At 40.2% G+C, this 72,089-nt stretch overlaps 1 protein-coding gene across 1 annotated transcript; it reads right to left on the minus strand.

The window, feature by feature from the left end:
• Positions 1–13,089: 13,089 nt before the first annotated feature.
• LOC132527686 (bcl-2-binding component 3, isoforms 3/4-like) lies at positions 13,090–43,366 on the minus strand. Its single transcript, XM_060163631.1, has 3 exons — positions 43,149–43,366; positions 42,251–42,983; positions 13,090–13,387 (listed from the first exon to the last, which is right to left on the minus strand). The coding sequence occupies exons 1-3, from the start codon at positions 43,364–43,366 to the stop codon at positions 13,376–13,378; spliced, it is 963 nt and encodes a 320-aa protein (XP_060019614.1). The 3' UTR covers positions 13,090–13,375.
• Between the last annotated feature and the right edge of the window lie 28,723 nt (positions 43,367–72,089).

The raw sequence follows: 72,089 nt of genomic DNA on the forward strand, positions 1-72,089 counted from the left end.
AAATAGAATCTTACAGGCAAGAGAGAATGAGCGTTTACCAAGCTCCTTAAAAGCCCTGTCCCTCCCAGACATTGTGCTAAGCACTTAACATATATTCCTCCCTTTAATCTTCTGGATAGCCCAGCCAAAGAGGTAGTATTATCACTTCTTTACAGATGAACAATTTGACACTCAGACGTGAAGGCGCTTAGCAGTGGAACTATGGCTGGAAGGTGGCTCTCCTGGAACAAAGGGGGCCCCCCATTCTGTCTTCCCTCCTGCACCCTCTCGCTCTCTGCATCTCTTAAAGAGGCTTGAAATTGCTGCTGCAGGTTGTTCATTCATTAGCCCATCTGCCCCATGGGAAGAAGCACAGTCTGGGGCAGGGTTTTCGCTACTTGCTGTAAACAACTTTGTTTGGAGACTCAGGGGTCCAAACCGTTCATGTCTCCTTACTCCATTTAGTTATGCTTGGTAGGGGATTCTCGTTGTGGGGCCCGATGTGCCCATCCCAGAGCAGAGAGCTTTCATTTCCCCATTTCCAACTTAACTTACACATACTTATGAAAAAGGTGAGTTACCTTTTCTTGAGCTGCAGACCCACTTGATCCATTCTAAAATAATGTTTTGAGGGGGAACCAGAGGTCTCGGTAGATATTTGTTGAGTTTGAAGGAATATTTCAATAAGAACAAATTGTCTTCAGCTCCAGAAAATGGGAAACAGGGTTGTAAGTCAGAGTCCCTTGTTCTACCCACACACACTCTGCTCTGAGGTACCCAGAGGTATCAGAGGTAGAGATTCAGAATTTACCTTCAGCCTGTTTTAGGCCTAAGGACTGTACAGGATCATCTGGGTCCAGGTTTCAAGATCTCAGTGAGATGGTAAAAGCCCAGGAGCAAAGCCTGGGAATAAACAACCTTCAGATGATGAAGGTTGGGTCCAGGCTGCCGAACTATTTCCTTGGCAATCACAACCACCCATTACAGGCTCTGTGACAGTATGGCCATATTCACAAGTGTGCCCATTAAGTATATCTGAAAACTTATTAAATAAAAGCCAAAGTAAAAATATTTGCTGACCTAATGACCGTAAGTCTTTTCTGCTGAGTCAGTAAGACTAAGTATGAGTGGTACCCAGAGATATTGAGTCACTAAGACTAAGTATCACTAAGCGAGGGTGGTACCCAGAGATCAATTTCAGTGAAAATGAATCTTGGTGGTGTTGGCAGTGACCTGGTCTGCTTTTAAAAAATGGCCAAGGCCTTTGTTTCCTACCTTACCCAGCATGTCTTGGGTAAATTTTTTCCAAAGTAGACTAAAGAGATGCAATTCACAAACAGTGGAAAAATATTCCATTTGGAAGAAAAACTATTTGGGAAGCCAACACATTGGTCAACAGGGACGTCTTAGATTCCTCACAAGTCTCATCAAAATAAAGTTCTGAAATTTAGGAGATGGTAGTTGTATCCACATGAGAAACACTGGAACAGTTTTCCACGTGAAGTGATGGCTTAATAGGAGCAGTGTGGCTAGATTCCTTTGCACTCTAAAAAAAAAGAAACCCTTTAATTTATTTCAGGAATAAAAGTGAATGCAGCTCTGGCAAAATGCAGCATAAAGGGAAGAAAACGAGTGAAAGATTTAAAAAAGGCATCTTCAAATTTCTTTCTAACACAAGGATCTTCCAAAGGTTCAAGACACAAGTTAACAGGCAATACCACAGCTTCCGCCAACCTCTCTTTGTCTAGAGATCATTTTTGACCCCTTGGTATTAACATTTGTAAAAGAACCAAGACTGTCCTGGCTTTCTATAGCATGAAAGGTTGCCAGGTGAAAAAAACATAATACAAATAAGGCACGGGACCTATGCATGCCAACAAATATTCAGTGTTTATCAGAAAATCAAATTTAACCAGGCATCCTGTATTTTTATTTATTATATCTATTAACCCTCTAATAGAACAATCAAGCAGTCATGAGCAAATTCTGAATGAACTATTTTTGAGCTGGTTAATGGTGGAACCAGAGGTCCTTAACCACTATTGTGCTTCATGTTTTCCTGGGAAGCTCTTTGAAAATGCAGACTCCTGGGACCTTCCCCTAGAGGTCAGTTCTCCTATGGGCCAAATATCACTGTGCTTACAAGTTCCCAGGTGAATCTTGATGCACACATATTTGAGAATGACTGTGTTAACCCAGACTAATAAAAATAAATGTGGAAGACACAATAAGCCAGATTTCTTTGACGGCTCAAATCACTCCATTAGGCCTTTAGAGGTGACTCAGATGTCCTGAATCTTAAGGTAGTGTGAACTTGAGAACGTCAGAAGGAGATAACGTCAACCCAAATACTGGTTAGGAAAATATTGTCACGGACCACTTCTTCATTACCCACATGAGGACACTGGGAGAACCACTCATTCTAAATTAGTAACCCAGAAGCACAACCAAGTATAGAATCTCTGACACCTGATGCCAGAATTCACCCCATGTTGTCATTTCTAAACAATTCCTCCTTACATCCTGTTTCTTGAACAGCTGAGAGAGTTGGCACACTCAACAGAAGGAGCTGAGACATTCTTCTACCCTTAGCTAATGTGCGAACTCCTTTGCCACCATGTAACCGTCCAATCACAGTATAACATAACGACATCCACATTTGAATCAGGAATTATCTCAACAGATGTGAGCTGGGTCTTCATTGTATCAGTAAATGCTAACATAGCATTAAAAGTGAGTAAAGAAAAATCGGACTTTTCTTCATGGAAAATAAAGCTCAATGACTTTTTACTTCCAAGGACATGCTGTGTGTGTGTGTGTGTGTGTGTGTGTGTATGCGCGCGCGTGCGTGCGTGTGCACACATGTGCGTGTGTGTTGCCTATAAATGGGCAGGAATGATGGAGGAGAGAGTGTTTCCTTCTCTTACCATCAGCAGAATTTCTTCTCTGGGGCATAATGGCCATTTACAATAGCTCCACACACACAGCCTTGCATTTACAATAGCTCCACACACACAGCCTTGCATTTACAATAGATAAAAACTTCCCTCCCAGGGAGGCTATGTTCGACAATCCTGGGTTGCTAACTATGAGATACAAATGACCAAGAGGATGACCCAGCCAAAGAAAGATGTTAACACAGAAACTGTGGCTAATCAGTAGTTAGAATGGCCAAGAACTGGAAAGCTAGAACTGAAGCATGGGTCTGTATGCAGCAGGAATTCAGGAGAGTGGAAAGTAGGCATGAGCGTTCTCTCTTGAGAGTTACTCAGACTTGTGTTCAAACCCGAGTTCCATCTTGTCTGGCCCTGAGATCTTGGGCAGGTTACTCAAACTCTCTGTGCCCCTTAGCCATCTGGAAAATGTAAGTAACAGCAGCAAACTCAAAGAGCTCCTTTGATGATTAAATAAATTAGTGTGTGTGAACTACCCACCACAGCGCATGGTACATGCTCACTAAATGGCAATAATGAGATGCAAGAATGCACATTTCTGTGGGCCCAGTGGGTCAGCCCATCACCATGTATTTGCCAGTACTTAGGCACAGACTCTGTGCCTAGCTACATACAGGATGAATGAGCAATAAAAGAATATCAATACCTACTTCCTGTCTGCACATAACTGTCTTATAATCCATGTACCAATATACGCTTAATAGCAACTCCTGCCATGACCCTGGGACCTGATTAACTGATGTTGATAATACAAAACATTGTAAGACACATTGCCCTGCCCCCATGTCTTGGTTGAGGAAATAACACACACCTGCTGGAGAAGTTAATGAAAATGACGGTTGAATAACAATAAAAGGACAACATAAAAGTACAAAGGGCAGTAGATGAATCACTGATGAGCAGTCAGACAAGTGGTATAACTGATAACACCATCCATGAGCTCAGAGAAAAAGGGAACTGCCGTGAGTTAAAGCAGTCTGGGAATTCTTCATGGAAGATAAGCCACTTGAGACTGGCCTTGAAAGAACAGTAGGATTTAGATAAGCAGAGAAGAGGAAATCCTAGATTTATGATACAAGAAAGTCACAGAAATGAGAAAACACAGGGCTAAGTGATGACTTAGAGATACACAGTACATTAGCCATGCTGTTTGCAGCACTGAATGCCAGGCACAAAAGTTGGACCATTGCTATTGAGGCCGGTGGTTCTCAACATTTTATTGTTTGTCTCACCACTATACAGCTGTCAGGTAATAACAGTGATCATTCTCAAGTCTCCACTCAAAAGGATTTGGGGTTGCATAAATAAGACTGATTGTAGATTACATAAAGTCCTAGTAAACTGGCACTAGCAATCCCCCCCGAACTCCAAACACACACACACACACACACACACACACACACACACACACACACACACACCCTGACACAATTTCACTGACTGCAAAACAATTGTCTCTTGACACATGGTTTACATGGCTGCCTTGGGACAAGAGCCTCTAAGAGCTTTAGCAGCCAAATCAAGAGACACTTGATAAGGAAAGAAGGTGCTCTCCACGTTCTTCAAACATCAAGTGCACTGGGTCAGAGGAGGAGAGTCCCTCTATGGCTCTGCTCCAGTGGCCTCCCCCAGCCCACCTTGTTACAATTCCTCCCACACCACCATGGGAAGAAAGTCAAGGAAATATTCAACACCAGATGAATAATGATTACCTTTGATTCTCATTTTTGGAATCAATCTTTGATACAGCTTTTACACATGTCAGTGGGAGGGAAGAGCCCAGGGATTAGATAAACCATTTCTCCTTTCTTATGGCCACATCCACCACACCATCCATTGGGTTATACTATTTATTTATTATTATTATTTTTGGCGGTACGCAGGCCTCTCACTGTTGTGGCCTCTCCCGTTGCGGAGCACAGGCTCCGGACGGGCAGGCTCAGCGGCCATGGCTCACGGGCCCAGCTGCTCTGCGGCATGTGGGATCTTCCCAGACCGGGGCACGAACCTGTGTCCCCTGCATCGGCAGGCGGACTCTCAACCACTGCGCTACCAGGGAAGCCCGGGTTATACTTTTTAAACTGCCAACTATGGACCACTGAATTAAAATGTCATAATAGGTACTATTTGGCCATCTAATATTTCAATATCCTCCTTACCCCACATCCTCCTTACCCCACAAAGTTCTTTATAGTTTGTTAAAGTTTCTGAAACTAATATATAAGAGGGTGATAATTTCCATTTTAAAAGAAATTCTAGAATATAAAAATGTTATAGCAGATCCAAATATAAACACATTATAGCCGACCCTGAGCTAACATCATGTTGATTCTTAAAATCATGCACGCTTCTGAGAAAAACCTTAGCAGATAGCATCCTGTGATAAAAATAAAAGTATATCCATTTTAAACAACCTCAGCCTTCAGCAAATCAGATGAAGAAAAGCCCTGGGTTCCAAATCCTTAGGATGTCACCAGGGCCCAAGATACACTGTAATCACCTTATACCCCCCAAAGCCAGTATCACTGAGAAGCATAAACAGATACTTTCTTAAGATAGAAGTCTTACAAACACTTGAAGCAACAAATGCTTTAAAATCTAAACTCCTGATTCATGGCAGACTACAATGAAAATAAGTATAATGTAACATACTAAGACACCAGAGCTGTTTTCAAGGAAATAATGAAAATTTAAGGGAAAACACAAGCATAAAGAATTGCTTAAAACCATGCACTTCACCCTTTGCTCTTTCAGTAACTGTATAAATTAGAGCATATCTATGCAATGCTTTTTAAAAAAAAAAAAATTCTAAATATGAATTCATTTAGCTGCTTCCAATACTGTGGTCAGGTTCAGGTAAAAAAGTACAACTATGAATCCTAATGCCTAAAATGAAAAGAGTTCAGTTATTACATGTTCAATTTTGTATGTATCTACTCAGTTATTTACAATATCCTCACGTAGATTCTAACCCGGAGTTGGAATTTGAAACCTATGAAAACCAAGGGCTTTCATCTTCAATATTCAACACAAACTTGGCATCAGAACAAGAGAACATCTTTGAAGGAGCCAAGGTATAATTTGGGACAAAAATGACAACTCTACTCTCCTGGGTGATGGCTGTCAATACTGGAAGCTAGAGAATGGTGATGGTGGCAATACACAGTCTTATGTGGTGTGAAAGCTTGTCACTTTCTGTTCCTGATTTTTTACTAAGGTTGAAAATGATATATCCATCTGGAGAAAGCCTGTTTAAAGAATATGGTGGTAGATGAAATGGACATACCAACATCCTATCAATACCACTAAGACTGACTCTCTGTCACATTTAATTAGCATGATCCCAAAATTGAACTGGTCAAAACTTTTATAAGAAAACATCTCGGTAATGGCAGCACTTGTGATGATTTTATCGCTAATGCAAAATCCTTCCAAAGGCACTGAAAAAAAAAAAGCTTTAATAACATTATTTTAGGATTGGTATCCTGCCATTGTCTCACTGGTGTGCAGCAAGATAAATGTATTTTTTAGCAGCTCTGATAAAACCATAACAAACTGGTAACCAAAGGGCCCAGTGACAAAATAAACCTCATCTGAAATTCTTAAAACACACTCCTTAGTGTGACTGCCTGCAGAGTTTTATGAGAACTCTGTAGCGTACTCACAATTGTCCTGGTTCCTACTGGTTCCTTATCTCTAAGGTTTATCTCTAAGGGCCAAGTTAAGTGCATCCTGGGTGGTGTTCACTGCAGGAAATGATGTCTTCCTTCTGCTGCTCTTGCGCTGCTCTGGTCCACAGTCCCAGCACAGAGGACTGGGTTCCACCCTCCTCCTTGCCCCTGGTGCCATTTCCTGGTCAGCTCAGGGAACCAGAGGGGCTCAGTTTTGCCCTTCTCTCCATCCTAGGCTAGAAACCTGCAATGACACAGGTCTCCTTAACAACAGCTGGTCAGCTGTCAAGGACGTGGGGTAATGACAGAGCTGCTTTGGGCAGACACAGATCCTCTTTTCTTTCTAGAGGAAACCAAGAACAGTGCCCAAGAACAAAATGATAACCACCTCTACTGGCTTAAGTGCCTTCCTTTGGTCTCACAGAGCCCTCAATAGTTTGTCACAACGTCCAAAAGGTCCACCATGAATATATTCCTTTTCTTCCGTGAAGAGTTGCGGTTGCTAAGAAATTACTATCACAACGTTACTACTTATCATGATAAGGTTTACTCATTAATTAGTATCAGAGCTGGAATTTCTAAGATAAAGGCTGACCTGCAAATCCTTAAGACACTAGGGTAAGAGGGGATGAGAGGGGATGCAAGGAATGAGAAGCAGAGAGAAATGGTTAATATATACCAGGCACTGGGCTAGACATACATACCATGTCCATTAATCTCTAGGCTTCTCCATTTTACAGACAATGAAAATGGATTTCAAAAGGTCAAGTAACTAAGAGGAGAGCCTAAGAATAGGAGGAGTGAGCATCCAAGGTAGGGCTCCACAGTGAGCGTCCTCATTAATTAGAGGGGAGGGCAGGACCAGAACACGGGATCCCTGAGGAAGTTCATGGAAACAGAAAAGACAAAAGAAATGACAGGTAAACTAAATGTGAAGCTCAGTCCCCATCTTTTGTGCCATTTGATTCAGAGTTGCTCCAAGCTTCCTGAACATGGTCCATTTTTCAGGGAAATCCCCATCTATACTTATATAAAGAAGGAAAATTAAATTCAGTTGGAAATACACCTAGCAATGACCACTGTCTCTGTCCTAATGCCTCCCTCACACATGGTTGTTAAGGTTTTCCAATCACCTTTTAATTTCAGCATTCACCCTCCTTACAATAACCCTTTCCATTGTCCAAGCAGGGCAAAGAACCTCTTTACTTTTCAGCAGGAAACTGAGTGACCAGCCTAGGGCAGACTTGGAACAAAAACCATGTTTTCTGCCTCAAAGACCCACAGTCCTCCTCCGGCGCCCTCCTTCCCCAAGTCAGCGAGGTTCTACAAATAGAGACAGTGTTTGCTGCCTTCTCACTTCCTTGTCTTTATTTGTCCCCTGATGAAACAGGATAAGGGGCAAATTCTCAAAGAACCCACCATGAGGAAGATAGAGATGGCTAATCTCCAAGTAAGTAGTAAGACTCCTTGCTCTGCAGAGGAACTGTGCAAGTCTTCGGCAACCCACCTGCTGGGAGGAGGGTAAGCCATGCTGTCGTAGAACTTAACCGAGCTGGATGTTCCCCTGATCTCTATAGGAAAACAAAATGTACTCATAAGTCCTTTGCCCTATGCTAGACCCCATTCTAAGTGCTTTACAGATATTAAGTCATTCAATTCTCACAACAACCCTATGAGTAGGTACTGGGATTGTCTGCATTATACAGAGAAAGATACTGAGGCAGAGTGATAAAGACCTTGCCCGAACTCCTAGGTAAATAAGTGACAAAGCCAACGTATGAGCCCAGGTGGTGAGTCTGGCTTTGGAATCCATGCTCTTAATCCATATAGTATGGCAATAGGGCAAACATGCATATGACACATACACAGTGTATGTCTTCCTAGAAAGTTCCATTCTGGTCTAAAAGAGGAAGTGTGTAGAAGGAGGTCCAAACGACCTTTGGAGTTTCTATTATGTGCAGGCACCATGGTATGATGGAAATACCATGATGTTCAAGACACTGCCCAGGTGCCCATGGGGTTCTGAGGGGACGTGTCAAACATGGCAGCTGACCCGGGGCTGGTTGCAAGCAATTCTGCAAAGCTCAAATCCAATATCCTGCTCCCAACTGATGGATGTGTTTGCACACACCTCCTCTAGCTCCTTTGAAAAAGATTACCACTGAGCCAGGCATCAACACATTTTTCATTTTAAATAGGTTCCAATAGATGTGTCCTTCCTCCAACTTTCAACGACACTAGCTGAATCATGAGAAATTTTGGTCACCTGTGGAAACTATTTTCATTACTTTCTAGTCCCAACACAAATATTAATATTGCTGAAAGTTCTGCACTGTATTACTCTTCATCTGGCAGAAACGGACTGTTTTTTCATCATGACTGATTCACAAACGACCAAACTGAAAAATATTTACGCTTGCTTCATTCTGGGAAGCTGATACACTGAAGAGGTCTGTTCCTTTTCAGTCATGCCAAAGATTTGATAGGATGCAATACCGCAACTGTTTTTCTGCCACCAGATGACATTTTTCCTCCCTGCAACTAGGCCAGGAATATAAACCCTGAAGAGTATACCACACATATTTGGATCAGCTACTGAACAATACTGCATATTGCATTTTCCCAAATGCTTTCACCAAAATAGCAGCAGAAATCCTCATCTTACACACACACACACACACACACACACACACACACACACATACACACACAATCATGGGAGTGGTGAGGGTGGCTCTCTTAGGATTAGACTTGAGAATTTACCAAGTGTTATCTTCTGGGCTGAAAAATCAAAATGATCCTCTGGATTCCTTCACAAAGCCCTTTCATTCTTGAAGAACTGCCCCAACTTCAGTCTTGAATGTAGTAATAATGCGTGGTATTCATTCAGTGAATACCTTCTTCCTTGACCCATGAGTGAGTGGCTCATCAGCGCACTCAAGCCCACAGTACTTTGATGTTTTTCCCTTTAATACATGTAGAGACTATTGTTTGTTGACTCGTGTACGCTCTTTAGGGTCCTCAACCAGAGTGAGTTGGGCAAGTGCCAACAGGAAAGTGGATCTCTGTCCAGGTACTTCCAACTTTGTCTTCTAATCTGCATTGTAAGAGTCATCAGGATAATTCATGAGAAAACTACCGGTGGCACAGTAGCATTTGCAAATTTCCCTAAACTTGTCATTTTCCTATACTGGCTTATCTGTCAGCATGGCCTAGATATGGCAGAAAGCAGAGACCCATCTTTCTTATTCTAATGACTGGGGGTATGGGAGAATCTTACAAAAGTTGATGCGTTTTGCTTATTCATCCTCTATTGAAAGCAGTGAAGTCTCTGTCTGGAGGACTAACAAAGCAATGGCTTTTCTCCCTTAAGATAACAGCCTGTCGGTAGGCATTTTGTAATAAACTCCATTACAGGTTCTAAACCTTCCCAAGGCCCCATGGATTCAATAGGTAGGAGTACATCAGTGTTACGCGTCAAGTACATTTTCCCTCATGACTTGTAACAGCTCTTTTAATGTAGGAGTCTTTTTATGCTATTTCCAAGTGTCTTTTAGGCATGACAACCCAAAATAGCAACCTTTCTTTTTTTTTTTTTTTTTGCGGTACGTGGGCCTCTCACTGTTGTGGCCTCTCCCGTTGCGGAGCACAGGCTCCGGACGCGCAGGCTCAGCGGCCATGGCTCACGGGCCCAGCCACTACGCGGCACATGAGATCTTCCCGGACCGGGGCATGAACCTGCGTCTCCTGCATCGGCAGGCGGACTCTCAACCACTGCACCACCAGGGAAGCCCGCAACCCTTTTTTAAAGCTAACAACCTGTATTTTAAAACCAATAACCTGAGCACAAGGACCCTCAAGCATATACATCTTATATATTCTCTGTATTCTGAAATCATTTGAAAATTTAAAAAGTAAATAAATTTGGTCACTAGCCATGCATGTACTGGAGCAATGGTGATATTCCTATTAATCAGATTAAGAAACTATCGGGGTTCCAGATGCTGTAATAACACCCCGAATAGCTCCATCAAAGTCATTATTTTTACACCCAGCCCATTAAACCGATTGCAGAATCCCCTTGTCTCATATCCACATTTTAACTGAAAATGGATGTGACAGATTTCTTATGAGAAAAGTAATAGCACACAAGTGACATTATGACAAAAGCTATTTTTATGACTCCATACATCCTGGTAATATTAATATCACTTCTCTTATGAAAAAACAATATATGACACTGCAGACTGCATGCCATCTTGGTCAGGAAGAATTTTGCTATCCTCGTCCTGATGAAAACAAAAACAAAACTGTTTTTAAAGTAGGGTATTTAATTTCCTTTTTCTTAAGATCCCTGAAAGAAATGGAAATGACAGAAATGAGTCTAGTTTAAAATAAGACTTTAGGATTTCTGTGGCTTTGCATCTTGAATGTTCTATAAAATATCTTATAAATTCTGTTCCTAAGACCGGTATAGTTCATAACTCTACAACTCTTTTCCTTCTGTCATAGAAATGGTGAGAAAGAAACAAGATAAAACCAGAGATCATATGATAAATATCCTACCTCCTTCTTACTATGAAACAACCAGTGTGTACATTCAAATTTTCACTTTCAATATCATATACATTCATTGGAACCCAACAATTCAGGAGTTTGAAATCTCTTTTATATTGAGGAAGCAATATTTTAAAATCCCGAAGACTTGACTGAATCATAAAGTTAAATTCTTTGCTTTCTGGTAAGACCAGGGATGCAGCTAAGAACTAATTCATGGCTATACAGGAAATATGAGAACAATTTCATGAAACAAAAGGAGATAAATTTAAATGGGTATTACTGTACAAACTTAGGACAGGGTAATCCACATGAAATGTGCCTTAATGTATGAACTACCCCATAGAATCAGAATAATAATCACCACTAGGACTTACACATGAATAATAGTCTTCAACTTGCAAATCACTTTTAGATAGGATCTCACAACTGATCACCACAAAAACCTTTGAGATCAGCACTATTATTCTTCTCATCATATAGATGAAGGTGTTGATTTGCAGAGCTGCACAGTTTAAGAACTATGACATTAAATTACATACCATTTGTTTCAATCACGATAGGTACTGTACTATTTTTCTGCAATAGTGTTAACCATGCCTACAAAAGACACAGAAAATGGTTCATATTACAGGACCTTCCTTACAAATACTTTTTTTTCATGCTATCTATGAGTCTAACGGAACACTCAGAAACCTAGCCCTTTTTGCCAAAGTCAAAATGTCTTCACATAGATCTTCCATGAATACATTTTGCACGATCTCGGTTGGAACAATGGACATGTAATGATTTAGGCTCTTAATTACCTAAATATGTTGCTAACTCAGTTGTTAGTTTTTGTTTGTCGAATATTTGATTATCCTGCATCCCTCTAAGATAATCAATTTATACTAAAATGAGGGAAACCAGTGTCCCTTTTAACACTCCCAAATTGGTCCTCACCAAAGGGTTAAAAAAAAAAAATCACTAAATCTTCTAAACCTATCCATCCAACTCAAGCAATACATAGTCATCAGCCAAATCAATCCATGAGACATGAAAAAAAAAAGTTATTTGGCTATAACGTTCTCCATATACAGGCAGAGAAGAACAGGTTGCCAAGTGTCACTTTGGTTTTCCACCATGTTAATACTGAAAACAGTGCACTGAAGTGTGAACCCCCCTGCCTGCCCTATACTTCCCTTGATAACATCATCTTATGATCAATTGAAGGAAAGGGATCAATGCCCTGACGTCCAGCTGTCCATTCAAGCATCAAATGTAGGAGTACTTATTTTTAAGGGTCTTTTCATGCTCGGACTTCTACCTGTGTCGACACTGTCTTCTTTTTCACTCTATGTCTTCATTGAGATTTAGAGTGAACCGTCATCTATGAAGTTATATACAAATATCAGACACACCCTCTACCTAGGAGGAAATATATGTAATATTTTCTGTTTTTTGAGAGAGAAGTCCAACTCTCTCTGTTTTTGTTTTTCTTTCCCAATATCATATAAAGTACTGGGGTTTGGAGGTAACAGAAAATCTGAACGATGTCAGTCACAACAGAAGTACCCTTGGGAAGCACTCAATGAATCTGGCATTTGTTAAATAGCATAGACTTTGGAGTCACATAGAGCTGGTCCCATTCCAATCTCATCATTTTCTGGCTGTGTGTCCCTGGTGACAGAGGTAACTGTTGTGATATTACTTGGGTGTAATTGTAATTATGAAATTCTTATTTCATAAGACTTCTGTAATGGTTACACTGAGTAAGGCAACAGTGTCCAGAAGACCATAATTCTCAAAAAATGGTATGTGTTTCTTTTAAGAACTAGATGTCCTATTGATGCTTCCAGCTATCTAATTTTACTTAAGAAAAAACAAAGTTAAAAATGCATTTCTTTATTATTTATCTTTATATTTAACACAGTGGAAACAGCCTTCAAAAAGCAGAAACAAGAAGCCCAGGTTCCAATTCACACAGCTTCTCAATCACCTCTGGGTCTCTGGGACTCAAGAGCTTTGTCTCTTCTTACCAGGTTCTGTTACAATCCATTGATTTTTTCCTCACAGTATAAAATTTCCTTCGTTTAATTTCATTGGGCCATTTCCCCTGGGTCATTCTGACTGATTATGTTCCTTGTTGTTTATACTGTTCAACCTTCAATAGATTTCATTTTGAAGAACATGATGCAATCATGTGATTCTTTCTTGTTATTGAACTGTCGTTGCCTAAAGAATGTCCTAAAGAACAGGAAAATAATTGATGCCCATAAGCATCACAATCTTTAAGACAATTATGAGGTAAATTAGAGATCTTGCATCTTGATCAAAGAAAAAAAAAAGTGGAGTAGGGTTGAGACTTGGGAACTAACCTCAAGTAGCTGACATTATATACCTATCTACTCTCTCCCCCTCTCTGATATTTATACCATCTCATTTGATTCTCAGAACAAGGCCATGAGTTGGTATTACCTCAGTTTACAGAAGAGGAGACTGTATTTCCAGAAAGTCAAATAACCTGCCTCACAGCCCAAAAAAGGGTAGAGACTGCACTCAGACTTGGTCTTCTTGATGCTAACTGCCATACATCCTCTATGGAGAATCCAGGAATAATATTAAAACTTTACATTGTCTACATTACATTCCGATTACTTTGGGTTTGAATTTCAGAAATATCCATGTCTACATGAAATGAAGTGTCCCTTTGGAAACCTGAAGCAGGTCTGAGAAGCTGACCAGGTGTGCAGTAACTTTCAGAAGGAAATGAAGCCTTTCCTCCCACGGACGCTCTCCCCCCATTTGTTCAGTAGCTGCTCTAAGCATTCCATTTCAGAAACTATCTGCATTTAGTCCAAGTCCTTACTTATAGTTTTAAAATGCAAGTATTTTCAGAAAACAAACATTGAGCATTGGTGTCAATCATATTCACTGTAGTAGAAATGAGTTCCAACTTATCTTGAGACCAGTTGTATTGGTAAGAGAGCTTGAGGACAGAAAAGAAACATGGTGACAGAAGTGTCCCACAGAAGGGGGGGTTGGGCAGCTCTGGAACTGGTAGGGGCACTAAAGCCAAACAACAGAAACTAAATACAAAGACAACAAGAGCCACAACCGAAACAATTTTGTAATTTTACCCAAGGCTTGGGGCTGTCTTAAAGAACTAATGATTTTCAAGGCTCCGTTATTATACATTTTAAAATAAGGGAAATTTACCATTCTATGTGTGTGATTCTATGTGATCTCACTCCTACTTTATCACTGTATACTAGGCAGCCTTTCTGCAATTTTACTGGTGTCAACAATATCACTTGCTGTAATAATGGGAGGAGAATTTCCATGCAGGCAAAAGCCATGTGTTAGGATGCCTTGTTTTCTACCTGCCGGGGTTCTGTGAGTGTTCTAGTGTATTTCCAGCACTCATTCTGCCCAATTCGTACTCTAACAGATGGCACCATTAAGCAAGTATCCTCCGTAAGTCAGTCTCTTTGAAAATGAGGGCAAAGAAATGCAGAATAAAATTCTGTTGACTAGAAGAAAAAGGGTCCTTACTCCTTACATTATGTCGACAATGGCTGACAAATTTCTCGCGGATATAATCTTGCAGAACATATGCACGGTAACGTTTTACAGCAACATAAACTGAGATTGTGAGATACCTTGATAAATAGTTACTTTCTCACCCCAGGCTGTGTGCTTCCCTCTCCAGACACATACAGCTCCCATTACCACCCGACAGCCGAGGGAGAATTACACACTGCTCAGTAGACGGCTTCTGAAACAGTGAGGAGATGTTAAAAAGCTGCACTGAAATTAGGGCGTTGGAGCAGAAGCATGTTAAACAGAATGTAATATCAGCTTTGGAGGCAAAGAAATATCCAATGTGCAACAGAAAGGTAACGAGGGAAAAAAAATCTAGTGTTCCACGCACTGACAGTGAGCTATTAACAAGGTAAAATGACCAAGTATCGGTGCAATTTGGAGCTTGCATTTTCTGTTTTGGGAATTACGATAATGTGACAAGGTTATCGTTACAATTAGGAGAGTAATTAAAGTAGCAGAGTAATTGCTCTTCTGCATTTTTTTTTTGTAGTCGAAAAGATCTAATTGTATAAAAAAAAAGAGAGAAAAGAACATTCTTCATTTACTTTTTAAAATTTCTCACAAGCATCTATCTCAGAACCCAAGAGCAGGCATACTCTTCACACTGCACCTAGCACCTTTCAATTTTCTTCCCTTGAACCACTTTTTTTAGCTGTTACAAATTACTTGTCACATACCATGGATTTTATGTGTGAAGACTGTCTTTATTAGGAGTCAGTTTCTGGTGTGTGTGATATTACTTCTAAATCTGATAGGTTAAGATATTTTTCTCCTTCGTGCTTCCTGATTCTGGACTTAGTTTCAAGTAATTGTATGTTCACACTGTCTCACCTATAAAAATGAGGAAAAACAGAATTGTTTCACCCGGGTGGGTACAGATCCACATACAGTAGACAAGTAAAACTTTAGAAATAAATAAATAAACCTACCCAACCCTGAAGAGTCGGAGCTGGGACAGACAAGGTCTGTCTGTCTGGCAGAAACACTTTGAAGAACAGAAAGGAGGAAGCAGCATGAAGAGATTTGTTGAAATTTCTGGGGAGAGAAGGGAGCGACTCTGGCAGAGATGCAAGAAAGTCAACATTTTTGCTTAAATCCTATGGGCTTCTTGAGACAGATAAAAAGCCCTGTCCAGGTCTTCGCCGGTGGCGCAGTGGTTGAGAGTCCGCCTGCCGATGCAGGGGACACGGGTTCGTGCCCCGGTCTGGGAAGATCCCACATGCCGCGGAGCGGCTGGGCCCGTGAGCCATGGCTGCTGAGCCTGCGCGTCTGGAGCCTGTGCTCCGCAACGGGAGAGGCCACAGCAGTGACAGTGAGAGGCCGGCATACCGCAAAAAAAAAAAAAAAAAAAAAAAAAACCCTGTCCATCTGACATGAAAGAGTGAAGGAGACAGGAAAGCCACTAAAAGCCGCTGATGCCAGGGGAAGCCCAGGGTCTGGAGTCTAACCTGTAACCTGCATCTAACCTCTGGATGGCAATGGACAGCACAGACCTGGGGAAGAGTGGTGAGTCCCAAGAACATTCCTGGAGGGAAACCGAGCCACATGATCCTGTGCAAGTGACAGCACTTCTGTAAGCCTCCCTTTCCTTACCTGAAAAAGTGATCCTATTCCGCTAATTCGTTGAGCTGCTAAGAGGTAAAAAGAAAAAAAAAAGCATAAAAAGACTTTATAAACAACATCTGTATTACATGTACTCATATGTACATATATTACACATATATGTATGTATACACATATATTACATAGCGCATATAATCTTTACCATATGCAACTATGGTTTAGCTCCCGGGCTCCCTTTCCTCTAGGTAGTGCCTTTCAAAGGACAGCTGAACTATTTAGAAACAAAAGAACTCATATTCATTTTGCTGCAAGTTTAGCCCCAAAAGTGATTACTTTCTTTGCCTGGTAGACCTCACACTGCTTATCTGCTTAGCCAATTCTTGTTCCTTCAGCGAGGATCAGCTAAAAGGTTACTTCCTTGTGGAGCCTTCCCAGACTCCCAGAGGAGAAACAAGCCCCACTTCTACTCTGCCTCCAGACCTCTGTGTACATCCCCCCATCCCAGCTTGTCCTCTTGTCCATCTACCACCAGACCATGAACAGCTTGAGACAGGGGCTGAGTCCCTGCATCTCCGTACTGCTAGGCTGAGCACGTGTTCAAAAAGTATGTGTCAGCTGAGCTGAATAACAGATTCTTCATTAGGAGTAACTACGACAGTTATATATGTCTATATATGCAGATGCATATTCACGTGTACAAATCTATGTGTATACATGTGCTTTTACGTGTATTTATCTGGCCTCATAAATATATTTTAAACACAGTTTTCTTTGATGAGGACACTAAACTGTTAGGAAGCCACTAGCCACCCACATTACCAGATCCGGAGAAAGTGATGGGAATAACTAGTTCCTTTACTTCAGATTACCTTATTCCCTAAAGGTTATTAACTCCTCTGGCAATAACAGCATCTCGCAATCATTCTAAAGAAACACTATCCAATATGCATGATGCAAAAGGATTTGAAAAACAAAATGTTGATCTGGAAGGGAATCATGTAGCGGGAACTCCCCGGTGAATAAACACCTTGACACTGATGCTACAGCTGCTGTTCATCTGAGCAACTGCATCTTCCCCTCTCTTTTGTGATGTGATTTTAAACTGAAAGCATTAGGTAGCAAGAAGCACTGTAATTAAAGCTTCAAGCAGAAAATGATTGAAGAAGCACTGAAAAAGACTTCTCCTTCAAAAGTGCATTTCAATTCTCCCCTTGTCTCTAGAAGACAAATGCTTCTGACAGTCTGTATTTTACTACTGTTTCATTTAATAATGCATATCGACATTTATCCAGGAACGTCAGCCGTTGCTTTACTTCTCATTTTAAATCAGCTAAGCACCTGCCCATTCCCATGACTCCAATCCCCTCCCTCCACCCACCCAGCTTGTTTTCTCTGTTTGTTCTCATTTACTTACTTTTTAAATTAATTTTTGAAGCAAGGATATATGTTTCAGGGTGAACACACTAATTCCCTAAAAGACCTGAATATAACTCTGGGGGCAAAGGAGAGCCACTTGCCTCTTGTTCTGCTTACAAAATGACAAAATCATAACCCAATGGAAAACATACACACACACGCAGAGGACATACACGTTCCAAGAGCAAAAGAGACTACACAGAGGCTTCAATATTCTTATGGTCTGTACTTAGAACATAGTAAGAGATACTGTCTACAAAATTCCATCATGTGCTTTATTTCCTAAGAAGGATTCCAGGTTCACTATTTCTATAATCACCATTTTCCTTCTAATATGAGCTTGTGCTATACACAAGTTACTTCTAGAAGTGTCTTTTATGTTTTGCTTTTATTTTTATACTTTCTGGGTTTGTGTAGGGATGTTAACTAGCCCATCTCCTTTTTGAAAATCCAGGTACCCTACTAATAATACCTTATAGTCATAATGCGGTAAACTTAAGGAAGAAATCATTTAAACAAATTTATTCATCACTTCATTAAATACTCAGTTAGGAGCTGTGGAGGTATTTCAAGATAAATATGATATGAACCTTCCTCTCAAAGAATCAGCAAACTAGTAACAGAGCTACCTCATAAAAATGCTTTAAAAAAGAACACTCTAAATTAGTTATGAATTTAAGCCTCCCATCAAGTAACAGGGTCTGTGTTTTTTGAAGGGGTTTATCACTTAGAAAACAGGAAGAGTTCACAAAGTCTTTTACTAGATCAATTATAAAAGGTACAGAAATTGTGCTAGTAAGGCGTTATTTATAAGTAATAGTCATAGTTATTACTTTCATATGCATGTACTACATGCCAAGCATTGTTCCGAGCACACAGTATTAATTCATTTAATTCTCCCAACACCTTTATGTGGTAGACATTATCTCCATGCACTAGTTGAGAAAACTAAGGCCCAGAGAGACAAGTAACTTACCTAAGGCAACCAAGTACAATGACGAGGAGGGATCTGAGCCCTACAGAGACCGCCTCCAGCGCTAGCTTAATCATTTCCTACAACTGCCTCTAAGCCTTGGCGCGCCCCTGCAGTATAGAACATACGCAACTTACCGGGTCGAAAATGGATTTTCTCCAAGGGACATGTGTGGTCCTCAGACCAAGCTCAGGCTATGATTCCACTTTTTTTTTTTTTTTTTTTTTGCGGTACGCAGGCCTCTCACTGTTGTGGCCTGTCCCATTGCGGAGCACAGGCTCCGGACGCGCAGGCTCAGCGGCCATGGCTCACAGGCCCAGCCGCTCCGCGGTATGTGGGATCTTCCCGGACCGGGGCACGAACCCGTGTCCCCTGCATTAGCAATAGAATTTTGTCACTAACTTTTTAAAAATTAATAGAGCACTACCTGCAGGTGAAATTAGGGAAAGAAAGAAGGGTATTTGGGATATAGGCTAGAGCTTGTCAAAAGGTAAGTTAAATATCTGAAATTAAGCTCTTACCAATACAATTAGTGTGCCCTGCACACACACACGTGTACACCTAATTTTCAACCACCCAGTGGGCCTTCTTTTAGAATGGTGAATACTGCAGATGAAATCCATATAGTTGTCTCTAGGATATGAAACTTTAAAAGAATTATAAATGTCCAGACAGCACTGCTTATTATTATAAATGTCCAGACAGCACTGCTTATTACTACTGCTTTAATTTTAAGAGAATCACTGTATATTCCAGACAGTCTTACGAAAGTACAAATCTTCTATATTCACAAGACTGAATTTATCCACTTAATAGTGAATTTCTTAATTATATGCCTTCTATCTATATTGTATTAACATCTCACTGCTAGAAAATAGAAACATGCATACATCTTTATGCTTATTTCTTCTGCTAATTATTTTTTAATTAATTAATTTATTTATTTATTTATTTTTGGCCGTGTTGGGTCTTCGTTGCTGCATGCAGGCTTTTCTCTAGTTGCGGCCAGTGGGGGCTACTCTCCATTGCGGTGCGCAAGCTTCTCATTGCGCTGGCTTCTCTTTGTTGCAGAGCACGGGCTCTAGGTGCACGGGCTTCAGTAGTTGCGGCACATGGGCTCAGTAGCTGTGGATCTCGGGCTCTAGAGCGCAGGCTCAGTAGTTGTGGTGCACGGGCTTAGTTTCTCTGCGGCATGTGGTATCTTCCCGGACCAGGGCTTGAACCATGTCCCCTGCATTGGCAGGTGGATTCTTAACCACTGTGCCACCAGGGAAGTCCCTTTCTCCTGCTAATTATTAAAAGTGTTTTTAGTCATCACTTTTCTAATTTTTAATAGTTGGAGTTCTTCCCATTTTCTTCTCTCCTTACCAGATTCATTTTAAGATCTTAGATAGGGAAGAAATAGCTATGTTGCTGACCTGTAGCATCTCACAGGAATTTAAGCATATTCTGACATACTAACTAGTTCATTTCTGAAGGTACATCAAGATTATTAGGGCTGCTAACCTCCTTTGGCCCCTTAGCTCAATATCTGAATCTACTGTGAAATCTGATGTGAAAAGACTTCAGTACCTCGTCACTCTTAGATTTCCCCTCCTTCCCTTTCAATAAAGATAGCTTTTACACAGAGTAAACTAGCATACCAAGTGGTCTCTAAGGACCACAATTGCATTACCAGAATGATGCCTGTCTCCATTAGAAAGGCATTATTAGATGATGTTATAGGTCTTTAATCCACATCAGTGTGTTCTGCAGGTGTGATCTATACCCAGTGGGTGAGGGCATGGGAAGCTGATGTAGTACCAAGCACCACCTCTGACTGCAGGACAGCAAACCACCTTCAGGGAAAAAGGACCTCAGAATCAGACCTTAGCAGGCATCCAGTAGTGATGTAGAATTGTTCTCTTAACTGGGCCGAGTGACTGAAATTCATAGCAGCACCTCTCTATTTTTAAGTTCAGAAAAGAATGGCAAACATAACCATTCCTCAGATAAGTTAAACACCACACTCATATTCACAATCCTAATTGTTTGGTCAAAGTTAATGAATTAAATTTTACAAATAATGGATCAAGTAGAAATCTCACAATTTTAAGAGGGAAAGAGTCTCGGCCCGATTAGGTGAGTTGAATTCATTGTCAGCTCTAACTAGAACGTCAGGATTCAGTTAAGGAAAAGGGTGGGAGGATTCAAAATAGATATTCAAACCACACAGTCGTGGTCTGATAAAACCTCAGAGTCATCTGTATGCCACTTGCAAGCTTTGAAAAAAAAATGAAAATGTAATACATCCTGAACTGTATTTCTTAGGTACACTAATATATCAGGAAATGAAGCACATGATACTTCCACTCTGCAGGAAAGGCATCTGCACCCTGTGATCACTCACTGACAAATGTTTATCTTCTACAATGTCTTTTTTGCAAGATGACAGTTTAAATCCTGTAGGAAGAACACTAAACTAGCACTTAGAACTTCCTTGTATTTGGGACTTCAATATGTACTTGTTGATCGCTGGCTCAAACATGAATCTTTTTTTACCTAAAAATATGTGGTGTCTTGTAGAGGGTAATGAAGCCCTCTAATAAGTTCAGCTCTTTAAAAAAGAAAAATATAAAATATTTCCCCCTTTCTTCTACATGAGAATGAAAACTAGAAAGGAGGCTTGGCTTTCTGTTACTGATGAGATTTTCCTTTCAACTGAAACCCTCAAAATCACATTTGAAAATATCTGCCCTACCTTATAAGCTGATGAATATAAAACTGAATCTATGTTGTTTTTTGAATAACTGTGTCAAGCACATAGGCAGAGCTGTGTTTTAATGTACTCCAAAGGTCCTCTGTTATGCCATGTCTTCAGTAGGACAAAAAGGCTCTATACTTTTCCAAAATTACAATGCAGAACCACCACCAAAACTTATACTCAGGGCTTCCCTGGTAGCACAGTGGTTGAGAATCTCTCTGCTAATGCAGGGGACACGGGTTCGAGCCCTGGTCTGGGAGGATCCCACATGCCGCGGAGCAACTGGGCCCGTGAGCCACAACTACTGAGCCTGCGCGTCTGGAGCCTGTGCTCCGCAACAAGAGAGGCCGCGATAGTTAGAGGCCCGCGCACCATGATGAAGAGTGGCCCCACAACTAGAGAAAGCCCTCGCACAGAAACGAAGACCCAACACAGCAAAAATAAATTAATTAATTAATAAACTCCTACCCCCAACATCTTCTTTAAAAAAAAAAAAAACTTATACACTCATCTACAGAGGTAACATGAGGTCATCTTTCTTTTTTTTAATTAATTAATAGGATGCGTCGGGTCTTGGTTGCAGCATGCGGGATCTTCGTTGAGGCCTGCGGGATCTTTTGTTACAGTGAATGGGCTCTTCGTTGCGGCACGTGGGCTTCTCTCTAGTTGTGGCGCGCAGGCTCTAGAGTGCAGGGGCTCAGTAGTCGTGGCGTGCGGGCTTAGCTGCCCCGCGTCATGTGGGACCTTAGTTCCCCGACCAAGGATCAAACCTGCATCCCCTGTATTGGAAGGTGGATTCTTAACCACTGGACTACCAAGGAAGTCCTGAAATCATCTTTCTTTTTACCTTCTCCCTCAATCTTTCCTTCCGTCCCCCTCCCTTCTCTCACTCCTTTCCACCACAAATATTCGTTGAAACCCTACTATACCCCTGGAATCTGAAGGTAAAAGTGTAATTCAGACAGCCATCATCCCAAGGGGTTCAACAAGGTGAAAGGACCCTTAGATGGTCCCACTGAGGGAGAGGAAGAGAAAGCAAGTGGATCATTGGGGCAAGTGTTTAAAAGTCGGCCACTACAAAATACCCTGTCTACATCCTTAAAAAGATTGTATCATCACATCTCATCCTGATTTTATGTTTTGTGGCCAATAAACCTTTATCACTGCAATATCCACTGCATCCTTTTGCTCTGTCTCAATGCTGCAAAGGAGAACAGTTGTGCATTTCATAACAAAGACCAATGCAGATACCGGTAAAATCTTACTTGAATCAAAAGAAAAGAGCTAACAGGTGGAAGGTGGCTGCTCTCTCATTGTCCCCTGCCTTATTCACTATCTATTGTGTCTGAAAGTATTTAATTTACAAAAAATCCCCTAGTTAAAATTTAATGTGGGAGTCCTAGCCTGAGCACTGCATCCAGCAATGCCATTCTTCCACAGTCTTCTAAATCTAGACCTAGAGGTTAGGCTGGTAAAATTTTCAGAGAAATAATGCAGTGGCAGAAGCATCAGATACATGAGCAACAAGATTCATTAGTTACAGCAGTGCAGGTCTCTTGGAAGGATTTCTGGAATCATTTCTTCACATCAAAGGTTTCACAATCAGCCTTCTAAATTGCTCCATAAACCGAAAGGTCTCCGTGTCTTACCTGTCTACACCAGGAAATTCCATGCTGTGGCAGAATCATCAACAGTATCTTCATGAAACACTGGCTGAGCTCCTAGAGGGAACGAGAGGGACCACACCTCTCACGGAAGAGGCCTGTGGGATGTTCTTCTGTGATCATCTGCCCTTGGTAGCTTCGAAGGGCATGACTTGGGCTGTTGGGTCAGTAATACAGGGACACATTAACATCTATTTCTTTTCCAAAACATCAGGGATGCTTGTCTTACCTTTTTCTGAATAAGTCATGTTGGAAGACTTGTTAATATTTATTGAGCACATAACTGCACCAGATACTATGCTAAATGCTCGGCATGCATTTAATCCTCACGGCAACTTGTTTTTTTAAAAATAAAAACGTATTTAATAGAATTCCAAATTTGGAAAAACATATGGAAATAATAATAGTGATGATCATTACCAGTATTTGGCATTATACATGATTTATATTTTCCTTTCTATAATTCTTAAGTGTTTAGTTTGTTTTCTAGTTATTGGATGTTGCCACTGCTATATCAATTTCTTTTTCTTTGGCATCTTTCTGCTTTACTGTTGTTGTTGATGGTGGAGTTTTTGTTGTTGTTTATTTGTTTGCTTTGTTTAATTTCTCTTTGTGTGGTATAATCTTCCATTCTTTTATTTTAGAACTTCAGGTATAGTTTTTTAATAGGGGTGAGATGTCTCTTATAAATAGCATAATACCCATTTATTTCCTTTATCAAATCTTAGAATCTCTAACTAACGTGTGAATTAAATCTACTCACATTTACTTTGATTACTTATATATTTATTTTCATTTTTTTATTAACATGATTTTTCTTCGGTTTATATTTGGTTTGGGGGTTTTGTTTTTTTTCTTTTTTTAAAATTTATTTTATTGAAATATAGTTGATTTACAATGTTCTGTTAATTTCTGCTGTGCAGCTAAGTGATTCAGTTATACATACATTCTTTCTCATATTCTTTTCCATTATGGTTTATCACGGGATATTGAATATTGTTTCCTGTGCTATACAGTAGGAGCTTGTTGTTTATCCTCAACTTTTTAAAGGTTTTAGTTTTGCTGTCCCCACTGCACAGATGAGAAAGGTGAGGCTTATAGAGATTAAGTACCTTGCCAGGGTGCCAGAGCTGTGAAGTAGTGAAGGCAGCTACAAGCCCAAGCAGACAAGATCCAGAGCCTAGCTTCTAACCACTAATGCTGGCTCCCCAGATTCTGAGAATTAAAGAATTACTGGAGGGCTTCCCTGGTGGCGTAGTGGTTGAGAGTCCGCCTGCCGATGCAGGGGACACGGGTTCGTGCCCCGGTCCGGGAAGATCCCACATGCCACAGAGCGGCTGGGCCCGTGAGCCATGGCCGCTGAGCCTGCACGTCTGGAGCCTGTGTTCCGCAACGGGAGAGGCCACAACAGTGAGAGGCCCGCGTGCCACAAAAAAAAAAAAAAAAAAAGAAAAGAAAAAGAGTTACTGGAACTCTCCAGTCTTAAACAAATGAAGAAACTGAGGCTCAAGACAGTTGAGAAATTTGACAGAAATCAAAGATTTTTTTTAGAGACAGCACAAAACTAGAATTCAGAACATCTGCCCACTAGCCTATTGCTCTTTTGATGATCCCACACTGCTTGTCCAGTCCAGCTCATGGCACCAATTGTTGATAAGATGACTTTTTGATACATAGCTATACAAAACAGAAATGGACATGACCTTCCCCATTTCATCTTCCTCTCTGGGAATCTTTGAGATAGTGATAATTGTACACACCCCACCTACTACAGGAGACAGGAAAGTAAAATGATATAACTAAACTGAAAGCTTTAAGAAATAAAAGAAATAGGAATTACAAAAATGGAAAGGATTACGAAAAACAGTTCCCATCTTCATGTTTCCATTTCATGCTATGCTTTCTCTCCGGCAATAATTAAATTAAATCTTTAGTTATCCCATTAGGGTCCACTGCAATCCTAAATAAAATGAATCTTTTAGGGATTTCAAGGCAGAACATACATATAAATCCATCCATGTGTGCACTCATCCAGCCATTCATTCAAGAACTTAAGATACAGTGGTAGTTAGCCAAACACACCGAAAACTAACAATATGCTAAGATCCTACTAGGCATAATATTTTGCATAGTTTATTTCACTTAATCTTTATAAGAACTCTATAAAATATTAATGTCTTCATTTTATACAAGAAGTTGAGATAAAATGTATAATTTGCCCAAAGTGTCACAGTTAGGTAGTAATAAAGCTGGTATTCAAACTCAGGCCCACCTAATTCTAACACTGAACAACCATGCTGTCCTTGACATTCCCTCTACCTGGAGTCATGTTTGGATGTGCCGATGACCACAAAGTACTATCCCTCCCAACCCCTCCCGTTAAACAGGACAAGCAGAGGTGACACGGGAGCACCTATTGCTATCACTTGGGCTCTAGAGAGTTAAATCATAGAGTGATATGAAAGAAAACAACAAACACTGCACTTTTTAATGAATTCTCAATTACTCTCCATTGGAGAAAGCTAAGAGCTACTGTAGGCAGAAAAGGAGATTCTAGAAGGTTATCTCTACCAGCGGCATGTCCGTGCTCCTCTTAAGCTTCCAGTCTACCTCCATTTCCTAATTTTTCCAAACAATCCCATTCCTTATATCACTTCAATTATGGCCTAATGCTCCTGTTCAGCACATTACACAGATACCAACTAGCACTCCTCCATCAGCAACCTGCTCTAAATCTTGAAGAGCAAAAGAAATACGGGACTTGAAGTTGCAATCCTTTCATCTTCTTGTTAGGAGTTCTGGTAAAAAGGTGGAGTCACAATCACAGCCAAGCTACCATTAAGTGAAATTAGAGATTTCTCTCGACATTCCATTATTTACAAGTCTCTCTGTCACTTAAGGACAAATAATCATCTGAATACTCATTTCTTCAGGAATCTATTTGTTATATATTTGCATAGAAATCCCATTAATTGATCTAGAAATAAAGAATCACGAAACGAGAGTGGGCAGTGACAAGCCAGCTTGTTTGCACGCCTGTCATCGGAGACCAAATTTAAGCTAAACCATCAGGATAATTATTTATGTTATCTGAAAAATCGCTAATGAAGGAAATATTACAATTCTCCCATGAGCTCCCTTCCAAACTTCCAAAGTATTTTATACAAGAAGATCAAGATTTCCACACAAAGAAAAATACAATTAAGGCTAAGCTCTAATATTGGTTTTTAGGGGTAAAAAAAAAAGTCATGTTGTACAGATCCTTCTTTATCTGCTAACGTGTTTTCAGACTGTAGAGAAGCCTTTAAACTGAAATCTAAGTGAAGCTGAAACAACATTGACTTTTTACCAGAAAATAAGTCTACAAACATAATTTCTCATGGCTGTGGGGTTTTGATATGAAAAACACCTTCATAACTCTGGATGACACTAATATTACGCTGAAAAAGAAAACATATTCATTAGCCAATTATAATCACATTGGTCATTCGTGTTAAATGAAATGTGCCTCACAACCCAGCATATTTTCCACAATGTGGTCCACAATAAAATTATTTACTAGATTTGCCTGTTTTGCTTCCCTCTTTGTAATAGCTTTCATTTTGCTGTTTACCTGTTTCCTAACAGACATTCCCCAGGGTTCTTGAAGAGTTAATGTTCATTCTTAGAAGCTCTTACTTGAGAATTTCACCTAGTGGAAACACTCACTGCATCGTCCCCACAGAATATATTATGAGTGTTGCCATTTTCATGTTTATAGCGACAAGCTAAAATTTAGTAGAAAAATTCTTTTTTTGCCTGTTGATAAGCCAGACTCCTCGGCGGGCAGTTGTTTTTAAGAGCTCTCTCTTTGAGTAATTCCTTTCTAATAATCCATGATACCCACTGTTTTTGAGGCGATAAGACTGCTGGAGAGATTTCTTTTTTTCGCAGAAGCAAAGTGTTTTTAAGAGTTCTTCAGCAGTGAGTGTCCTAATTGAGACAGAGTGATAACTATTTCTTAAGATATCATTTCCTCTTCTGGACCCCAGACATAAATACTGTTATGGAGAAATTGGGCAAGAGGCAGTGTTGCCCCACAGAAAGATCCTTTAGGGAAACAGTGACATAGTATTACAGAACTGCCTTATCTATGCAGGAAAAATAAAGCCATTTATAAACCACAGTACTCATACTATTCCAAGTTGGAGTGCAAAAGGAAGGAGAGCTAAGGCTTACTAGTACTTGATGTGTGTCAGGCATCACCTAATCTATTTGTCACAGTGATCCTGTGAGATGCATATTATTTTTCCTCCATTTAAAAATGGAGGAAGTAGACCCAGGACGAAGAAACACACTCAAGTTACCCTAGGTGGTTGCGGCAGAACCAGATTCAAAGCCATCCATGTGAATGCAAACTCCATGGCCTTCCCACTACAACCACCCTCTGTCGTTATGCAGCTCCCTTTTTGAAAGAATACAATTATGGAGATAATAAAAAGCAGGTGATTGTTGCATTTTTCAAAACATCCAGATGTCTTCAAAGATTCCAGTAAGCTGCAGTCTGTGGTTCTGCAATACTGCAAGCATCTCTTTCAGTATAAACCATCACACCACTAATTTTGGCTATCCAGCCTCAGTTATAAGAATCCAGCTCAACATAATCAAGTCTAATGCCTCTGATTATTTCCATTTGCTCTTGCTTACAGGTCTGGAAAGACTACAGATTTTACAAATACAAACAGAGGGTTCATGGTGCTGTTGGAATGTTCTACCTTCCTGTTTTCAAAGCAAGAGTGCACTGCTTTGACAAAGTGTTCCACAGAGGGAACAAGGGAAGCTTCTATTAGATAACTTTGAAATTCAAATGCATGAGTTATTTCTGCAAACTTGTGTTAATATTAATTTTCTCAGTATTGAAAATTATGGGAAGTAGTATATGTTGATGGAGATAGAGACTTGTGCTATAAGTTTCAGAGGTAGGTTGGAGTCAGATACCTGAGTATCTGGTATGGATGGATACCAGATAGAGTATCCTCAAACATTTACTGGGCATGGCCTTCTCCCTAAAGGAGCTCACAGACAGTGGACACAAAGCGCCAGGTAAAATTTTACACCACAATGAGACTATTATAAAGATAAAAGTGAGGGCTCACCCTACATTTAGTTCAGAAGAGAAGATTAACTTTCTTTGGGAAGATAAAGGAAAGGCACGGAAAGAATGGCCTTGAGTGTCAAGCTTAAAAGTTTAGCTTTGGTCTTCCCTGGTGGCGCAATGGTTGAGAGTCCCTGCCGATGCAGGGGACACGGGTTCGTGCCCCGGTCTGGGAAGATCCCACATGCCGCGGAGCGGCTGGGCCCGTGAGCCATGGCCACTGAGCCTGCGCATCCGGAGCCTGTGCTCCGCAACGGGAGAGGCCACAACAGTGAGAGGCCCGCGTACTACCAAAAAAAAAAAAAAAAAGTTTAGCCTTGACTCTGTGAATAATGGAAAGCAGTAGGATCCGCCTGAAAATAAGGAAGAACAGCTGTGGTGTGCAAGTCAGGGGAGGAAAGACATACCTAGGTTTAACTGCAATGCAGCCAAAGTGAAAGGGCAAGAAGGACAGAATTTTTGAAAGATGCATAAAACTAGTGACAGAACAGTTGAAAGTGAGTGAAAGGGAGTAATCAAAGATGACTCAAAGCAGTGGTTCTAGACAGTGGATCTTGTTTAATAAAGACATATGAATTAAACAGAGTGAGACTTTGTTTAAAATGACATACCGACATTGAATTCCAAAAAAATCCAAGTGAGTTCACCACTCCTAGTGGAGAGGGAAGAGTGACCCTGGGTCGCAGGCTGATCCTTTATAGGTCTGTGCATGGTCCAAAGAGACCAGGCAGCCATTTCCAGCAAGACTGACACTGGTCTGTTTCAGTTTCTTCCATGTGGCCTGATCACTTCTCAGCTGCAAACTGCAGAGAGCAAATGCTTTGGTTCAGTTTAGCTCCTCAAACATTTGTTGGGCAAGGCCTTCACCTTAAGTGAGCTCACAGATAGTGGACACAAAGCATTAGGTAAAATTTCTGCCATAGACAGAAATAACACAGAATTCACCGGAGGGCCAACAGAGCTGGTGTTTGCATGTGGCCCTGGAGCTGGGGAGCCGCTTATCAAACTTCTACCACACGTGGGCAGAGTGTGCTTTCATACACCACCCCATCCACGAGCCCATCTAAACTGACCCAACTCAGAAATCATCTTATGCCACCCCATCCACAGAAGTCTCATGACAGATGATGGGCATGTGGTGACAAAAGAACATAGAAACAACAGCAGCCATGGTCTAGTTGCCTACAGGGAAATGAAAGAATTAAGCAATGGATCACTTAATTTAGACAGAATTAAGAATATTTATACAGAACTAGGAAGGACAAATAATTGCAAATTCATAAAATGCAACGAGAATACATGCAGAGATGAGGGCATCAGCAGAAAGGGTGAAAAAAGAGGGATGGTCAAAAATCAAATTCAACTGGGGACGACTTGTAAGCACAGGGCTTATGTTCAAATTATCAACATGCAACAGCATTTCCCAGACCATCTCTGGGTCATTTTTTCACCTAACAGGGTCTACCACCTGAGCAATCACAGAGATTTAGAAAAGGAGAGGATCTGATCTATTTATAGCACAGTCAATTCTCAGTCATTTCCAGGCTCTCTCAGAAACCTCTCACTCTATGTTATTATCTGCCCTTTGGCCACTCCATTATCCATTATCACCTCCACAGGGAAAAAGAGGTGCATCTCAAATCAGTCCATCTAACTATTTATTAGTAGTGCTGGTAAAAGGGTAAAGACAAGAAACGGAGAGTCTGCTCTCCGATAACCGACTCCTTAATCACTAGGTACTTACCACAGGCTTTCATTAGTACTGAAAACATGCTAGAAGTTGTCACACTTTATTTTCTAATTAATGACTCTTCTCTCTTCCCATTTTATAGAAATGCATGGACAGACCCAAGAACTGCTTTCACTCAAAAATGGCAAATAGCAAATAATTACTTCTTAGATAGTTACCTATTAAAAAGTCAAATATGGAAATCTGGACCACATGCTGCCTAGTGGAGGATGAGCACTCATCCCAGAATTTGATTTTAAGGCATGGAAAAATAAAGTTAGAGTGGATTTTGGAAATCACCTAGTGCTCACCTATCTTATAAAACTAATTAACTGCAGTTACAAAATAAGATAAGCAATCTGACGCAATTTGCTCTACTTCAGTTTCCCTGTGTGTAAACTGGGGTTATTAGCAGTATTTCTAAACAGAACCTCTTATACAAGGTTTTTGTGAATATTTAAACATGATAATATACATGAACTGCATAAGCAGCATCCTAAATGAATTGCATAATCAATACAATTACCGCTGTTAATTATTATTACTACTACTACTATTATTATTATTAATCCCCCTAGACGAGAATGTGACCTTCCTGATACCCAGCATGATTCAAGAATCAGGAAAGCGTATTGTTTCTAAACAGCCCCATAAATTAACCCTGTAAGATCCTTGGGGGGCGTTCTGATTAGCCCCTAGAACTCAAGCAGAGTGCTTTATCAAAAGTCATCTCAGGTCATCCATGGGTCGCCTATTGGCATGGAAAGTGTTGCCAGTATATAGACAGCCCAGAGGGGACCAAGGGTTAAGGTGTGGGTATATCAAAATGTGCTCCACTATCTTCTACTCTTTTAGCCACTGAAAATTTTGCTTAAAAAGGGGGAGGAGGGACCAGAGTGTGTTTATGTGTGCATACACCACCCCCACCTGCAAACAAGTCCTCTCTATCAATCGATAGTCTACCATAAAAGCAGCAAGGTGTTAGAATTGTCTCTTGGCCAACAAGAAGGACTTGAAGTCCAACTTCTGTCGCTACCATGATCACATTAAACCATGCAAGTTTAGAATGTGTTGCAACCTTTGCATGGGCTTTGCTGCATTCAATGTGCAAATCCTGAGGACTAGGGTGGATCCTGCTTTGTGGAGACAGAGTGACTAAGGATCTATGATTCCTAGTCTTCCTTTCTCCTCTTTGGAGGGCCCTCATTCCTCAGATATTGCCATCAGGAAATAATGTGCCTAAGATCTAATAAACAAAACAAAAAGGAAGAGCAACAACATGAAAAAGAGAGCAAATGCACAACAGTCACAAGTTCTTTGCTTTGCTCTCTTTAATTCTGTCCGGAAAGAGACACAAAGTTAACACTATAAGTTAAATTTCTCATTTCATGGAAACCACATCTGCATGAACATCTACTTAACTGATGGTTTTACTCGGTGCCAAGAGAGATACTTCATCAAGCAAAATTATTCCTTCTTTAAACAGATCTTTGAGTGTGGCATTGAAATTGCCTCATGTGAGGTTTGGAGAGCTTGATGCTGATCAGGGTTGGGTTAACCAAAAGGCTTTTGCCTGACAAACCTTACAGTAAGGCAGAATGGTGGTGGTTGTATTTTTTCCCCACTGAGCCACCAATCTACAGGCATGGAAAACACTTCTGAGGAAGCAGCCCCTATCACTAGATTACGAATCTTCTTGTTTTCCAGAATTGTCCAGTACAATTATATACTTATTCACTCAATTACATTTGTGCAGAACCTGGGGCATTAAGCACTATTGTTAGTACCAGGGAGATGGGATGAATGAGCCAAGGTTTTTGGGTCTACTGGGAGAGACAGACACATGAACAGACACGCTACAATACAACACCAACAGGGAACTAATAAAGTGACAAACAAAATGCTCTAGAAGCCCAGAGAAAGTAATGACTAATTTTGACTGGGAGGGAATGTGTCATTCCTGTGTGTCTTAAAGGAAAAGAGTTTGCCAAATGGAGAGTGAGCAAGTAATATTCTATGTAAAGGGTAAATGGCATGGGGAAGGCTAACTGTCAAGAGGCCTTACCATCTTTGGAGCATGGGTGCTGGGGATGGGTGCTGGAGAATGAGGTCTCAGTGATGCTTGGGACCCAGATTGTCATGGATCTCATGTGTCATGATAACAAGTTTGGATGGGCTTTATCCATGGGGACAGGAAATTCAAGTCATAGGACTAGTAATGCAATGTGATTTGCTTTCTTAGGGGATTAACTCTGGGGACACCAAGAATGGTACAGACAGATGGTGGAGAAACCACACAGGAGACTGTGGCTACCAAGAGTGAAACCAGCCCTGACATCTGGTCCCTCAGAAGGTTCCCCTAGAAGAGTTGGGTTAAATGGAGCAATATTTCCTATGTGGCAAAATATATGGGAAAAATACTTTCAGAAATTCACAAGTTACTCTAAACCAGACAACTATAAAACCACTGAGTCTCTGGGTCGGAAAAAATTCTAAAAATTATCAGTGAGTGATCTCCAATCCCAGGAACTTTTGAACATCCACATTCCCAGGCTTCATCACAGACTTAAAATATCGGGGTCTCCAGGCCTCAGGCCCAGAAACATGGATTTTTTAACCAGCTCCTCCAGTGTTTTAACCAGTTCATTCAGATAAATGAGTCTAGTTTGGAAAAGGGCAACTCTAGGTCAATCCATTAGATTTCCTGGGGAGGAGGGACGAGGTCTTCTTTGAAAGAGTATCCCAAGTGCTCAGAACAAAACTTAGCATGGTGCCTGGCACATGGTAAAAAATCAACCTTTGTCAAATCCCCAGTTACAAGCTTGTGACTTGAATGGATGTCTGCCTTGCATTCCTTTGGGACTCAGAGATTATGAGAATTGAGCTTTAAATTCCATTGCTGTCAGCACTATTTGACTGGTTCCTTACCTATTTGGGTAAAAAAAAAATATATTTTAAACCATTTCCCAAAGAATTTTAATCTCTCTTACATGTTCTAAAGAAGCAAAACAAGGTCTTATTGTTTTATGTTGGGTGGAATGTTGGTTCTAAAGCTACTTACTAAGAAGTGAAGAGCTTGCAGAATACACTCTAGTGCCTGCTTCTCTTCTCCAATGTGACTGATTGTATGTATATGTGTTGCATATATCTGATGTGATTTTAACAGGAAAACCTCTGTGTTTCCAAACTTGGAAGCTGGGGGTTCCTAACATCTTCTTAAATATAACCTTCCCACAACAATTTATAGATTCATAGTACTAAGAAAAAAGAACCAAGTCTCAACTGCTCAATAGAATGCCAAAATTATACTATATATACATGTAATCATAATGAAATGGAAAATAACCCCAGCATTGTGTATTTGACCAGTGCCTTTGAGTGCTGTTCAGGAGTGTCTCACACGGAAGCAGTAAGAAGCTCTTTTACTTAAATTAATTGAAAATGGCTTTCTGAAAGAAATTCTTCCACACGGAAATGATAACCCAAGAGCATCATTCTGATTCGAGCATCTACCATTACACAAGCAAGGTATAATCATTCTGTAAGCACAGAATAAGCATTATATAAACAGAGCAATGATTTACATGTTAATCTTCTACAATAAAATATCTTCTTGACTCTGCCAAGAGTCATGTGCGAGATGGATTGTGTGAAGCAAGTGTTTAAAATGAATTCTGATAAAAAAATCTCCGTAGACTGGCAGAGGCATCATAACCTCGGCTCACTGTGTCCAGGGTCACGGTCTAGATATGGGGCTTGTTGCAAGCTGCAGGTACTGTCACCCTGGAAGGGGGCATGGAGGTGAATGGGGGGCGGGGTGCCAAAGGCTATGCTTTCAATGACCAAAAACATTGCAAGTCAGGCAGGACTCAGCTGACACCACCTTCTGATTCCCCAAACTGAGGTCTCTTTTCTGCCCTCTGTCCCTTCCCTCTGTGCCCTCTCACACCATCAGCCCACACTGTATCCCACTAGCCATGAGCCCATTCTGCCACTATGTGGAGAGCGCTTTCCTTTGCTGTCCCCTCATGCTCTGTTACGTGCATAAATAACGAAACTGTCTTTTGCAGAAGCTGTATCCTGTTAATGAACAGGTTCAAAGGGTCAAAAGCCTTCTTCGGGATTCCAGGGCAATGCAGAGGTATGTGTAGAGGGGGCGAGTAACATAATGGAATCATTATCATTTCAGAGAGAGAAGGATCTGCGGTCAGCATTTATTAAGCTTCTACTGTGTGCCAGACAGGCAGATATTTTACATAATTATCTCAATCCTCAGAAGAACAGCTCTATGACTAGAAAGAATTTCCTTTCATTTTTACACTTGAGGAGACAAAGACTAAAAGATATATCTATTTTTTAATTATTTATTTATTTTTGGCTGTGTTGGGTCTTCGTTTCTGTGCGAGGGCTTTCTCTAGTTGCGGCAAGCGGGGGCCACTCTTCATCACGGTGCGCGGGCCTCTCACTATCGTGGCCTCTCTTGTTGCGGAGCACAGGCTCCAGACGCGCAGGTTCAGCAGTTGCGGCTCACAGGCCCAGTTGCTCTGCGGCACGTGGTATCTTCCCAGACCAGGGCTCGAACCTGTGTCCCCTGCATTGGCAGGCAGATTCTCAACCACTGCGCCACCAGGGAAGCCCTAAAAGATATTTTTAAGGTGTGCCCAAGTTTACATAATTAACAAGGGACAAAGGCAGCATTAGAACCTGAGACTCTCTCTCCAAATGTAAAGCTCTTTTCATTAATACTCTGTGCTCCTGGCACTGTCTTCAATCATGGATGAAACTGCCATGCAGATAGGTTTTATGTCTTCCTCTCTCCTCACCAGCCTGGGTTGCCTCTGTGGAGGGATCCTGCATTACCAATGTTTGCCTCTCCAGTCTTACCCCATGCCTGGTGCATGGTAAGTGGCAAAAATAATCTCCTGAGTGTATGAAAAAGCTTTCTTCTTCGTCGGATGTATACCTTCTGCCTCTACAAGAATAATATCTCCTCATAAGTACCACGCCATTCACACAAAAGTATAGTCCCTTGTTACAATGTGTGTGTTTATCTATTTAGGGTTTCCCTAGGACCTATTTGGAAGTGAAAATCTCCAACCAAAAATAAGTTAGGTTATCTCATTGTTCTATTATAGTATGGACATCTGGGCTAAATTAGCACCACCTAGCATAAGGGCAAAGTAGTACTCCCATCCCATAGTATCTAAGACTTAGATTTGTCTGTGCATTTCAAAGACGCACACAAACGTATACTACCTCCCCCATATGTACCCACAGGTTCTTCTCATGTTGTTAGCAGAACTCTTCAGAGTAGCAGCAAACATTCTTTCTTCAAATATTATATCATTTGGCACTGCCAGAACAAAAGGTATTCAGACTAATTTTTTCAAACTATGAAAATGATTTGTCATGTAAAAATATAGTTCCGTGGCCAGGTCCTTTACAAGGTACTACTAAAATGCTAATCAACTTAAAAAAGAATAAAGCAAGCGTCAGAGCTCTGGCAAATAGAAAATCCAGAACTAAAAAGAACACTGTCCAGATCCAGAACACAGATCCAGACTGTCATACATTCAAATCACTGATAGGAACATTCTCTTCTGATCAAGAATCATGACCTAATCATACGTTTTATAAATACACACTTCGCATATGTGTGTTTTCTGCAGGCTTCAATTAAGTAACTTTAAAACAATTAAACCTTAACCTTTACAAAGGCCTACATGTAGACAAATCAGGGAAGTAAAATAAACATGCTCAACTCTTGGAACATTTAAAATTAAAAGTGTCTCCGATTTGACAATTATAAAAATACAACTGAACAAAATATGAAGGAATAAGTTGTGAAGAACTGTCCCACAAGGGCTTTGTGACACTCACAAGTCAAAATAAGGCCAAGCTTTGGAGACTGTGTTGTTTCTTAATAAATGAGGCCATTTATTGGTAATGGGCTCAGGAGGCTTCCAAACTACTGACAGTCTTTTGCACTGGCCTGCCTTATTTTGCAAAACAAAAGTCTGAAAAATCATCATATACTCTAGTAATGACTGTGTTTTTGCAAAAGGTTCATTTGGATGGCTAAAGTATAAAGCCATCATCCAAAAAGAAACAACCTTACTTCAGGGAATGTTGACGGTTCCTTCCCAAAAGATCCCCACTGGAATCCATCTGTGATAAATTCATTTTCCAATGTCAAGCCAAGCTGTCAAGGAAGGAAAGTTTGGCCCTTGTGCCCAACTCACCACGGAAGAAGATCATGCACCACTAAGTGAAAGGAGGGAGTGATGTAGAGAACCACCAGACACTTTACTGGTTGGGCGGTATCCGGAACACTCACAAAAACAAAAGCTCCTGGAGAGCAGGGCACGCTGCCTTGGTTACCCTTCTATTTACCTAAAACCTAGAACTATCCTAGCACCTGACAGTCCTGCAGTGATAAATGTTATCAATCTGAATAATGCCTCTTTATGGGAATATAACACTGAATTATTATCAAGGTATTTTCACACACATTAATCTTATCTGACCCCATAACAACCCTGTTGAACTCTGTAGAGAGGAAATTAAGTCTCCAGAAGATGAAGTAATTTGTCCAAGGTCATCAGTGTAGAAAGGAGTGTGCTGACATGAGAATGCAGGTTTTCTTTCTATAAATACATCTTCTCTTTCCTCCGAAACAGCCTCCCTATTTCTCATTCCCCATCACAGTAAAAGTCCCAAATCACAAAGCCGACCTCATAAAATTACTCCCATCCTAACAGGCAAACATGCCTCTAGGATAATGGGGGAGAGACAGTGAAGTGTTATTTTAAAATCAAAATATTTACACAATCGTAAGATTTTTTAGAGTTTTAATTTAAGAAATTTAAGAAATCCAACTCTGATCATTTTAGGTGAGTTCGTAAAGAAGGAAACTTCTAAACTGTATCAGAGAATTCAGCATCTATGTAATTAAATGTAACGTTCATGATTTTGTACAAAGTCAAATGGTTTAAAGGAGGGCTCTATGCAGCCTTAGGTAGCCTTCAACTTCCTTCTGGCTCCTATTACCCAATAAGAAGCCAGGAGAGTGGGGCTTTCTCAGACCAACTCACAGAAGAGGCAGTTGTGAGGAATAAATGAAATACTGTATGTGAGAACTGGAAAACATAGCAGGGGAGGCGGGTGAATGATCAAGAGGAATATGTTTGAAAGTCAATGTCATCCCTCAGGGCCTAAACAGAATTTTCTGGAACCACTATGTCAAATGTTTATCCAATCTACTCCCTTAACCTTCAGCACCTCTTTATCTAATATCTATGAGGAACATTACAAGTTCCTGCATGATTCCCTTCTTCAAAATATTCGAGTCGAAGCTCTGGAGCAAAGTGGGAGAGAAAACTATCATAGAGGTTATTCTGACACTGGATTTTCATGAAAGTGACACCCACAGGCAGCTGGGGCTAAGAGTGACACCAGCACGTGGGCCTATTTCGGGACTGATATAAGTCTAACGTTTTCCATTCAGACCTGTGACCTCTGTTGACTTCAATGGACCATATATTTGTGAACTAATTTTAGGAGCCACTGTTCTTTCACTCCCCGTGGAAGGAAGTTTCAGTGTTCTGAGGCCTAATAGTATCGATGAACTTGGAGACCTGATATTTTTCGATGGGTTTAAATCCAAAAGCCCTCAGGTTCTTGAAAGGTTCAGCTGGAAGATTCTTTTATCTGTGTGTTGAAAGCTCTAATAAAGAGAACTGAAATACAGCACATGACCTGTGAACTGAGGGGAACAGAGGACTTTTTGCCAAGTTTCTCGCACATTCCCTTAAAAGCAAGCTGGGAAGAAAGTGAGAAAGACTGCCCAGTTCTAATGAGCGCTGAACGGGTAAGAGCATCTGAGATTTATTTTGTGAATGCCTCAAAAAACGGCTGAGGTCTTCAACCACTAAACTGCCAGAAAAATGTGTGCCCTTATTGAGTATCCGCAGAACAATTGATCGGTATTTAAGAATCATGAATGTGGCCTTTTGACTTCCCAAATTATACAAGGATATTTTCTTTGACCTTCCCTATGACAGATCCGTAAATGACACTGCTTTGTTCGGACAGCACATGGTGCTGTTCGCTTCTGCAGAAACACATCCCACATTAAATTAAGTTAGAGGTGGTATTTGAAAAATAAATAAATAACAGAGTTCCAATTCACTGCAAATGGTACAGGAGGCCAGTAAGTGGGAAGCCTGCAAGAGAAGGACTTCTTTTAGAAAGATGTTTTACAGGACTTTTTCTGCATCATTAACTCCTCTGGAATCCTGAACATAACATGATGAATTTCCCGAGAAAAGTAGCTACTGTTTAATTTTGAATAACTTCAAAGAGCCACATTAGAAAGAATCAAAGAAAACCAAAAAGACCAGTAGATGCAAAATTCACCAAGGGGGAAAAAGAAACCCATGAAGGTTCTAACAGATTTTGACCATGTACTGAAAATACTGCTGATTATTTTGCCAATACAGTGTTTTACTGTTCCATGCAACTGAAATAAGTCTCTGTATTCATTGGAACACAGGATATTTTTATTACAATATTTGTGTCATAATCCTTTAAAAAGAAACATATTTCAAACCTTGAAAAGAATCTCTGTCCTAAAATGGTCCTTGATGTTTACCTGTGTATGTTTTACTATAAACAGATATTTAATTGGAGGTCACATTGCTGAAAGGAGTAAAGAGGTACTGATAGCCTTACTCCTAGCCCCAACATGTAGTTTTAGAAGAAAAATATAACTTAAAAAAAAGCAAAGCAATTTGTGGAGGGCAGGGAAAAGTAAGAAAGTTGGGGTGTTATAATAGTTGCTTAAGTTTAGTAATAATAATAATAATAATAATTGGTCTTTTTAAATGTCTCTGGCATAAAACCTGCCCAAGGGAAGAGAAAGCCTCTTAAAAATTCTATATTCCCAAACACCATGAGATCAAAAACCATCTGGAAAATGCCAGATAATGGTATCTGCATACTTAAGAAAGTCAGTAAACTTTGTCTTCAATTACCATTTAGGATAATCAACTCAAATGGAAATTTTGATTTGAAAACGCTCAGAAGACAAAGCTGGATTAGGAATCAGATTTTAAAAAGTCTCCTTAAAAGACCATCTGTTTATAGACACCCTTCTCACACCCCACCTCGCCTCGCCCTTGATCTGGACCATAAGTTCACAGCAGAAGCACAGCTGAACTTAAAAAGATATACATGCACTGCTACTGTGAAGTCTAGAGCCCACATGTATGTTCTGGGCTTGTCTCAAGTTTCCCTTGTTACATAAGCACTTCAGGGCCATAAAATTTCACTTACATCCAGCAGTATTGTGAGTCTCGAAACATTAGTCTACCTGACTGTACTATTCTTTTATTGGCAGTGGACAGCACTGGTGTTTTATTTATGTTGATCACTTTGTCAATGCTGTATGGAATAACCATTTAGTAGCCTATTAGCCTGTAACATTTTTATTACCGTTGTTAAATATCATTACCCATTCTGAACTCTGTATTAGAAATATCAAGTTCGAAAATCTAAATACTCAGAAAGAACTACAGAGCTGTTGGGTTCTCCCCCGCACACACACATAATCTGTCGACTCTGATGAGAAGAAAGAAAAACAATGAGTGCTCACTTCTCACAGACAGAGGTCACTAATGGCCTGAATTTGAATCACTGTGGCAGAAACCACAAAGTTAGTAAAGTAATCTAGTGAAAAATGAACTTGAATTGAAATTAAAGATACCAAAAGATGGTTATCCAGAAAGGTCTAACCGGAATAGAAATAAAATTACATCACCTTGACCTTTTTCGAATCTTCTAAGTCGAGCAAAACCGAGAGCCACCCGGCACCCTTGCTGTTTTTTACCTTCAGACACTAGGGACCGCAGAAGTGGCAATTCTTCCTTGTAGAGTACAAAGCTGAAGGGTCAGATCAGATGCTCACACTGGTTCTCTACAGAATAAGGCTTCTGCACTTGTACATACCTGAGCCTTTCTTAAAACCACAGCTTCAAACTGGGAAGATATAGGATTGCTTTTGGGAGATATGTCTAAATCCTAAATCAAACTCTCCAGCAGGCCAGAATATAAATGTAACGGGTATCAGAGGAGGTTCAAATTAGATCCAGGCGGTCAAAGTCAAACTCAAACTCGGATAAGAGCACATCATCTGAAATCTAGCATACAGGAAAAATCATGCCTGCTTTGGGAAACCCAAGGCAGCCCAGCATGGTGTCATTTGGGAATCTACTTCTTCTGTTAAAAGCATCCCCTGGAATTTCTAAAACTGCAATGAAACTACTGAAGTGTTAAGACACGGGCATTTTTTTAAAAAAACAGCATTCCTTCCATGCTAGGTTTGTAATAGGTCTGCTACAGTACAGCTAGCTCAAGTCTTTTTACAATTTCTTGTACCTACTGCCAGAGGCATGGACTAATGTTTGAAATTTCATCTTCCAGCCTCCTCCAGTCACAGATATTTGCAGCTCAACATGACAGTATGGTGTTGCACTGTCACCTGTGATTATTAAAAATCCATAAATGGTTTTGAGGTTTCTGGCGAGGCGAGGAAGAAAAGTTGTATTTCGCGGACTAGTGACACTGTGGGAAAATAAGCAACTTTTCATGCTATGCATGAAAGATTGATTACCCAAAGATTGATTTTCATCTAACATGGTGGCCTGCCGATCTTATGTATCTGGTGCATGTTGCTCAGTGATTAAAAAAAAAAAAAAAAAAAAGTCCAGTTCTAACACTTCAGATACTGACCTAAAATTTTACATTCATACTGATTCATACTGCAACAACCAAATACATGCCTGGACAAATGCCAACCTGCATTCTATTTACCTCAAAATATTTGGGGGGATCCTTTCGTTGGAGATGTAATAAGGTCATACCGCTAAGTCCACAGACAATATCGGTCCCGATATGGAAGGTAGCCTTCATATTACCTTTTGCCTGGGAGAAGTTAGACATAATAAATTTAGCAATAAGCCTGTGAGCCAGTGGACATGCCCCAAAGCTCCCTGACCCTGGGTGATTAAAGAGTCTCCCAGCTGAGTGGGGAGCAATAGCTCCCATTTAGAAGATGCTTTGCACAGCAAATGCAGCATGTAAAGAAATCTAATCAGCACCTTGCACTCCTGCGCGAGCATTTACACGGATTTGTGCTTTGCATTTGATTAGCTTACTGTAAGCTTTACAAGAGATTTCCTGCACTAAAATTAATCAAAAGCTCTTGGAGACTGATTTCCATTTACGAGAGAAGGCACGATGAGTTTCCAGGTGAATAAATAATGATCATAATAAAGAAGACAGAGCAGCAAACGTTGAGCTGCTTCGAAACTCAAACTCGACTGGGGGAAAGGGGACGTCGGGGAGTTGAGGCTGACACCTTTTTGCTCTCGGAGTGAAACGCAGGAGCTATTTTATTAGCGTAAGAAAGGCTGCTGCCCAGGAAACGTGACTGTTTTCTCTCCGCTGCCCCCGCCTTAGTGCACAAACGCGACCACTCACTCCCCCCCAAGCCCCGGTGCATCAGGCCACCGAGGAAAACCGGCCTCTCCGCAACACCACTAACCCCCTTACACACTTGGCTGACGATCACTGCAAATTCACACCACCAATGGTTAACGTGTTTCATCTCACCCTTCAATCAAAATGTGACTTCGAAAGTTCCTATTTTATGAAGCCAGAGGTGAATGGAAGGAGGGAGGGAGGGCTCTTAGGATGTTAAAAAGGGGAAGGATAAATTTTCCCCTTTGCTTGAAATTTTCCCACTCCCTCCCCCCCCCCATTTGCTTTCCTGCACCAGCTAAACTGGGTAGGCGAATGAGAGTGGGTTCGTATCATTTTTAAAAAGATACTAAATAAGGATGAGAGAGTGGGAGGGTGAAGGTGGAGTGAGTGAAATCTACGTATCATTTCTCTGGAATGAAGAATACTAAAAGCCACTGAATAAACATTCTAAATTTCCTCCGAGCTACAAGATGAGGCACCAGCTGGGGCCGAGGGCTCCCATCCATTCCCGGGCGAGATTCGCCTCCCTGCACAGCTGCCTACTCTGCGCAGAGAAGCGCCTCGATCCCGCTCTAACGTTCCAGTAGATCTCCCCGTGCTAGTTGCCCATTCCCGGGATCTTCAACTTCGCCTCCCTCTTACTTTCAGCCAGATCTGGCGAGCGTCTGGAAAGGCGCTAGGAGGAAGCAGGAGCCCAGCGGGCAGGCAGGGAAGGAGAGGGTTGGGGGTGTGCGTTACCTGCGAAGGTTCTGGAGGTCTCCTTCCAGCCCTGGTAGTAATCCCGCTCAGCGTCGCGTCCTCCCCCAGATCCAAACTTTTGCTCTTTCCTCCGGGTGGTGGCGGCGGCGACGGAGGCGGCTGCCGGAGCCCGGCCCTGTCGCCCGCAGCGTCGGGGCGCCGGGATGCGGAGGCCGGAGCCTCAGAGCGGCGCACGCCTCCCCGCAGCGGGCCGGCGCCCGGGCGCCCCGCTCGCCTCGCTCGCCTCGCTCGCTCTCGCCTTCCTCCCCTACGGAGCCGCGGCATCGTCTTCCCCCGTCCTCCAACACCTCCGCCTCCAGGGCTCGAGCATGCCACTTTCTCTCGGCTCCGGCCGCCGCGGCACCCGCCTCCTCTTCTCCTCTGCCTCCCCCCTCTCTGCCTCGGCAGAGCCCACGAGTCCCGAAAGAAGGCGGGGGAGCCGGGAGGGCGGCGGAAAGCTGCCCAGCAGCGCCGGGGCTCCTCGGACACAGAGGACCCCGGGGGGCAGCCGGAGAGCCAGGCGGGTGCGCGCAACTCAGACGCCTGTGCGCCGACCGCGCGGAGCCCGGCGTGGGGCGCCGCACGGGGTGCGCGGGGGCGGCCGCGGGGCTCGCTCCGAGGGCTGCGCCGGCCTGGCGTGGGTGCGGAGGCTGCTCCGACCTTACTGCCTCCTCGACCCAATCCGGCCCGGCTAATGTAGGCGCCGCGGCCCCCACCCCCACCCCCACCCCATCTGACACCCCCGGGAGGTGTTTACAGTAATGAAGGCGCGGGATCGCCTCCGCTGCTCCCGCACTCCTCCTCTGCCTCGGTCCCTCGCGCTCTGGCGCGCTCCCCTCCTCGAGTCCTCTTTCTCTCCCTCCCTCCCCTATTCCCTCCCTCTCGGAGCCCCTCCCACATTTCTGGTTTAAAGAATGCTTGGGAGGCGCGGCTGCAACTCAAAGCTTTCCAGGAGGCAAAGTCAGCCTCGGCTTTTAACCCTGTCCTCCCTGAAGAGAGTTGCAGCGCGAGCGCCGAAGCTAACAACGCGGATGCCACCCAGACCGCGTACGCCTTCCCCTCTCTCTCTCTACCCTGCCCCTTCCCACTTCCAGCTCTGAAGGATAGTGCCACCATCTGAGCGCCAAAAGTTGATTTCCCCCTGCCCGCCCGGGGTTGTACTTCTAAACCAGAGGATCTATTACTTAGACACTGAGAAACGATCGAAACGTGACATTAGAGGGTAAAAATATATAACAAGTCTCTCAACCAAGATGGCGTAACTTCAAATGCAGGCAACCTTGGTGATTTGCCCCCCGCCCCATCACTGATCCCGGATCTTCTTAAATAACTCAATAGGGAAAATAATTCGAAGTTTCATATAATTATTTTAAGCCACCCATTTTCCTCCTTCACCCTGGCCGCTGGAAAGAGCGTTGTTCACTTGCCCCATAGATTACAACGAACAACCAAATTCAGCCTCAGAGATTTAGAAAACAGGTTTGACAGCGGGGGGAAAAAAAAAACGCTTGATTTGCATACAGGCTACGTTTCCACTTCGCAATCTTTTGCAAAGGTTAAAGAGTAATGCAAGGAGAACCAGGTGCACGTCTCTTTCTTGAAAAAGGAAAAAAAAAAAAGCTTCTGGTTTTCTCCTCTCATTTCATTGCCGCTCCTCCTGCCTCCAGTAAATTGCTGTCATGTTTTAACAAGTCTGGAGAGAGGCTAAATCTGAACAGAAGAGGGAGAGCGAGTTCGCGCCAAGCGCCGGACTGCGCTGAGACGCGCCGTCGGTGGGGCCAGGCGAGAAGCAACCAGCGAGCTGGAAACTGGCTTAGGACCAACTCCCTAGGGATCCCCTCGGTTATCGCGGCAGAAGTGTTAGGCAGGGGCGGTGGCCACAACCAGCTCGGGATGAGTTCTCCGTCCTCAGTTCAAAGTCTGAGTCACTTGGCACCACTTTCCTAATTGTTTTTATTTCCTTCGCATCCCCGTTGTGTCTACCGCCTTCATGTTTTTTGAGCGCCTAAATCATGTTAAGCGGACTTGGAGAAACGCCTGATTTGCCTCTCAAACACAAACCACTCACGGAGCCACCCAGACGCACGCCCGAGACGCACGCTGGCACACGCGCGCGCACACGCCCCCGGGTCGTGCCCGCGGGTCGCTCCTCCTGTTGCATCCTGAGAAGGTGGCTAGGAAAATGCTTTGCCTTACAGATGCAAAGCCGCTCTTCTCCCCAAACTCAGTATGTGACTAATAAATATCGGGTGAGGGGAGAGGCTGAGGGAGTTAATTGAACCAGGACTGACAGTGAGGAGGTTCCAGGAGGAACCTTGCTGGGAGGTTCCAGGAGTAAAGCGCCAGGGACGACAGCAACGGTGGCCTCTGCCTCCACCAGCAGCTGCCGCCTTCCGGAGCCCCAAGCGCTCCAGGAGTTTACCGGGCATCAAGTGTGGGTCCAGCCCGCCCCAGTCACCCTCTTTCCGGATACTTCCTTTCCCTGGTTAGTGCCCGCACCTCAACTAGCAATCTTGATCTTGGGCCTGATTACAAATGAGAAGCGACCGAGACAGCGCTGAAAGCGCGAGGACGAGCCCGGGACTGGTCTGCGTGGCGGAGGGATCTTTCCAGGCGGCTCCCACCCCTCCCTGGGACTCCGTGGCAGCTGGCGAGGCTCCACTCCCGCGCTCTTTGCTGTCGCTTCGCCCCTAAACCCAGTGTTGGGAGGCGTTATCCACCCCCTCACCGCGTCCCACGCACGCGGAGCCGGGAACGCAATCCCAGTTCAGCCTGGTGGGCTCCTCCCGCCTTCACCGTCACCACTGGTGCGCCTGCAAGACACGCAGGCCGGAGCTCAGTGCCAGGCCACTGAAGACCAGCAGGGCTGGAGAAAGACTTTGGAGAAAAGTAACCCCTTCCCCAACTCGAAGGAGAACGAACCAGCACCCTCCGCATCTTCTTAGCCACTAATGGATCCCCGATTGCAGGCAGGGGGCGGGCTGGTGGTTTTAGACGCAACCGCTTGATAATAACGCCGGTGGCATTAACAGCAGATGGAGTGGGCGCAGGGGTGGGTGACTAGGGGATTGTTACTCTTGGAAGTTAGCATTCATTCTGGGGCAATGAGAGGTTGGATTCAGGCAAGCTTAGTGGATCTAGAAATCCCAATTTAGGATCGACGCTCCAGCTGGCTAGCTAATTTGCGTTTTGACCCAGAGCTCAGTTAGGAAACTCCTTAGAGGAGGTAGATTCGACCTGCAATTAGACTTCCCTTCCCTAAAATCAGGGGCGAGTTAAGCAGTCTGTTCTTTCTATGGATGAAAGTTAAAGCCTAAAACATCCCACCCCAATGACCACCGCCAGCTGATTTATAATCCCCCTTAAGAAACCTCGTGGTTCTCGCTTAGCGGCAGCCAGGTCGGTTACTGGAAACTCCACCTGGCACCTCAGTCCCTTTACCTGGAGGCCGCGGCTTCTCTCAGTGGGCTCATCCGAATCCGACAGGGTCTGGGAGGTGGAAAGGCAAGAAGCTGGCTCGGCAGCAGCGGGGCTCCCGGGGCATGGTATTTTTTTAGGGGTCGCCGCCAAGGTCCCTCCTGCCCATCGTTGAGAACTGCCAACCTGCTCCCCGGGCTGGGTGGACACGGTGGCGGGCGCGGAGCTGCCGCCTCGCAGCTCCCTGATGCACGGGACCGAGGGTCAGAGACGCACCCAGGGCGGGAGGCGCGCAGCGCCTGGCTCGCAGACTGCGGCAACTGGTATTATCTCCGAGCCCCCGTTCCTCTTCGGTGACAGTGGAAGATGCCAAACTCGCAAGTGACGGCCACAGGTTTTGAACGTACAACTAACTACAAGGTACCCAGCCTGAGACTGTAAGCTGTTTTTCCCCTCCCCCGCCTCTCCCTCCTACCAGGGAGGGAACTAACTTAACCCTGTGTGCGCCCTACACTCCCCGGAGAAGCTGTAATCGACCAGGAAACCGCAGGCGGCGGTTCCCGGGGAAAGAGCTTTGTTCACGTGCGATTCTAGTGGGTGTGTTGCTGTCTGGGGGCACTCGCGTAGCAAGACGCCAGTGGCAGGTTTCCAGCGCCAGACTTCGGCATGGGAAGGAGCCCTAGCGTTTCATCCGGACCAGACCCAGCCCTCGGAATCTATTTTTTGCCCTCAGTTACCAGATTTATTACAGTTGCCAGCGAAGTTGGGTTTTATTCCTTTCCCCCCGACCACCCTCCGGACCCACGGATTACTTCCTTTCCTAGACGATGCTTTTGAAGTTGTGGGACTCTCTGCTCCTTCTACCTCTAGCTTTTAACTGTTTTGCGTGTGCGAGACGAATTGTTGAAGGCACCCACCCACTCACGCCAAACTTAAATGAAACCGCAAGGAAAGTTGCCTCCCAGTCACCCACCACCCAGTGTCTGCAAAAGCCAAATATAATAACCTTATATTCAAATAAGATTAAGAGAACGGAAGATGGGGGGGTGGGAGGAGGTGAGGGATTTTTGAGATGTAAATGGGGAAATAGGTGAGGGCTGGGGGGAGGGGGAGAGAGAGAAATCCTCAGAATGGATAAAACGGGAAACACAAACAAGAATGACGATGCAGAAAATATATCTGAGTCCCAAACTTGAAAGCAGCAGGTTAAATTTAAGAGTCTGGATTTTAATAAACATTATTTCCCCAGTTCCTGTGAGAGACAGAAAGAGCGAGAGAGAGCGAGAGCGAGAGCGAGAGCGAGAGCGAGAGAGAGAGAGAGAGAGAGAGAGAGAGAGAGAGAGAGAGACAGAGAGAGAGAATACGAATATGAGCCTCCGCCTTGGCCACCCAGATGCTTTGCATTTTGTAAACATCTTCGACTACTTGCTCTGGGCACCCAAGAAGTTAACTGGAGTTGGAGGCGAGTCATCTCATGGATGCAGAATGGAAGCTTAGACAAGAGAAAACTGACAGCAGAACGCCTCTGCTGTCACCGTCATATCCCAAAGAGCCAGAACTTCGCCCAGAGCGCAAACTCAGAAGTCTTCAACCGATTCCTTCTTTCTCCATTTGCGTTTCGAACTAAAGAATGAAAGACCGAGCCTTTAAAAATCATTCAGAGTAACACTTGAATCTTGCAGAAACTGAGTTATTTTAAATAGGGAAAATGTTTAAATAGAGAAAATCCACCGGATAGATGTTCTCATTTCTCTCTGCTACATAATAGCCATTTCAAATGCCTCTCTGAGCCAGGCCAGCCCGCCGAGTCAATGGAGACGCTGTTTCCAGCCAGCCGGGTGCAGAATTCCGTTGTAAATCCTTCTAGTTTGCCAAGGTGGCAGCAAAGCATAGAGATAGCTCCTCAAGCCGCAGAATCAACAGGGGTGACCACATTTTAGGACAAATATTCATCTACCTGCTTTTTAAACATCCAACTTCGTGTGTGTAAGTGTACATAAGTATCTACACGAGGTTCTTCCTTTGAAACCTTGATGTGAGATAACGGTATTACTATTTCATCTTTAAGAATACATTTTTGTTTAAAGGCAAACGGAGCCCTGTTCAGGTTTTGCTTTCTGATTTATGCTTCGGGAAAATGAATAAGACTGAGAAAGGGAGAGGGGGTGGCTGCAGATGTACAGAATTTGTATGTTAGATTATTGCTGTTTCTGAAGTATAAGAAGAGAATGTAATGTGAATATACTCCCTATTAAAGACGATTGGTGCAGTTATTTAATCAGGACAAGGAAAATGAAGTATGGAAAATATCACACCAAATGTATGAACAGAATCACTGTTACAAATTTCTTAGGCATATGACCCATTAATCAGCTCTAGAAATGCATGATGACAGGGCCAGAGGAAGCAAAAGAATGTGGTTCAGGAGCTCCAGAGTATAATAATTTTGCAGACTCACAAAACTGTGATACTTAGGTTACTTTATTTTTATAGGGAAACTATCACTAATGCATAAGGGTAGAGAAGGAGAGAATCAAAAAGCAAATCTGTGAGCTTCAAAGCCCAGAAAGTCAGCTTAGTTATGCTTAGGACTTCAATCTTCAGTGGAGTTTTCAATTGAACTTTGACTGTCACCTCAAATCCTTTAGCCCCCCTCCCTCCATGTTTCTTGTACCCTTCCCCATTTGCACATGAACACTGACTTGGTGAAAGTAAAAATAACATAGGATTTGGATTCACAAGATCATGGTTTAAGCCCAAGGAACTAAAAATTTTGATCCCGAGTAAGTCAGCTTCAAGCCACTGTTTACTCATATATGAAATGGACATAAAAATATTCATTCTACCAGCCTTATATACCGTCAGATCGTGAGTCAGTGTGTGTGAAAGTGCTTTAGAAATTTTAGTTGTTGTTATTGCTAACAGTATTATCATTACATCACACAGTCCCAGCCTTCAAAACATAGGAAAATGACATCAGACTAAACATAGTTTCCCCTAACATTATCATCTTACATTACCTTGGCACATTTAGCAAAAGGAAGAAACCAACACTGTTATATTGCTACTAACTAAACTCCAGACTTCATTCCTATTTCGTCAGTTTTTCCACTAATGTCCTTTTTCTGTTTCAGGATCTCATCTAGGTTACCACATTGCCCTTAGCCATCGTATCTCCTGTGCTTTGTGACAGTTTCTGAGCCTTTCACTGTTTTTCATGACCCTGAGAGTTTTGAATGAGTAATGGTCATGTATTTTGTCTCTCAGTTTGGATTTGTTTGATGTTTTCTCATGACTAGACCCCAGATTAGACTCTTAATTATGGGTTTGGGAAAGAATACCATGGAGGTGGAATGTCATTCTCATCACACCATATCAGGTGGTACAAGATATCAGCATGACATCACTTATGAAAAAGTCATCACTCCTCAAGGTATTGTGTGCAAGGTTTCTCCACAGTAGAAGTATTTGCCCATTTCCATACTCTATTGTTTGGAAATGAGTTACTAGTTCTTGCCCACACTCGTGAATTTAGAATTTTTAAAAGAGCAAAATAAGTATTTAGGGTAGCTCATAAACACCCAAAATATCAAATTCATCCAGGAATAATCTCCCAGGAAATTCCTCCTGTATTATATGTCCTTAGAAAAATGTTCAACAGTCTCCTCTTGGGTATGTATTTTTAACCCATCTTTAATTACTCCATGCTTTACAGTCTCCAAACCTAGTCATTCTCCAAATCCTGTTCTTTTCTAATGTCCCTTTCCTTTCCAATCCAAACCAATGCCACATGTGGTTGGTTCAGAATTACAACTTCCATATGGAAAGATGACATTCATGACTTCTTACTCCTCTCTTTTTTTCATGGTTTTCTGATAGTATGGTGTTAATTTCATTCTCCCTTAAAGCCATAGTAGCTATCTTCATATTTGTCTTGGACTAGATCTAAGTGTCTCAAAGAATTGAGTTGGTCTTACTTTTCTTTTCTCCTGGTAATACTCAAAATACATGTGTTGACTTCATGAGTTAGCTCCTCCAGCAGGTAGAGAGGAATGCATTCTTTCTCCTATGATGAGAACCATCATAAGGAAATCCATGATTAACATACTGGGGAGAAGTGGCTTCTCATTTTTCTCATGAGTATAAACTACTCCTAATGTGTGACACCCTTTTTGTGAGTGCAGCTTGGTTCATGTGGTTCGGTGACATTGAGATGAACACCCTTCTGATTTTGAAACACCATTCTACAGTATGTGGTTCATCCATTCATCCAACAGACATTTGTAGAAAACACAAAACAAGTAGCAGGCATATGCTGAATAGACTCAGTTCCAATCCTGTCAAAACTCTCAGTCTAGTGGAGACACATAGACAAATAATTATATACTCATTAGGTAAATATAACAATTTAGGTGTATGCAAAATACTTCAGTGCCCTGAAACAGATTCCCTCTAGAGGGAAGACCTCATCCAAGTTATGAGGAGGCTCTTTTGACAAGGTATTGATTTTAGAGGGGACTTTGCAGCTTTATTTTATATCCAGCCTTGTGCATGCGGCAACCCCAGGTACCAGCTAGAGTCCCCCGTCTCATGGGAAGCTCTTTGGGACCAGAATTGGGAACTCAGTGTGGAAGTAATTTCTTGAATATCCATTTCTCCAAGCCTTGGTTTCTTTGACTTTCCATGAAAGTTACAAGATGATTATGTGTGAACAAAAACAGAAGGTACATACTGACAGGAAACAAAAGCATGTTTAAACCATGGAGATTTCCCCTCATATAAACCTGCCATTTGTTAAGCAATCGCTCTCTGTTCCAAAAGGAAACTGGTAAAAAACCTGAAGCAAACACTCTCCAACAGCACTGGGAAAGAATAAGTGAGGGAAACGCCTTTTTAATAAGGGTATAGGAGTGATGTAAAGATCTAAGCCTTTTTCAGAAGAGATGAAAGATCTACCCAGGGATTTATTCAAACCTGGTCAAAACCATTGTAGAAAATGTTACTGAGCCTTCCATATCTGACTGTAGTACTGATGAAGACAGAGGTGCTATTTTAATCTGAGGAAACAAAGTCAATTGAAAGAGTTTATAAGATTCTGAATTGGAATATATATTTGTATACATTTACATTTATATATATGTATATAACTTCTCAATACACTATATATATATATACATATATATGCACACATATATGTATACTTCCCACTGTCTATTAATATGTTAGAAAAATAAAATTGCATTCTTTAAAAGGTCAGAGACAGTTTTCTAGACTGACTCTCTTTATGAGAACAAATATACTGTCAGTTAAATTGTGTGTAGTTTCAAGAGCCGTGAACCTGGATTTGAAAGATGGTATTATACTTTAAGCCACTGCCACGTTATTAGGGAAATCACTTAACTGCATGAAACCTCAGTTTCTCTTCTATCAAATAAGTATAACCAAAACTATCTTCCAGAGTACATATATAAAGAAAAGATGAGGTGAGTTATTTCAAAGCTCCACAGTAAGAATAAATTCTCATTATTTATATAATTATAGTGTTTTCTAGGACATAATTTAATTTAATGTGAGACATATTTTGCTCTGTATAACATTAAGCCATGGGTTTTACTTGTGTTGTAGGTTTTGCTTTTCTGGTAACCTTGTCTCAGAGCTTTAACGTACAGAGCTGCTAAGTTCCTGCAGTGTCTCTGAACAATATTTTCTGGCACCACTGTTTGCTACTAAGCTTTGAACTACTCAAAAAATAAATGTTCTCAGCCTAGGGAGTTCTTAGCTTATCTCCTCACTTATCATTAAAAAATTCCTATAAAATTCTGTTGGACAATTTTCTTCCAAAGTTCCTCCACTTAGCTAATAGAGGTGAACTAAAGTTTTTCAAGTGATTCTTTTATTTGTTTAGTTTTTTTGTTTGTTTTTTGTTTTGTTTTGTTTATTCATCTTATGGTTGGGTTATTTCAGTGATTGAGTTTTCTGGATTTAGTCATCTCATTTGCTTACTCAGTTGGAACAACTTGGATTTCATGTTTCCCCTTTTCCACTTGAAACATTTTTGAAAGGTAAAATTAACAATTTTACCTCACAGATAAAGCTAAAAAAAAATCATATGTCATGAAATTAGCATTTTGTTTTCACTCTTTACCAATAGTACAGGGGCAGAAGTTAAATTTTGCTTCCTAAAAACTGAAGAGCCATTGTGGCTCACCAGTCTGTTTTGTAGATTAATAATGGCAATGGGGCTCGCTCGTTTCTCTAGAGAAGTCATTAAGACCTTCAGTTTGAAAGGTCTTCCCATTCCTTGGCAGTTTGAAGAGATGTCTAGTGAATCCCAAACACAATGTCAAACCACAGAAAGAAGTAAATTGTTCTGTTCTTGGATTATGTATTAATTTTTATTTTTAAGGATTCTGCTATATTTCCATGTTTATATAGTGGGGTTTCCTCTCCTTTTCACCTTAATGCTTTATAAATGGTATAGTATTAGATTACTAAGTGCAGCAGATACAAGAATATGGATTATAGATCAGTGTTGGTAGAAAGTCAAGCAGTCAACATAAAGAATACCTTCATTTCTTGAACCTTTATCCCTCACAGCATTTCTAAATTAATTATTTTATCTGAGAGCTGCCGCCTTTACACACACGTCCCAGGTCACAGAACCAGTGAAGCAGCTAGTACTGACTGCATGCCAGGTCTTGAGAAGACTGTACAGAGTTTAGCCCACAGCCCCGCTGTACATTTTATTATCTCATCAGCAGGGAATTTTTTTCTTGTCCCTTTGGATAAAACCCAAGTTTACTTAATTTTTTTCCTAAGTCCCTATGAATTAAAAGCATTTTTTTAAAAAAGTAAAGATTCCTTTAAAGACACAGTGTATTCCTCACATGTCTGTCTGAAGCAGACAGGCTTAAAAATTGCAGAAGTAAACTTATAAAAGCTAAAGAAGCCTCAAGATCATTAGGGAAATGCAAATCAAAACCACAGTGAGATACCTCTTCACTCCCACTATAATGGCAATAAAAAGCAAAAACCCCCCTCAAAGCCCCACAATAACCCTCATTGGTGAGAAAGTAGAAAATTTGGAAGCTTCATGTATTGCTAATGGGAATGTAAAATAGAACAACCACTTTGGAGAACAGTTTGGTGTGAAGTTTTCTTAAAAAGCTAAACATAAATTTACCATATGACCTAGAAATTCTACTCTTAGTTATATCTACCCAAGAGAAATATAAACATATATTTACAAAACACTTTCACATGAATGACCTTAGCAGCATTATTTGTAATAAATCTAAATTGGAAACAACCTAAATGTCCATCAGCTGGTGAATGGATAGGAAAATTGTGGCATAGTCATGCAATGGAACACAATTTGACAATAAAAAGGAACAAACTAGGGATACCTGCTAAGGCCTGGATGAACCTGAAAAACATTTTGCTCAGTGAAATAAGTCAGACTCAAGATACCTCCTATTCTGTGATATAATTTATGGAAGTATAAAGAAAAGGAAACGTTTATGAAGACAGCAGATTAGTGGCTGCCAGGATGACGCAGAACTGCAGGAGGGAAGAAGAAATGGGGGACTTCCCTGGTGGTCCAGTGGTTAAGACTCTGTACTTCCACTGCAAGGGGCATTGATTCAACCCCTGGTTGGGGAACTAAGACCCCACATGCCACACAGCGTGGCCAATAAATAAATTAAATTAAATTAAGATTTTTTTAAAAAAGAAGAAGAAATGGAGATTAACAGTAAATGTACATGAGAGATCATAATGCAGTGACGAAAGTGTTCTAAAACTGATTCATGGTGAAAGGATACATAACTTGGTAAATTTACTAAAAATAATCATTGAATCATACACTTGAAAAGAGTGAATTATGTGGTATGCAAATATGTCTCAATAAAATTATTTTTTAAAAGCTAAGAGGGTTGATGTCAACATCAATGAATATTTAATCTTGTAAATATTCTTGTTAGATCCTCGTACATCACCAATAAATAGGACTTGAATTATCTCGAGTAATAAAGAACATGAGAGTATTAGAAATAGTAAACAAGTATACAAGTTTCAACAGTTCTTTCTGCCTACTTCTTCAAAACAGCAAGTCATTTGCAATCTGAGTAAATCCACCCAATGTGATCCGTAAAATTCAGAAGTAAAATAAACAAAATACAGAGTGATATATCCTTTCCACTCCCTTCTCTGAAAAAAAAAGTAACATTTTAAGAATGTCTGTAGGACTTCCCTGGTGGCACAGTGGTTAAGAATCCGCCTGCCAATGCAGGGCACATGGGTTCCATCCCTGGTTCAGGAAGATCTCACATCCCATAAAGCAACTAAGCCCGCGTGCCACAACTACTGAGCCTGTGCTCTAAAGGCCGCGAGCCACAACTACTGAGCCTGTGTGCTGCAACTACTGAAGCCTGGGCGCCTAGAGCCCGTGCTCCACAACAAGAGAAGCCATGACAATGAGAAGGCTGCACACCGCAACAAAGAGTAGTCCCTGCTCGCCACAGGTAGAGAAAGCCCGTACGCAGCAATGAAGACCCAACACAGCCAAAAATAAATAAATAAACTAAAAAAAAAAGTCTATGAATCACTAAGGGAAAACAAATTTTCTACTTTTGTGTTAAGTTCTCTGTTTACCTGACTCCTCTGTCAAAAGATTCTTCTTGTTTTACAACCCATAGTACTTTTGTTTACTATGGCTCAAGGAAACAGGATGCTTTATTAATAAAAATCTATCTTTCATAGTAGAATTACCAATTATCATAACATATCCCTTTAACAGTTTACTTCCTTCAGATATTCATCAATCAGGAGCCTTCTTTCTCTCTGTCCAGTTATGGCAATATAAATAACATTTTGTGAGGATGTCAATTTTTTCTTTTTTCTGGCAAAACAAGAAAGCATAAGACAGATGGGTTAAGAAGAAAGTCAGACACAGTATCAGTTGCCAAAGGAAAAAAAAACAACATAAAGACAGCAACTTGTCCATCAAGTAACTCAGATCAAGAGTCTTTCTTTTCTCAAATGATAACAGCTCCAGACCTGTGAGCAACCAGAAAATAAATAAGCAAAACTACTGAAGGTGTTTCTCCATGGTTTCCACTGAAATGTCTGGAATAAATAAACATGTCATTTTACTAGGAGGATTACCTGAAAAAAAAATTAGCTGTAGCACACAAAGAAAAAGAGAAGAAAATTGATTAAGGGCACGGCATGTCTATTACACTGGGATAAACTGTCATCATGTTTTTCTGGGCACTGCTGATGAACAGGTTCAGGAAGAATAATCTATCCTCAACAATATAAAAGGATCTAAAGGACAGATTTATAATCTTCACATGAGGAGCTTCAGGACAACTGACATAGTGGCTTTCAGTTGAAAATGGGCCCTGAATGGTATCCTGCATTCATTTTTCTCAAACAGGAGTTTGCCCACTAGATGTGGTGAAATCGAGTTTGTGTGCTCTCTAATGGCCTTTTTACAGCCAGGAAGACCTTGTTTTTCAGGCCTTGGGTAACTGTTGATAGAGTGAAGGAGGTTAGAGCTGTGACTAGATTTGCAGGACCTGTAGGTCATCCATCACCTATTCACAACAGTATCCCAGATGGAAGAGAGATGAGGATGATCACAGTTAATGAGGTGTGAGCTCTAAAGGGACAGAAAAACACAAGTCTGAAGGTTTTGAGATCAACTTCTTGAATTGATGCAATGAAAAATATTTAAAAGATTTAATCATAGATATAAATCACATTTATTTTTCATTTTTCACACTATGTACTCTCAGGCTTTAGGAAAAGACTAGATTTTGAAGGTATTGAGAAAATTTCTTAATTGGCTAAGTTCTTTGCCAATGCATTATAGGAGGTGTTTAAGTATAAGAGCAGGTTGCATTCTATTCTATTTGGAATAGAATGAGGCTGAGTTCTGGTATCAAATATGTTCCCAACTAGCTGAGTATTTAGGAAAGCCACTCAGTTTTCATAGGCCCCAGATGTCTCATCTCATAGGTGATAATAATTTCTGGCAAACTTGCTTTACATCATTTTGTAAGCATAGAATAAAATGATAAATGTAAGAGTATCTAAGAGAAAAGCATTTCCCTAAGCAAAGGTGTCATTCTTATTAAAAATGAGAATGTTTCCTCTTTACCCCCTTAGTTTGCTTGAGGATGAAAGCCAGGGTAAATCCTCTAGGAAATGGTCAGTTTCTGGTTTACGTTTCTGATGTTATAAAGGGGATAAAGGGCTGATCTTTAGATGTGACAAGTACAAAGTCCTATGCTTGGCCTAGAGTTTGGAGAGCCTCATTAATCATGCTCCATTGTGTTATAGGTTCTGTAAACATTGCAAAAGTATAAAGCACAGCCCTTCATTAGTGACATCTTTCCAACCTAACTCCAGGAAGCCTTTGAGATTTCCTCAAATGACTGGATTTCGTTTCAGTCATTAGTTAACCCTGCCTAGTGGGTGACTATGAATCCCACCAGGCAGGAGTAAGGGGATATGTATTCAAACAGTACAAACATGGCTTGTCCTAGTCACATCGCCATTAAGAACAGTAGGAGGGTTTCCTTTCTCAGGATAAGTCAAATCATTTTTATGAATCCCATAATATTCCACATTATTTTTGCCTTTGGAAACTCATGCCATAAAGTTATAGTTAGAAAAAGAATGCTGACAATCCTACTTATGGATATTTTGGGTGAGATTAAAAGGCAAGAGTTATTTCTTACAGATTTATAGAGTCTATTGGCAAAGTATTTTCTCAAATGAATGAGCTACTATGAAACAATACAGAAAGTCAGGCCACCTTTGGGACTATGAATCAGAGAACACTGGGTATGTACTAGGACTCATCTGTTCAAAGTTCCTTGTTATATTTTGGTTACACTTAGCTTCCAAAGTCTCTAAAATCCTCTTGTTTGTTTTTATAAGATTTTATTATTTATTTATACATTAATATTTTATTAATAATTTCCTTCATGGAAATGTTTTAAAGCACATCTATCAATTGGAATGTAGTTCTTTTCAGCTACAGATCCCAACAGAATTAATGCAAACAAGGCCATTTAAATAGCTCTGTGTATGAAATTTGTACAAGAACATGTCAATGCATACTTTAATACTATTAAATTTACAACTTAGTTGAAGAGGAGTCTGTTAAGTCCCAGTTTCCAAGTTGTTTTGGGAGGTCCAGATACAGTAAATTGCATAAAAACATTCACTTCTTGGCTTCTTTTCTTGGTTTTGACCCCCTCCATTCTTTTACACCCCAGGAAAAGCCAGGCTATAGTGGTTAGACATTGGTCTAATAAGGTAAATGTTGGAGTTTATATAATAAGCAAGCTATCATCCCTCTTTATAGATAACGTGGAAAACTTTATATGAGTCTCACAGTAGGATGACATTTTTCACAAGAAAAGAGTTCTTTGCTTGATCTAAGGTAATCCATAACCACAGCTCAAGATAGAAGACATTCCAACAATAGGTCACAATTAATATAATGTTTATGAAAAATGAATCATGTATTTCCTATACCCATAACAGTGATTTTCTTCAAATTCGTCAGTGATCCTACTATCTCTCATTCTCTATCTTCTAAATGTTTTTTTTCCTTTCATACTAATACTCTGCATTATTTCCAAATAGTGAGACTCAAACTAAATAACTACTACTAATAATAATAATTAATCAAAATGTATATTGAAAAATTGCAGTGGGTAAGTTAGAATCATTAATAACAAGATAAATGGATGCGATAATGTCAACATGCTTAGAATAATGAACTGAGCATTGTGAATTACAGCTATGGAATTTTCTTCTGGTCCTTGCACATTATAATCCAGTAAACATGTCTAGTTGTTCCATCATAATTTCTCATAGCTATAGCATCCTACCTATGCAAATTTAGCTAATTTCCCAAGAAAAAAAATCTATATTCTTTCCACCATTCTTGGGCCTTGTCTACATCTCTCTAAATTTGGTTGTTCTGTTTGTACTTTTACAAACTTCATATGAAGCATGTGCATGGTATCCTTGTTTTATTGCTTACATTATTAAATACTTCTGAAACCCTACTGTGTGCCAGGCACTGTATTTGATGCTGGCAAAGTTGGCAGCGAGAAGTAAATTATTGCAGAGGATTCAGACAAGTAAGTGAAATTATAGTGCAATTGTGGTGAGTGCTAGATTGGGGAAACAAAGTTCTGTGGAAGAGCATAGGAGAGACACCTAACTCAGTCTTTTGGAGTCAAGTGTCCTTTCTGGTAGGATATGAAATATGACAGAAATGTAAAGTTGTTCACTTTGCTTAGAATATCTATTGTCTAGGAGAGGAAAAAAAGAAGTGACAGAATTAGTAGCAGGACTTGCAACTCATGTATAAAAAGTTGAGCTTTATACTGAAGGAAGCAGGGAGTCGTTGAAGGTTTTTAAATGTCATAAGATCCAATTTGTGTTTTTGCTACTCAACTCTGCTGTAGACAATAAGCAAACAAATGAACGTGTGTGTTTCTGTAAAGCTTTATTTACAAAACAAGGCAGCTGGCAGGAATTGACCCACAGGCCACAGTCTGCAAAATTAGAGAGCCGCTGCTGACGTAAAATTGCAAGGGTTTGGTCACTGGCTAGAAATAAGGGAGAGGGAGATGCCAAGTTTTGGGCTCAGTCAATGTGTGAGAGAAAACTACCAATGGATGACCCTAAAACTCATTAAAGGCAAATGTAATCATATATCATGTAGAATATTGTAGAAGAAAGCAAGAACACAGTAAGAGAAGTGATTATAATTTGGAGGGTATCTTTAAATGGCCACAAAATCATGAGTTAGATTAAGCACTGTAGAATCAGAGTGTAAGCTAGTAATTCTGTCTTTTTAAAAAATTGTGATACAAGTTTATACCTGTAAAATGAATAATATTTTTTAAACATAGGCGTTAGGAAGACAGTATTTGAATGCCAGTGAGTTCTAAGAATAAAAGTGCTAGATACAGGCAAAGTATTATGACGCAGTAACATGTAATATTTTGAAAAGCTTAACAAAGAGTCACACATAAGCTGCAGAGAGGGGAATAAATATGGAAACAGTTAAAGAAAGGATGTGGCTCACAGGAAGAGAGCCAATCTGAAAATTCGAAAAAACGTAGGGAGGAGACCAAAGAGAAATCCAGAGTCAGCTGAAATAACTGTTTGGGGAGCAGATGGTGCAATATCTCATTCTTAAGAGATAAGACAAATGAAGAATCTGCCTTTTCTCCTTAAAAAGTTATTTTGTATTCCATTTATTTCCCTTTGGGAGTGGTTTCATCTGTAATTTATCTTTCTTCAAGATTGGAATTTTACCAATATCCCATATAATGTCACTGCTGTCACTTTAAAGACCTAGGATTCTCACGCCATCTTTTTTTCTTACCCTCTCCATCTCCATTTTTGCTTCCATCCTTCGTATTCTTCAGATGAACATGAAGTCGGTGAGGTTGCACCATAATATGACGTTAAAATATTTTGGCAACTCCTAATTGCTGGTTTCTGCAAGACATTTGGGAAATATTATATATTATGAGTAAAGGAAATCATTTCACCCCTCCTTTTTGGCATGCTTCTCTTGGGCAATCACAGTTAGACCATCAATGGGAGAAGATGTAGCTTTTAAATTCTTGGCAAATATAACTTGGTACTTCAACCTTTCATTGCTTTTAGCATCCCAGATCCAGATATCCTGCGTGTACCCCTCCTCCTTGCCAGTTCACCAATCCCCATTCTCTGGAAACTTGGTGTCAGTGTCTTCAGCGTCTGGAAACTTTTGGCATGGAAACCACCACCAAGCAATGAAACATTTCCTTTTCATGTACACTGAGTCACGTCAGTGCGCTTTAGATCTTGAGAACCCCTCCCAGAACTGTCTAAACACCACAATTTTAAAGGAGGGCATTGATACAAATGTCAAAAACCAGTGACAGCAGGGTTGATGCCATCCCAAGTTCTTAATTCCAACATGACAAGCCCTGAGTATGTCCAGATGTCTGCGGATAAAGTTTCGTTTAACTTTCCTGGAAAAAGAACTTGGAGGATTACAATTGAAGGCTGTTTATTTAGAGCCTATATATATGTATATATAGACATTTACATGTGTATAGGTATATGTGTGTGTGTGTATGTATATATAGTTTACATCTCCATAGGGAAAAATCCATTGTCCAAAAAATAAAGAAAAATGCATGGATTCTCTATGTTCCAAAAAGCAGATCCTAATGCTTACTTTTTAAAAATTTTTCATCAGTGTCAAAAGATCTTCCCAGTTATACTGTCTGTCATGTGGAAACAAGTACACAGGTCTCACAACACATCCTTGAGCTTTTCTCTTTAATGATATATTCATTTTAATAAAAGAGAGAATAGTTTGTTTTTTTTTTTAAAGGAAGAAAAGTGCCAGCTTTCTACCAAGTATGTTAGAATGAGGCTGATTCTATCCAGTTTTAACTCCAAGTTCCCCTGAAGATTGTTCATTGCATTCAAACTGTAAAGAATATTTCCATTCTATCACATCTAAAATATAGCTATAAAGAATATCATATATGTTGAGATGAAAATTTCTGAAGATTCATATATAACATTGTTTTATTGTCTTAAGTTATACTAAAATATCCATTGCTCTAAGTAATGAGAGTTAATGTGGCTTAATCCTAATTTAATTTTCTCACAGCTAAGTGTCTGCGGAGAGCAGGCAAATTACCATATTTCTTTATTAGGTTCATTAAAACCACTGAAAGGCAGTATTTATAATTAGTTGTAAAAACTTATTACTTTTGGCTGAAACAACTCCACAATAGGTGATCAAGATTGTAGCTCTTCAAAAGTTCATAGCCACAGTGCATGGAATACATTTTACACAATTCAAAATGCAAAATCAATGCTTAAAAAGTTTTTTTTTTAAGTTATGTCTCAGGAAGATACTACCCACGTCATTGGACAATGTTCAGAGATTCACTCCTTAAAATATGCTTATTAATCGATATTACAGTAGTTGAAATTTTTAATGTAGCAAAAATCAACCCAACCATGTCAACTTTGTTAATTATATCAATCTATAAATGGAAAGCACTCCTAGCAATCTCTAGCCCCATTGCGCAAAAGCCATCAGAAAACATAGTCTGCATGCGTCCCAGACTTTGCATCTACTTGAACGTAGATCTTGTGCCCTTAGAGATATCTACAATGTCTCCAAAAAGAAGAGCAGAGTTTTTCAGTCTCCTTCCTGTTCGAGTCTCTCAGATGTAACATACCTATTGCTATTGCACATGATCTAGATACTCATAAAGCAATAACTTTACCTCAGCAAATAATAGCTGAGAATTTACTATGCATGCGCCAGACATCTATGATTGGTGCTGGGGATGCAAAGCTGAATAGGAAGCTCTCCTAGCTGTGATGCTTCAGAGTTTGGTTGAAACTGGAAAAGAGAACATTAAGTTGCTTTAGTTGACAAGGATCGTATGTTAGATAAAGCCCATCAATGAATGTCCAACTCCAAATTATCAGTTTGCTTTTGTTCTAGATCTAATCTTTTTTCAAACCAGTATCTCCTAATTTCATTAGCTATCTAAAGCTTGTCAAAGTGACACATTATTCTCGTAGCACTTTTCTGTTGATCCCAAAATAAAATATGCTTTTAAAATATGTTGTTCCTGTGCTTTGTACTTCACGTGAGTTTATAAGACAAACCATTAAGTTAACAATTGAAGCTACAAAGAAATCATTCCCTAGTAATTTAATAAGTCTGCAAACCTCTAAGTTTCAACAAGGGTAATTGTCAGGGAGAGAGGAGTCAACGGTGCCTACCAGAGATATAGCTATCTCTTGGGTTTTCCTTCTTTCAATTACTGCTGCCAATTTACTCCCTAACTCCCACTGGGTCCCTCAGCTGTGAACTCTAACCTTTTACCATAATGTCCCCACGTAAACCAAAAGTCCCTCCTTTTGATTGTCTATTGGTAAAACTGAATTACTCTGGAAGTTCTCAAATCTTTACTGAATATTAATAGAGAACACATAGGAACTAAATGTAGAGAATAAAAGAAAAAGAGAAGTATTTCCCTTGATAAGAGAGAAGTATTTGTGTCTACTGAAGCTAGCTTCCTTTAGCATCTGCTGGCCTTCTCTTATTCAGCTAGTAAATTAGCTCTAGAAACTATTGTGGGTAGTGATCTCAATGGAGAGGAAGGTCTAGAGGGAGAATAGAGTGGGTGGAGTTTCTGGGCATTCCTTAGACAGTTTTGCTTTTGCCTATTCTGTTTATTTACATTTCTAGGTGAGGTTTCTTTTGAAGAAGATTTTCACAAGTTAAAAAAATTTTTAAACCATCACACAAATCACATTGAGTCAGCTACTTTCCGATTCATGTGTGACAAACATGACACAAGGACTGCTTATTATGTTTCTTCCTTCCATGGAAGTTGTCACTAAATTCATGTCATCCTCATTGATTCCTAAAGAGACTCAGAATCTTTCTCAACCTAGCATTTCAGACAGCTACAATAGTTGGTCAGTATTGGCACATTAGTTTAAACCAAAGCACCATCACCCCTGATCTACCCCTTTCTTAGAGTTCCTTACTTCCTAGCTCCAGGCCTTTCTTGATTTGTGTAAGAACGTCTTGATTCCTAAGAGTTAGGGTATCATTCTCCGCTCAGTGTCTTAAGCTGGAAGTCTAAAACTTAGTTCTATTATTGAAATATAGATAATATTTAGATGAATCTATTGTCATTAATTTTTTTTTTCTGAATAGTACCTTACATTTCTTATGAAGTGTTCTTTGGAATATGATTCCTGTTGTATGTGCCATGAAAAATATTCCTTAGGCAATTATACTTGGAAAATGTTACATACAATAGCCCTTGTGAAGAGCAATGATGTGTAATCACTAAGATTCTAAGTGCTATAGTAGAGAACCTTGTCTGATGTAGTTTAAGCAACCATTTCCCAAACTTATCTGGCCATGGACAACTTTTATCCAATGACACTTTTTAACAAGTCTGGTAACATGTTTTTGCAAACGCTCCAATTACTTGGTCAACTTCTTCACTAAAACTTCTACCTTCAAGCCTTCTTATTTTCTGCCACTAAAATTATCTTTCTAAAATTATGTGTTTAATCATATCATCCCTGATTTCAAAAACCCTAAATGGTTTCACTTTAGCTATAAAATAAATCCAAGCTCTTGACTACTGTGTTCAAAGCCTGAGGCTTCCTTTGCAATTTATCTTTATCAGTTTTAGTGGGAAGACAGAGTATTTCTTTGCACATAGAAGGCGCCTTTTGAAGGAATCTGCCTTTCCTCAATCCCCAGTCTTCCTGATTGTCGTGCAGCAATCCCTGATATTCTCATTCATGTTTATGTCTCTCTGCTTTGGATTAATTCATTCCCTCAGCCTAGAGTATCCTTTCTTTATCTCTGGCATCCCAAATTCTTATTTAAAGTATAGCTCAGAGATCACTATTGGTGGGAAATACCTCTTTTACCTTCCCCATATCCTAAAGAAAATTCCCTCAGATATGTTCCCACTGTACTCAGAATATCCTTTTCCACCTGTTTTGCTCCATTTTCCACCTGTTTTGCTCTTCTATAAAGTATTAGTCAAGAGTTTCTCAACCTTGGTGCTGTTGACATTTTGGACTGGATGACTCTTTGTCATGTGCATTGTATGATGTTTATCACCATCTTGGCCTCTACCCACAAGATGCCAATAGTACCCATACCCTCCCCGCAGTCATGGCCATCAAAAATGTCTCCTGGGGGGCAAAATTACCTAAGGTTAGGAACCACTGTTCTAGATCAAACCTTTGCATTTACTAGTCTTTGTCTCATGCCCACCAAATAGCCACTGAATTCAACTTAATTGAATTGTTCTTATTTGTCCCTTGAGGGTTTGATTGTAGTTGACAAGGGGAAAATAAAAAAAGGAAAAATGTTAAAAAAAAAAAAAAGAAGGAAATAAAATGTTCTAAACATGCTGTCATTTGGGAAATCTTGTAAGCATCATTATTTTCTAATTTTAGATTTATCAGTCAAACCTGAGTGGATGCAGAATGGGTTCTCCCCATTCAAATGTTACCCAGACCTTTCTCATATCTAGGATTTTGTTATGCAAAAGTTGTCTTTTGTTTTCTGTTCTCTCAAGTGTTCAGATTTGGTGAAGTGAATATACAATTGAGCCATTAAGAGTCGTTAACTACATTGATTTATCTTTTTCTTTCTGTTTGATACATAGTGATTTGTCTCCAGAGATTTATTTTTTTATCCTTTAGGAAAAAAAATCTCATATTTTATTTCTTACAGAGAGCTGTTTTGTGACATGAAGACTCATCAAAGTAATAATTACATTTGGTTTGTCTGCATTGAACTGTCTGTCATGTGTAAGCACTTGAGCCTGGCACGCGTGCGTCTTTCTGCATTTGTACTACATTTTTCCAAGTTACTTACCAATCTGAGATGATTCGTTAGTGAGCATAAGCTACTTTTGGCACTCTCTGACTTTAATTCTCCTGGCTACATAGCAAGGTTGTTTATAATTTTCTAGCTGTCCCAAGCAAAATAATGATGATTTGTATTTTTATTTGTAAAAATTGCTAAAAAAAGAATTGCTAAAAACATCACTTGTCATTAAACTTGATGTTTATCTGTATACTCCATCTGCACCGGCAATTTCTGTATTTATTCACAAATACCCAACTCCTACTTTAGATGAAGGGGATGAATTTAAGAGGTTCAAATGCATCCAAATGTTTGGATCTTTATCTGAACCTTATCTGAATGATCCGGGCTTCCTGAATCTTGGATCTCAAACATTGTGTTAGAAATTAGAGAGCAACCTCTCTCACTAGATGTCCTGCTTTTAAGAAAACTAGCTAATTCAGGGGAAACTGGCACATGCAAGGAACTTCTGTATGTGGGCTTCTGGTATTTAGTTAAAGTGACAACAGACACCTTGTCACTTGGCTTTGTTTAGCATGACATATTTTGTCCCCAGAAAGAATCTTAATTTAAGATCCATTTGAGAGTCTGCAATCCACAAATGGGGAAACCCTAGTCAAGAGGCACTAAGTAGTTTGCACTTTAAAAAAATAAAATAAAATAAGATGAAAATCAAGTGTAAAAGAAAAAGGCTTAAAAATATTTTCTACTCCTCCAACTTGACTCTCCGGACTCAGGCTGACATTTGACAATCTCTGAGATTTGATAATAAGACACTTACCATTTCATCTGATTTTGCCCCAGCAGATATACAGATGGAATTTTAACCTAAACACAAAATAATGGCAAAAAAGGTCTGTTTATTGCTTCCAATAGGTAGTATCCCGTAGCATGCTTCCTTGACATTTTGATGTTCACTTCCATAGTTGTGTCTCCCAATTCATGACCTCAAATGATGCCATAAGGAATATCTATACAGCTGAACCTCTAAAAACCTCTGGGAAGGAATAGGAGGTGCTGCAGGTCAAAGGGTATGTGCTCAGTTTATTTCATTAAGTATTCACAGACTGCTTTCCAGATTGGCTCTTCTGGTTTCTGCACCTATCAGTGTGTCTCTACACCCCTTACCAATACTTGCTAAGTTTTGTGATTTGAATGACTATAAAGTAACATGATTATTCATTATAATATGAATTTATCTGATGACTTCCTAATGAGTTTGGATCTCTCTTTTCAGAATTAGTATTTGAACTTTCTCTTTTGTGAATTGCCTATTTTAATATTTTTTACCTTTAAAACATTTATATTTCTGTCTTTCATTAAAAGGGAGAGTTCTTTGTATATTAAAGATAGTAATGGTGTGTTTATTTTAGATATTTCACATACCTTTCTCCAGTCTCTTTATATGTCTGTTAACTTTGTTAGCATTGTCTCTTACTAGAAAAATTCTTAAGATGTTTTTCTCATCTTTACTAAGTTGAGAAATATTTCCAAAGATATTCATGAACATTTTCTTCTGATAACTTAATGGTACTACCTCAATTGTTTTTTATAATCTTTATGGAGTATGATCTTGCGTTTTGCATAAGGTAAAGAACTGTATCTAGTTTTTCTCTATAGAAGGTGACTATTTTCCCAACACCATGTATTAAACAATCTATCTTGTCCCCTTTGCTTTGAAGCACACATTTCTTTGCATGACATAAATTTCTTTGTATAAATAGGTCTATTTATAAGCTATACATTCTGTTTCATTTACATTTTTGTTCCTGCACAATACTGTTTGTCTTATTATAACCATGTAACCTATCTTAATATGTGGTGAAGTAATTCAACCTAATCCAGCCTTGGTTCTCTTTTCTCAAAACTGACATAATTACATATAGACCATTATTATTGTATATTAACATTAAAAGGCATTTTATCAATTTTCTAAAAACAGTAGCTGAAATTTTTTATCGTTTCCTTTGAATTTGTAGAATAATTTGGGAAGAATTAACATCATTATCATGATATATTGCATCCTCTATATAAATAGTTTATCATTTTTTATTCAAAATTTCTCCTATGATTCTGTAAATGTCTTCTTTGTTTAGACGGTAGCTAAAAGTTATGGCGTTATCATAAAGAGCATTTATCTTCTAATTGGTTATTTCTAGTAAAGCCTAGTTCTTGATGGGAGAGCAGGACTTGGAATGGTAGAGATGGGCAAAGAGCATTCTAGTCAGAGGGACAAATCTTAGTGAAAACCCACAGCCTCCAAAGATTAGAAGATATATTGGGAATAGGAAGAATTTCATTTGTCTAGAGCCAAAGTTCTCTGGAAAGAGCTATTGGAGAATATGGATAAAGCAAGATGTAGAAGGACATCGATGGCCCGTTCGCCAGTTTAGTTTTCAGAGGTCATATAACATGCTAGTTGAAAGCAGGGGCTCTCAAGTCAAACTGCCCATATCCTGGCTCTGTCACTTATTAGTTGGGGGATGCTGAGTCTCTCTGTGCTTTAGTTTCCTCATTGGTAAATGGAGATTATGATGGTGCTGACCTCATTAGAGTTAAGTGAAAATTAAATCAGTTAAGACATGCAACATCTGGTGTGGAATAAGCATTCAATAAATGTTAACTTTTATGGTTATTGTTGATGTTATTATTTTAAAATGAGAAATCATTAAAGATTTTGATGTGATTTGCCCAATGTCAGGAAACGGGTGAGCCAAATAGTGGAGAGTAGATACTTAGGTTTCCTGATTTCAAGCATAGGAGCGGGCTTTTAACATGTTGTGGAAACAAATAAATGTATTAAAAACAACTTTGAAAAAGCTGGCCATTTACTACAATGTTTTAAAGGGCCCACTAATATCAAAAGTATGAAGGCTATAGTGCTCTTAATGAATGAACTGGTATAATAATAAACCCAAATGCTGTCTGGATACATTTGAAAACACAAATGATGTTTGTGTACCCAAGCATGGAGTGTACTAAAATACCATAAAAACAATGTAAAACTTCCTTGTTCTGACAAGTAAAGATGATGCAAGTATGTTTTAAAAAGTCTATTCGAATATGCCACCATGTATTATATTATGGAGAAAAATAAAATTTTAATCAAATATTTACTTTAAACCATAGAAAAGATTTCAATGGCAACTTAAGCAGTTTGATGGCCTCTTGGAAACTGAGAATGGAGCAATAAAAAAGGATTCAAAGTGAGGTTTTTTCATGCTTAATAATATTACCACATCGTTAAAATTAAACTAATATTGGAGACCTTTACAGAAGGTGGCATATCAAGAAAAACTAGCTAGCACTGACTAGCTATGGAACAGGTTCTGTAATTTTAATTTGAAAAATGTTATTTTTTTTTTTAGATTTTCTAATGAGTACTGGAAAGATGGGCATGATTAGCTTATATTTTACCATAACACCCCATATTCACTTACATATGAATTATCTTAGGTAATTCATCAAGGGATTGATAATGAGGGAATCTCTTTTGCTTTTTAAGTCAACATCACAATTTGTCCCTTTCCAGCCCCCGCCCCCCACTTTATTTCTTGCATGTCAGATCTGTCTTCCAGTTGGCCTGTAGATTACAGGCCTCTTTGAGGACAGGAAATAGGCCTTACAAACATTGGCTTCCCCAGAAGGCACTGCACAGGATAGTTATGTGGTAAATCCTCAACAAGAAAAAGCAGTGGCTTGGGCCAAAGAGGGTTGTGATGATTTGTGTTCAGTGAGAAATGACTAATGTTTTTGATTGAAGAGGTTTTAATTTAGTTCAAGATCCAGACAGTACAGGAATCACAGAAAGTATGTGGGTCAGTGTAGGGAGTAGTTAGTGGCAATTGATTTGCAGATTTATCAGATTAGGCTTTGAGTTGTATGAACTAGATGGTACATCATCTCACTAGGTCTAACATTTCCCTAGAAACCACTGAGTATAAATTCCACCATGCCTCTTTCTTCGCTTTCAGACCACTCAGATCCCAACTAACCTACCCCCACCCTCCCTTATGCACACACAATATTAATCTTTTTTTTTTTTTTCTGGTTGTTCCTCCTGAAACATTGATAAAGTGTTGAAAGCCTGAATGGTTTGCTTTGAACAGAACAGCACAAATTCATACACAAAAGCTTCTCCCCCTGAATTCCCTCTGGGCCTAATTCTAGGACCTCTATTCTCTGGGTAATAACTCTAATTTAGTTAATAGCTAGGATAGAAATAGAAAGAAAAAAAATTCAGATAAAACAACCACCTCCCTAAAACCTATCTTTTAATGGATTTGAAGTCTGAAGTCCAAGGACAACTTTTTTATTCCATTCTTTTTCATATTCTACTTCCTTCGTTACTCTCAGCAGGAAATGTAAACCGTGTGTACACAAAAATATATATATATAATTTGACCTTTACTTTAAACTTGTTTCTCTTGGTCTAAAACTTATTTAAATTTTAACTCAAGGTAACAACAAATGTTTAGAATTTTCCAAGCAGTGCAACATGCTGTTTCAAAGATGTATAGAATAAACAATATTTCAAAAATTTCAACTAGCAAATTTATACCCAAGGCTTGGGCATTTTAATTGCTAGAGTTTTAAAAATGATTCATTTCCAAACTCAAACTGACCAAAAAAAAAGAAAAAAAAAAGAAAAGAAAAGGAAAAATTGAAGAAATGAATATAGTCCTTTGATAAATGCCTTTGTTGTCAACAGAAAAAATAGACGCTTAGTCTGCCCTGGCTCTAGTATTTAGCAGTTGGCATCTAATTAATTAGTTATGAGGGGTGGAATCCCACAGAGAAGCAATTCCCTTTTCTCCTGATTATGGATTGCATTTTGATGGTAAAATTGTTGGTTGTGCCCCTTCTTAGTGACAGATTTTGTGTGATTAATGTCTCTAGTATTATTTTTTCCTTTGTCCCCTTCACACAAAAGATGCCACAAAATCAGCATTACCAATCAAAATGTAGCTTTCAAGCACTCTCCCCAAATCACCCTCCATCTTCTCTTATTATGGTTGATCTTTAGCTTAGTGTATTTGAAAATTAAGAACAAAAGGAAAGACCAGAAAGGTGCTATATTTACTACTGCCAGTTCAGTTTAAATTATGGCTGCATAATTCTGAGCTTCACTAGGTTTTTACACAGACAAGATCACTTGCAGTGTTCATTAAATGTATTATACTTGTTTTAACAAAATACCATTCAACAAAACATTGTTTTCTGTAATTGACCTAAACATTTAGGCATTTAACTGTGGTTCTGTACATTGCTGTTTGTCAACGCCCTCAAGCAAATACACCTGATTAACAAACATTTGCTCAAAACAAAACAAATTAAAAACCCCAACCATTTGCTCAAATGCATGAGTAAGATACAATTTTTATATAGTTAATATAAATATAACCTCATTATGCACTTAGCTGATAAATTTGTTAGACTGGCTTAGTTGCATGCAAGGTAAAGAGACCTATTCAAGTCACCTTAAAAGCAGTAGCTTACAGACAGACTGGCATGTTTAGGAAGCCCCTTGTTTTACTATCACAGCTTCTGTGCTCTTTGGCCTTTGTTTCATTTCCCTGTAAACTAACTTCCTCTGCTTTTGTACATTGTTCTCTGCTCCCTCCTATCCTTGCTATCCACATGGACTGTCTTTATCATCTCTGGGTTATTCTCTATCAGGCTGCTCAATCTCTAAGCTTCTCAAAACCAACTGCTGAGGAGAAGATTCTTACTGGTTTACCTCACTTTGTAAAATGAGGCTGCCGTGATGAGAGGTTAGTTAACAGGATGGTGGATTTAACTGCCCTTAAGTTATGGCTCATTTTTGGTCTAATTATTTAGGTCCAAGAGACACATCATCATGTAGAATAAAACATGGCTTCCTTAGCGAACTCTTTAGAGCTGTGTGGGTAAGAGACGTGCCCTTAGAAGAGGGATCCTAATATGGATGGTGCTATCGACTAAATATTTGGGTCCTCCTGCAAATTCATATGTTGAAGCCTGATTCCCAGTGTGATGGTATTTGGAGATGATGGGGCTTTTAGGAGATCATAAAGGTAGAGCCCTCATGAATGGGATTAGTGACCTTATGAGAAGAGATACAAGAGAACTTACTTATGTCTTTTTCTCTGCTTACTGCCATGTGAGCATTAAATGGCCGTCTGCAAACTAGAAAGTGGGCCTCCCCAGACACTGGAGAACCAAGAGACTTGCTAATGGACAGGATCTGGGTTGTGAGTAAAGTATAATTGGCTTCAGCAAAACTGAGTTTTTATTAATTGAGGTAGGAAAATTGCAGGAGGTATAGAGTAGTTGAGGGGTGGTGGTTTATTAGAAGTTCAGTTTGGAATATGTTAAAGTTCAGCTGCCTGTTAAACATTCAGGTGCAAATATCTTACAGAAAGTTGGATACTTAGGTCTGGAGGTCAGGGGAGAGTTCCAGGCTGGTGATATAAATTTGGTGACTGTCAGCATACAGGTGGTAACTAAAGCCAGGAGACCAGTGAGATCACCTAGGGACTGATGTTAGTTAGTAAAGAGAGTGGATTAGTTGATGTGGAGCACATCAATATTTAAAAGTAGAGAAATGAATGAGAAAAGGAGACAGAGAGAGTGGGTAGGAAGATGAGAGAAAAACTTGTTGATTGTGGTATCCCAAGAGATACATTTTAAGAGAATGTTCAATTGTATTGAATGCTGCTGACACATAAAGTAAGATGTAGACAAAGAAGAAAAAAGATCATTGAATTTAGTAATCTGGAGGTTATATTAGTCAGCTTGGGCTGCCATAACAAACCCCAGACTGGGTAGATTAAACCACAGTTGTTGTTGTTGTTTTTTTTTCTCACAGTTCTTGAGGCTAGAAGTCATAAATCAAGGTGCTGGTGGGGTTGGTTTTACCTGAGACCTCTCTCCTTGGCTTACAGATGGAGTCTACTTTCTGTGTCCTCATATAGCCTGTGTGCTCTCACACTCCTAGTAGCTCCTTATAAAGACACCAGTCACATTGGATTGGGGCCCCACCTTTCTGATCTCATTTAACCTTGATTACTTCCTTAAGGTTTTATCTCCAAATACAATCACATTGTTGGTTAGGACTTCAACATATGGATTTTGGCAGGGTCCTGCAATTCAGTCCACAAGAGAGGTCATTGATGAGTTGATAGCTATAGATTTGGTGACATGGGATTCTGTTAAAGAGGACCTGACTTGAGTGGCTTCAAGAAAGAATGGAGGAGAGAATAAGAGACAGTGGATAGAGACAGTGTCTGCAAGGAATTCTGCCATTAAGGGAAGTCTAGAAGTGGGGATGGACATGGAGAGAGAAGTGGAAGGAAGGGAGAGATTTTACATATGTGCAAATACATATATATATATTTATATTAATTTATTATATATATTGCTACTTATATAAAGCTAGGAAGAAAAGATACAGCTGATGTTTATCTCAGGTGAGCTGCCTCTTGTGTTGGAGAATTTTCTGCTTTTAATCTGTCTCGACACTGGAGGGACCAACAGAGCTGCTGAAGGCTACAGAGAAACTGAGATGAGGGCTGGGAGGTGAGTGGAGGATAAATGATGGGTTTTATAATTCTTTCGAGTATTTCAAATGTATGTTATTTATAGGACACTTTAAGACATTATAATATACACGTCTGTTAATTAATTTATAATGTAGCATTTATTGGTATAAACATTGCCCTTTGCTTTTTTGTTATTGGGCATCCTAAATGATGAACATTTTTGAAATGTTTGTACAGGTTGTTTGTTACCTATAGTCACTACTACTCAAATTTAAATAATTGCCTTATGTTTAGGTGCTTAAATTGTATTCATTCATGATGGGTAATGAATACATCAATACTTGATTTACTCAATTGATTACATATCCTTGGAGAATTCCAAACTAATATTGCTGTGTGTCACTTTTTTTTTTTT

The sequence above is a fragment of the Lagenorhynchus albirostris genome, chromosome 1 (assembly GCF_949774975.1).
Source record: "Lagenorhynchus albirostris chromosome 1, mLagAlb1.1, whole genome shotgun sequence".
NCBI lineage: Eukaryota > Metazoa > Chordata > Mammalia > Artiodactyla > Delphinidae > Lagenorhynchus > Lagenorhynchus albirostris.

Coding starts and splice junctions, on each gene's coding strand:
- LOC132527686 (XM_060163631.1), bottom strand. CDS start 43,366: ATGGTGGCACTATCCTTCAGAGCTGGAAGTGGGAAGGGGCAGGGTAGA. Junction 42,984..43,148: donor GCATTCTTTAAACCAGAAAT/GTGGGAGGGGCT, acceptor CGGGGGTGTCAG/ATGGGGTGGGGGTGGGGGTG.